Genomic DNA, 72089 nt, shown 5'->3' with positions numbered 1-72089 from the left:
TATAACCATGGTCTAGAATAATACTGAGATGCTTATGAAGTTTAAACTAGTAAATATACTTCAGTAGTAAGAAAAATGGGCTTTGAAGTAAGAAAAGTATATACGATTGAGTCTGAACTCTGCCGTTATTGTATGAGTGACCCAACTTCCAAGATTCAGCTTTATCGTGCCAAAATTGAAATGATAATGTCATATTTCTATTAGGACTTCTGGGGAAATTACTTAAGAAAATATATGTATCATGTTTACAGTAGTGCCATACACTTTGTAAGAAGACAATAGACATCAGCTATGTTGTCACCACAAATTAAATTAATTAGTTACACTGAAATTATAATTGCTATTTTATACTATGAAATTAAAACCCTGGGCATGAAATGAAGAGCAGGAGTTGCTGTGATTCTATGCTTAGGCCAATATTAGAGTGATAGTTGGCAATAAATTATTATTGTTTCATGTCAGATAATGTAACTATGGGTTTATTATTTCAAATAGTTCTTTCTGTACTAATAAAAATTGTAATTAAGTTACCTTAAGTCATAAGATTTAAAATGAAATTATTTTGTCATTTGGCTATTGATTTTTGCTTTCTTTTTTTAATTTTTATTTTTATTTGCTTTAATATGCTTTATTCATTATGCTGTCACAGTTGTCCCAAATTCTTTTCTCTTTGTTCCCCTCCACCCAGTGACGCTCCTCCCTCTGGTTGTCCCCTATCCCTTAGTTCATGCCCATTGGTTGTGCACATAGTTATTCTCAACATCTTCCTCTCTACTCCACTCCTGCCTACTATGCTTCTTAATTCCTGTACCACCTCCCTCCCTTTCCTCTCTTCCCTCTCTCTGCTGACCTCCCCTCATAATGTTCCCCATACCTATAATTCTTTTCCCACTCTCATTGCCTGCTTAGTTTGCCTTTGCTTTGGTTCCCTAGCTTCTGTTGTTGGTTGTTGTGATACAGTTTTCATTTTAATGTTCACAGTTTTGATCTTCCTTCTAAACAAGTCCCTTTAACATTTCATGTAACAGTGGTTTGGATCTGATGAACTCTTTCAGTTTTACTTTGTCCTGGAAGCACTTTCTCTGCTCTTCTATTCTGAATGAAAGCTTCACTGGATAGAATAATCCTGGTTGTAGGTATTTGCTTTTCATTACTTTGAATATTTCTTGCCAGTCCCTTCTTGCCTGCAGAGTTTCTTTTGAGAAATCAGCTGATAGTCTTATTGGGACCCCTTTGTATGTAATTCTCTTCTTCTCTCTTGCTGCTTTTAAGATTTTCTCTTTATCCTTAATTTTTGACATTTTGACTATAATGTGTCTTGGTGTGGTTCTCCCAGGATCCAGTTTTTTTGGAACTCTCTGTGCTTCCTGGACCTGTAAGTTCACTTCCTTCCCCAAGTTAGGGAAGTTCTGCTTTATTATTTTTTCACATAATTTTTCAATTTCTAGTTCTTCTTCTTCACCTTCTGGCAACCCTATGATTCAATTGTTGGCCCTCTTATAGCTATCCCATAGGTTTCTGAGTCTCTCCTCATTTTCCTCACTTTTCATTTCCTCTTTCTGCACTGGTTGACTGTTCCTTCCCTATGTTCTGATTTGTTGATTTGATCCCTGGTTTTCTTTCCCTCACCACTAGTTTTGTATGTGTTTTTGTTTATTTCAGCAGGAATAGCCTTCATTTCTTCCCTGTCTTGTTTAAGAGCTGCTGTTATGTCTGCAAGCATTCTTATAACCAAAGCTCTGAAGTGTGTCTCAGAAAGATTTCCTATCTGCTGCTTTGTTAGATTAGATATTTGCTGTCTGGTCAGCTGCATCACCGGATCTCTATCATGATCTGTGCCATCCTGACAGTTTTGTGTTTACCTTTGTTTCCTGGGTGGGGCTGTCACACCTCCTATGTTACAGGGGGCGGAGCCCTGTGCACTGGTCACAACCGGGTGACCTTTCTTACCATGCTGTGGCATTTTCTGTGGGGGTGGGGGTTCCCAGATGGATTCTTGCTTTTTACTCTCTGCTGAGAGACCAGGAACCTCCTCCTCCATCCCCACCCACTCTGGGCCTCACGGTCCAAGGCAATGAGGGTCTGTCTTCCCTGACATTGGAATCGCAAGCTGATGGGTTTGGTCGGAAGCTTGTAGTGCTCCCCAGGCACTTATAGCCTCCCCTTAAATACGGGTGTCTGTGCTTACCGCTGTCCCACCGCCATTGCCACTGCTACTGCCGCCATCACAGCTTGACCTCTCTTCCCCGGTTTCACCCCTCTTACCTGTCCAGATGAATACCACTTCCTTATAAGTTCATATGTTGGACTGCCATTTATTTTCTGGAACTTCTGGTTATTTCTGGTTTTGCGGTAGTTGTATTCCTTCTTAGTTGTGGAGGGAGATGGAGCATGTCAGTCTAGGCCTCCATCTTGGCTGGAAGTCTCCAATTTTTGCTTTCTTTAATACCAGACTTATTTTCCTGTGCTTTTATTTCCATACCTTTTTATTGTTTTAATTTGTTAATTAGAATAGCTACATTTCCTGATGTTATCAGTGTTTGCATTTTGGGATAGCATCTCAATATTGTCTTCTGTCTTATAATATGATACTATCTTCTATCTGGCCAAAGTGTTTCATTGCAGAATGCATAGGAAATAACCCAGGCAGAAAGCAGAGTCAACAGGGGCTATATATCTATTTTCCAGCCCAAGGTTCCTGTTATATAGAGATGGCTCACAATAGGACTGCTAAAAAGTATCAAGAATTCACAAATTGAAATTTATTTTCATTGTCTATGCTTGTCAACTGGAGAGAAACAAGCTCTAAAGCACCTAAAAAGTTTTCTAGCTTAGAGAAATGCTAACCGAAGTTTATCCCTCATGACTTGACCTTTGTCCACTGCCTATCACTTTCTCTAGCTCTATTCCTATCTCTCTCACAAAGTGCAGATAATGGCAGTTTATTTTGTTGGCATATGTCTCCTCGTTGTACTATTAAAGATTCAAAATTCTTTATCTGCAATTCTAAAATGTGGTTTTCAGAATCCAAAAAGTTCAAAGGACCAAAGTATATTTATAACCTAACTAATATGAAGCTATTTATAATTAGTTATAATCATACTTCTTGTGAATATTCATATGTTTGGCTACTAAAATATAAATGTGCTTGATTATAAGATATTGCCCCAGATTCTCTGGGGATGTTATGTACATTGTGTTATAATCACTAGATTACCTTTCTAAAACCTAAAAAGTCTGAATTATAAACACAACTGGCCCCATTGGTCTTGAATAAGAGTTGAACCTGTATTAGCCAAAAGAGGTGGCCAAGGACCAGTGTAATGAGGAGGAGGGCCCCAGAAGCCATTTCTATCTCAGCACTAATTCTGTTCAGTACTCACATTTGTTTTATGATTATGACAGTGTAAACCCTCTGCACCTGCCTGCTTTTTCATCTATTTCTCATCATGTTTTGCAGACCAAGACATGTTTCCTAAATTTCTTAATTTAATATTCTTTGTTTCTACTAATGACACTTAACAGATTTCTGTCCTCAACTAAGATAGTTTTCCTTTGTGATCAATATTCTACAACAATTAGGCTAAAGTGAGCCTAGATTTAGAGCTACTTTATGAGTGGTACCTATTTGTGGGGACACTAAGTCAACAAACCACACCATACTTTGTCTCTGAGTTGAAAGGAACTCTAAAGAATACCAAAAGACTGTACTTAAAGACTATGGAAAGAAGAGAATAAAGAACAGAAGCAGAACAGGAAAGAAAGAAGATTTATTTATTCATGCTGGACAGTTAGGTGAATTATTTCTAATTGTTATTCTTAAATTTACCTGGAAAATATCTACTAATGATATATTAAGTTTTCTCCCTATAACACACTAAGGGTTCTGTATTATTTTCTCCTTGACACCCATAAATTTCACAGTAGTGCTCTCTTGCTAGTTATTGAATTATGGAAATTTTTTTAAAAATAAGGCATTTCTTATTATAAGTTGGCCCTGCAATGCCAGATGCCAGGCCCAAATGAAGACTGTAAAGCATAGTTCCCTTCTGAGAACCATTGACATTTTGGGCCAGATAATTCTTTGTTTTTTAGGGCATTCCTGTGCACTGTGGAAAGTTATCAGCATCCCTAGTTTCTATACTCTAGATGCTGGTTAAACTCCCAGTTGTGACAAGGAAAATTTTATCCATATATTGTGATATATGCCCTGGGGGCAAAATCATCCCCTCTTGCCCCATTGAACACTACTGCTATGACATAGCTCTTGTGTGCTCTGGAGGTTTCTGCAGGTAGAGGAAGCACTGCCATTGTGATTGCTTTATATCTGAGGGTAGGGATACTACAGACCCACATATCTTTTTGGATTTTACTTTGCATCTCATTCATTCATTCATTCAACTGATTCTTATTGATCACTGATAATGTGCCAGGGCTTTACTGGGTGCTGAAATAGTTATAAATAGAAAGCAAGATCCCTATTCTCATATATTGTGCCTTATGGAAGGTAGGGGTGGAGGGATTGACATGTTAAATAATAAGTAAATAACTTGTAAATAATTAGTAAATCAATAACCAAGTGTGTGAATACTATAATTTCAAACAGTGAAAAGGGCTAATTAGGTAGTTGGACAGAGTGATTGGAGGATAGATGAATGCCACTGTAGATAGGATGATCAGGTAAACCTTCTCTAAAGAGGCAACATTTGAGCCGAGAAAGAGAAAGATCTCAGTGATGTGTATTCCAGAAAAGGGGGATAGAACATATGACTGCCTTCAGATATGGATAATTTAGTTCTGTTCAATTACAATGACAAGGCCAGTTTAGCAGGAACAGAGTTTCAGGAGTGGTACTTGATGAGGTTTCAGTGTTAGGTGGGACCTGTGTGCCACAGAAAGCCCTTTGCTTTCATTGTAATTGCAGTGGACAGCCATTTGAAGTTTTTAAGCAGAAGAATTGGTATGTTCTCATTTCAGTTTTTAAAAAGACCATTCTAGGATGAAGAATAAAAGCAGAGGAAAGAAATGAGAGATATTCATAGTTTGAACTAGAGTTATAACATTAGAAACAGAGAAATTGGGGGATTCAAAATATATCAGAGAAGTTGTACTGCTAGTAGTTGTATGGATGTTTTAGGTGAGGAAAGAAGTGAATCAAGGATAATTCCTGAGTTTGGGGACTGATCAGTTGGAAAGATTATGTCATTAGCTGAGATAGGTAATTCTTGTTTCGGGAGTAGCTGGACTGATAAGAGTGTAGGGGGTGATGGTTGTGGTACTTAAAAGTCATGTCTTTCCCCTCTTGTGTCTTTCTGCTCTGTGGTTACTCAAGAAATTAGAGTGTGCATCTTTTCTAGATGATCTTTCATGATCCTCCTACCCTGAACTTCATTGCACCTTAATTTTGAAATACCAAACACTAGGAAGCATCATTCTTTTCTTCGTGAAAATATTTATGTATATGAAGATTATAAAAATGACCAGTTCACAGTAAATCATATGTGTAGACTTGTGGTACCAGAAAAAGTGATGGATTTACATGGAAAGAGATATCCCCAGGTTGCTTCATCTGCCTTGTAATCACTGACTCATGTAGATAACATGGCTGTCTGGGGTCATGAGCCATGCTGCAGGATGAGGTTACTTTTCCTATGCCAGAGAGAAAAATCCCAAGCATTAGTGTTTTAACACATGGAATTACCCAGAAAAAAATATTCAAGAACATAATCTCTTTCCAGTTAATGATTAAGAAGTTTCTTGTTCCTCTATCCTTTTATTTCTTTTTGTTTTCAAATGTTTATTTTGTTCCACAAAAGTATGAAATTTTAAATAATCTTAAGTAATACAAGAACTTAAAAACTTTTTCACTATCAAGCTTTACTTACAATAAGAAAGAAACTCTGTTTTCTTAAACAACAACAAAACTTTAAAAGGAAAATTAAAGGGCTACCAGATACAGTAAGCCAGTGACACATGACAAGACCAGTTCCTCTTAGGTATGTGTTGGATATCCTTTTATTTCTTAAAAGTAGTTTGAAGTCTGTGTATACTGCAGGGTCTTACAACACTCTTGTCTTTACATTTCAAGCAGCAATAAGCAGACTTTTTCTGTCACCACATCCAAGTGTACTCTGCTCTGAATTGAGAAAATCTTACTTGGCACACAAATGAGCAACAATGAATAAACAAAATTAATAGGATGAATAATTTACTTTGGGAAGGGGTTTATTGTAGGATGTATTTAAATAATAAGCACATTAAAAGACTTAAAAATAATTTTTATAAACGGTATATTTTCTGAGACATGCATTTTATTTGACACATACTTCTGTACTGTATCGGATATAAAAGTCTTAAGTTAATACATAAAGTTGTCATGGGGATTTTTACTTCATTTTCCAAGAAAATGCAATGTAATCTTTTATTTTGTTTTTCTCAATGAATAAAGTATTTACCACTGTTAAGTTTCTTCTACTTGTTATTAAATGTGAGCTCTTGGTAATTTTCCATTTCTACCTGGGGTTTCTTTTTCATCCACTGATAAGTTTATTTCTCAGGTTAACAAAGTGTTGGGATAAATTTATCAATAGTTATTCTCTGAATGCTGAAAAAAAAAGCCTTTTATTCATGAGTAAGTACAGTGTTTACTTATTGTGGATATTGTATTCAGGTTGAAATACACATTTTCTTTATTTCTATTATCTATTTTAAATTATTCTGGAAATACAGAATATCAGATTTTAATCAGTAAAGTCCAGGATGGTCTGAGGTGGGATTTTTTGTTTTTGTTTTTATTTTTTCCTAACAGTAAGATAATATATGTAAAAACATACATTAATAATAATAATAATAGTTTCCTGGCTGCTGTGGCTCAGTGGATTGAGTGTCGGCCTGCGAGTCCAGTGTCGCTGGTTCGATTCCCAGTCAGGGCACATTACTAGGTTGCACGTCAGGTCCCCAGCTGGGGGCGCAAGTGAGAGGCAACCACACAGAGATGTTTCTCTCACTCTCTTTCTCCTTTCCCCTCTCTCTAAAAATAAAATAAGTGAACAAACAAACAAATAAATTATTAAAAAAAATAATAGTTTGCTTTAATTTATATGAAAATGCTTTGAAGGTGGCAAAAGTATGCAAAAATAATGTATTATTATTATGATTCTTTGTGCGTGTTAAAGTGTGCAAGATATAATATTGTTAGCTTGGTTTGTAATTCAAGAACTAGGCAAAAAAGAAAGTTTGGTTGATTCTGTAGTGAAGACTCACTTTAAAGCATATTTTAAAAGTACTTTTTAGAAGCTTCACAAAAGGCTTAGGTAGAATTGTATTGTTTGTAGACTTACATTCTCAGAATACTCATCTTCAGAATTTTTCATCAGATGGTATGGTGGTTCAGAGTGCAACTTTTAGTACCACTGCCTAGATTCAAATCCCACCCTACCCATTTATTAAATGTAAGATCTTGGACAAGTCTTATAGCCACAATTGTACTTATATTTTTGTGGACCAAAAAGGGGCTACATGCTAAACCTGACAACCTACATGGTGGCCTTACAAACTCAGACACAGAAAGTAACCACAGAGGATGGTTTGAAATTAAAACTTCATAACTAAAAGCAGGTCATGGCAGGTAGTCCTGTTCTCCTCTGACAAAGGTCAATCTTTACCTACACTGAGCCTGTCTATTGTCTTTTTGCATCTAGGATAACATACCTTTGGAATATCAGGGTAATTTCCTTTCTTTTTCCCCACCCAAATCCCTCAGGGCACAACCACCTCACTAGAGCAGAGACCACAAATCCCTTCATTGTTATTGTTATCATTAATTGTCGACTGTTAACTATCCTATACCCAACTATGTAAAAGAAGTATGTGTTTATTCCTTTCGCTTTTTAACCAATCCTAGAGATTTTCTCACTTTGCCTTCTCCTGCATCCCTAATCTATCACCAATGAATTTTATGTAAACTTCTAGGTATTCCACTTTGATTCTGATGTATAAAATAAGAGATAAAACCGTCATTTTCTGGAACATTTTCTCAATCTGTTGAGATTTTGCTTCTCACAAATTGTCATCAGTTTGGCTCAAATAAACTCATAAAAATTCTTACAGGTTTGGATGTTTCCTACGTTGACACTTTTTTATGTGTAAAGTTGAGATAATAGTGCTTACTTTTGAGGAGTAAATGAACAATATAAATAAAACGTTAGAAGACTGTCTAGCTCATAGTAAGAAATAAATGTCAGCAATTATTTCTTGGAATAATAATTATGATTATTATATCCTGTAAAAATTCAAGTGTATTGGTTAACAAATTGCATTGGTCCTGTTTGGGGTCTTCATTATGTGCAGAGATCAGCAATGACCTGTTTATTCTATTTGGGGAGATCATAGTTAGCCTAATTATACCTAGGATCTCATAAAAGGAAAGAAAAGAAAAGAAAAGTGGAGCAGTAAAGATTTGGTCTTGAAAGGGACAAGCAAGGCAGCGTCTCAGATTGTGCTCTGCCTGAGAGCTTGGCTCAGGGTCTGGTGTGCAGGAGCCCTCTGCAGACCTGGGCTCCCTTTACATTGTTTCTGCCCAGGACTCTGATCCATGATAACCAAGGGCCTTGATTCTCCCTTCGTGTTCTTAGGAAATCTGTCTAGCTTTCTTATCTTAAATTTGGCCTTTAGCCTTAAAAAAAACAGAACATTGGAAGGCGTAACAGTATGGCTGAAATATTAAGCCTTTCAAAACACATGCTTTAGTTCATTTGCCTGTCTAATATTTACTCTGTTTTCAAATTGGCTACCTTTAAAAATGTATGATTTCAAGTTACAAAGTAGATTATTCCGGTACTCATCTAACATTTAAAATGCAAACAGTATCAATTTCTTTTTTTTAACAGGCAAAAGGTAGGAGATTACTTTATGTGAAAGGAAGTAGAATTACAGTCTTTTTTTATTCTTACCTGCCTTGGATTTTGCAGTTTTAATCAATTTGGCATTTAAGAAATACCGGGCTCTCTCTGTTAAGAACTGTGTTTTGTTTATAGAGATTTTTAGGTGCAAATTATCTAGCCAGATGTTTAAACATTAACAGGAAACAAGTTAAATACAATTAACACAGTCTTCATTTATCAAGTAGTTAATTCTCAACAGTAGGCCACATAATCAGGCTTTCAATTCCTATAATATATATACAGATATAACTATTTAGATAACATAAAAGATACAAAAATCTAATTTTGAAACTCTATAAGCTTTCCAAAATTAGGGAACATTCTATTCATTACCGGTGGCTTCCCAGATTTTGGATATTAATTCCTTTTGTAGTCACTGTCTTTTATGATAATTCTGGATGTATGGATTTTGCAATAGATCTATTATTGCATTGTAATTTCTCACCACATGAACCATACCAATTATTATAGGCTTATGAATATGAGAATAGGACAAGGTAGGCGTGTGTAGGTTATACATACACTTGCACACTCCACAGACAAATATAAAAATGAAATTGTATAATATTGCTTTTCAGTTGCTTAACTGCACTAAACTCATCTTTTACATAGTTAGCTATAGCATTGCATTAATGCCGAGTGGGTTATTTCAACATATTTAATATGTTGGTAAAGACTCCTAAAATAATTATTCTGGGAACTGCAAAGATTTTAAAATAGTTCTGATAGGATAAATTAAAAAATTTTATTTGTGTTTTTTATAAAAATTACAAAAGTAATATAAAATTATAGAAGGTTTGGGTTTGGATAACAAAGAGAAAAAACATCAGCTACTACTAAACAAAAATCATATGCCCTACTCTATATCTCTATATCTGTAGCCAAAGCCATAACTATATCTTGTTATATTTCTCGTTGTATTACAAATTTTGTATTTTATTTTTTTATCTATTTACAAGGCAGTTTAAATATTTTGAACTATATTACAAAGGTTTTGAGTTCTTAAATCTTCCTGAGAAAGAGCTTAAAAATAAGTTGCTTTATTACAAGTCCCATTAGAGACCTAGCGAATCATTCCCTAATATTAATTCTGAACTTCACTTTTAATAGGGTATTAAAAGTAGTGCTATAGTGGAAATTTTATTAAGCATCTGAAGTTTATGTTCAAGCCTCAATTCTGACCATGTGAAGGATTTGAACTTAGTTACTATCATCTCCTCTAGTAATATAATATGAAATGTATCGGTGATATAACTATGTATATGAGAAATACACATGTAGAGCCATGGGAGTAAGTTATGATCCATGTGCCTTCCCTAAAACGGGCTCTAAACCTAACAGAGATTGACGGACATCTTTTCTTGGGCTTTTATTTCTCTGTGATAGACTTATTTTGGGCAGGGAGATGCATCCTTTTGTCTTAATTAATGTCTACGGGGTGCAACAGAAAGTAACGGATTGAGCAGGAGAAAAGGAGAACTTGGCAAATATGGATGAGAGCAATGGAGAGGAATAAAGCAATTTAAGGATCCAGTTATTAGTATTTACTTGACAACTATTTGCAAGTCTATTAATTATTGAGATAAAAGGTTGTTAAGAAAAAGAGAAAGCAGGTGTTAAGGAGACAGGAAGGACATCCAAAGGTTTTCCTCTGGATCACATGGTTTCCATTATTCCTTTTTTTTTGCTTGTGGCTACTTGTTTCTGGATATGAAGAGGGAAGTATCTTAAAATTATTTAGACATAATTAACTCAGTGGAACAATAGTTTTAAGAAACTACAAAGAATGTTCCATTTGCATTGCAGAACAATTATATAAGAATACACTTTTTTGGCATAAGTTGCAAAGTGCTAGTCAAATATTGAGTTTATCTATCTAGCTTATTATCACCCCATCTGCCTATGTAAATTTGTCTTTATTCTTAGCCTCCCTTAGTAGATGAAAGTAGATTTCCTTCTTACTCTAATATTCAGGATCAAAGTGCAATCCAACTGTCAGAGGTGGTAGTGGTGGTTGTTATTTCCACTATAAAGGGCTCTCAATTATCAAATGATAAAATATTTGTATAATACTATACCAAACATAAATTAGTTTACATTTCACCCTGTCTCTGCAAGTGAGGAAGCAAGGTATGGTGGTAAAGAGCCACATATTCAGACCCAACCTGAGTTTGGGGGTTTGAATTCCAACTCCACACCTAAACCACTGTGTGATCATGGGCATATTGCTTTCTTCTTTTGTGCCTTAATTTATTTTTCTATAAATTAATGATAATTATAATAATTTCCTTATTAATGTTATGAAGATCAAATTAGTTACTTTAGGCTAAACACTTAGAACAGTACTGAGAACATATCTACTCTATAATTCAGTGGTTCTCAACTTCGGTGACACATTAGAATCACCTGGGGAGCTTGATGCCCAGGCAGCACACCTGACCAATGAAATATGACTCTCTGGGGGATGGGGCCCAGTAGTGGGAGTCATTAAAAGTCCTCAAGTGATTCTGATGTGCAGCCAGACTTGGGAACTGCTGGCATAAATGTAGGCTGTAATTATCCTGCTGACCAGATTATAAACTTCCTGAGGGCAGGCAGTATATTACCTCTCTTTGTACACTCCCCATGAGAGCATTCTGCTCAATGACTTATTTGTAACTAATCATCATTAATGCTTATCAATTCAGGAAAACGTGTTGATGATTCTTTAGATGTGTAAAGACCTTGCAGTACTGCAGAGGTGCTGATTTTAAGCATTAGTTATTCTTTTCCTCATTTATTCATTTACACATGCTACATAGTTTTGAATCTTGATATACTGTGCTGAACACTGCAGACATATATTGTATGATTTGAAAATGCACTCCATGATCTGAGGAGTTTGTAATCTAGTGTATGATGGGGAACATGAAAAATACAGACAGAATTGTAATGAAAGGAAAATTAACCGTGTTTAAGTGTGATGTTGCAATTGGGAATACCTAGCTGGAGCATGCAGCATGTTTTTTAGGAAGTGCTCTTAGGATCAGAAGCTCCCTGTGCAGAGGAGTGGGGGAGAGAGTGGCACAGCAAAGCACAATGGGGCAGGAGAAGTCGTTAAATTGCAACGCACTCTCAACAAGTCAACCCCACAAGGAGCTGCTCTCCACAGTTGGCTCAAGGTGGGCTGAAAGGGGTCAGGGTTTTGTTTCTCTTTGTTGATCAGTACTTGGATGGAGCTGCTGGAAGAAGTTGATGTGATCCCCAAATGGAGCTGACAGCTCAGAGTGTCTTCTGGTAGAGCTGCCAGCTGCCAGGGGATACATTCTTCATTCCTAAAGGAGGGTTTGGGTGGAGTACCACAACTTCCACCACATTCAGTAACAGAGATTAACAACAACAAAAGCTAACTGACTCAAAAATAAAGAGATCACATTTATTTAGGTTGAGAGAGAAAAGCCAGTGGTGAACTGGGGACTGCTTTCTGAAGTGGATGGCATTGCAATTTGATGTTTAAAAACAGTTAAGATTTCAAGAGACTGAGATGAGGTGCAGAATATTCCAGGTAAAGGAAAAAAGGAAAAAAATAGAGGTAAAGGAAGGGAAATATGAAGCTTAGATTTCTTCAGAAGCTTGTGAGTCTAGCAGACAAGGATAAGCAGTTTAGGCTTAATTTGGCTGCCATTGAGGAATGGGGAGAAAAACGTACCAATTTGCTTTAGAACGATTATTCTTGTAGCAATTTGGAGAAATGAGAGGGGTCAATGTTTGAAATCAGGCAGATTGGGGAGCAAGCTAATGCAACTGTCACCAAGAATCAGTAAGGAGGAAACACCTAAGACAGGCGGGAAGGCAGAGAACTGCAAACTGGGTGGATTCGAGATGCAGTAGATGTGGAACTGACAAGTTGTGAGCTGACTAAATATGTGTGTGTAAGACGGAATGGGGAGTCAGTAGGTAGGAGATAGAGTGAAAAAAGGTGTAATGACAGAGAAGAGGGCTCAGATTAGAAAAGAAGGAGACAAGTGTGACCAAGGTTTTGCACAGAGCATTGGGAGTACAGGAAGGTACTGATTTAGACCCTCTGATCTTGTATTGCTCTTTGGTGCTTTCTTGACAACATCAGGTCATTTTCTCCTGGCAATCAAGGAAAGTACCTCAGTGGTCTGAGCCCAGTCATGTTAGAACACTGTCCTAGATGGTGCTAAGTAAAATCATGAAATAACCAATGTTTGTTCTCACTTTCTAGCCATCTTTTTCATGCCCTCATAATATTTCTCCTGCCTTCATCTTCCCTTTTTTCTCTCAAAACTGGTTTCTCCAATGACCTGTCATCTACTTCTGAAGTATCTGTAGTTGTAGAATTAAACTCTGTAAGTCCTTTTGTTTTTTCATCTTCATCCAAGGACTTTTTTAAAAAATTGCTTTTAGAGGTAGAGGAAGGGAGAGAGGAAGGGAGAGAGTGAAATATTGATGTGATGCGAGAGAGAAGCATCAATTGGTCACCTTCTGTATATGCCTGGATGGGAGATCGTATGTGCTCAGACTGGGGATCAAACACACAACCTTTTGATTATGGGGCAATGCTCCAACCAACTAAGCCACAGCAGTGAGGGCTCTAGTCTTTTTAAATGAATTTCAGTGAAATTATTTTGAGCAAGGGGGCTTCTGAGTCCCTGAAAATCGTTACGTGTAAGGTCACTCTTAGTGATTTAATTTTGAGGGCCTGCATTTTCAGGATTTGGACAGAATGGAAAAGTAAGTCATACTTGTAGCTTCTTAACATTGGAAGGAGGTCCTAGAATGTTGCAAACACTGTCTTACAGGAAGTCAACTGTGGGACTTAGTATGCTTTAATATTGTTATAATTTATTTTTTCTCCTTTCACAGAAATAAAATGGATGAACTAATCATCCTGTAATTTGTCATAATGAAAGAACTTTTCCTACTTTATCTTAATGTCTATGGTGTTTCATTTAAGAAGAGTATAAATGAGCCCTATTTCAGAATGAAATGGGCTGTAATATCATTAGTTCCCAACCAGTCACTTTGTGAAGTCACAGAACTCTTTCTTTCCATTCTGAAACTCAGAAGAAAATAATTGAGGTATAGACACTTGAGAGTGTCTATTTTATTGCTTCACAAGGAAATTTCAATTTAGTGTTTATCCAGTTATAGTCTCCAAATATTTCTCGAAGGAAGATAAATCAAGCTTGTTGGGAAATTTCTAGCCTTATATCATCCAGTCCTATTGCTTGAACTACCTTGTTTGACATTGTCAGTCTGAGCACTCCCCTGGCTGTGATTAGAACTCAACCTTGGTTTCATTGGCAACTCACTCTTCTTGCTTGTTTCTGTCTTTCTCTCAATTTCGCTCATTCCCCTCCAGCCACCTCCCTCTCTTTTTCCCTCTCATTTCTTTTAACTTGCAGACTCCATGCAGGTCTTTGAAATGATTTATATTTCATTCTAAGTCATTAGTGTGTCTTTCCAAGTAGCCAATCTTCCTTCTTTGTTGGTTAATGTTTACAAGAACCCTCTTGGAGTAATGACTCACTGTGATAATTTATCACTCACCTGCCACCAGTATCAGCAGTGAGTTTATATATTCGAGACTTTACCCTTCTCTGTGTCTTTAAAACAAATTCTGTTCTCTGAGCATTGAATATGATTCTATACCTGATCTATGGAAAACACAAACCACTTTCTTATTTATTAACAAAGATAGAGGTGTGCCCCACTTCTCTGTTTTGCTGCAAGAATTGTTCTTTAATCTAAAGACCAAGAAAGTATAAACAAGTCTTATTTAAGTTCCTTTAAAGATGTTTATTAGTGCTTATATTAGAAGTCACAAAAGGTTAATAAATAGCTATTCTTTTAAAGAACTAGCTCACACAAGTACTTTTCTCATCTATCTTTATGCCTAATAAGTTAAAATAAAATCTACTTTCTTTGCCCAGTAACATAGTCAAGATGCTATGAAACTCTGCTGAATTTGAATTCTGCATATTACGGGATGATGTTAGAGAAAGCCTTCTCCAAATGACTTCAGCCCAAGCCTCACAGTAACAAGGGGGAGAGGGGAGTGCTTTGGTACTTGTGCAGGTGATGAATTGTACCTGGCCAGGCTTCTGAATTTTGGAGCTGAAGGGAGCCAGGAAGGCAAGTTTCTTCAATCTTCCCTTATTTTATGGAAAGAAGAATGTCATCCTAACTAAAGTGATCAGGCAACTGAAAATCTGAGTTAAGTGACTTCACCAAAATCATTAGGAGGGGTCTGCAGTACATGTTCTCTCCAAACGCTCATAACTGTTTCCTTCATTAGTGTATCTAGAGAACCTAAAATAATGCGTCATACCTGAAAGGCCTGTGGATGAATGGAGGAGCACAGCCAAGGGAAAGAGGGAACTTAGAACAGCAGTTGCCTTCCACACAAGGCAGCATTGCTTCACCTAATTTTGCTTGTTTTTGTTTTGTGTTTTGTTTCCTGAGAGTCAGTATATGAGAATGGTCAAGTACATAAATTCTGAAGCCAGACTGTTCAAATTTCTGTTGTGTGATCTTCAGCAAATAGCTTTCTTCACTGTGCCTCAACTTTCCTGTAACATAGATAATAGAAACATAGAAGATTTCTGTGAGGATTGAATGAGTTAAATCATGTAAAAGACTTAAATCATACCTCGTATACAGAAAACATTCAATATCTGTTAGCTTTTATAGTGGGAATGGACAGCCAGTGGGATAACTCACAGGATCCCTCCCATGAGACAGGGTGGCATTGGCCAGGGGCCTCTTACACAACGCAGAGTTTGAAGACTTGCACCTTTGCTTCTCTCTTCTCTCATATTCCATTTTAAACCTCAGTTTTCTGCAACCACACATTTAACAGAAGCCTTGCTGAAATCTTGCAACCAGTGTGAACACAGTCATATAACCTAGAGTTTGAAAATGAGGCAGCAAGATGCACAGGAAACATTATGGGCTTTAATGCCACCCAAACCCTGTGCTGAAACTGGCTCAACCGCTCATTGGCTGAAGGTCTTGGCAAAATTATTTAAACTCTTCTAATCTTAGTTTTTTCATCTATGAATTGGATAAAAATACTTCTTGTATTATATAAAAGATTAAGTAATATAGTATACATATTTAAAGTGCCAGAAGTGGTAAATTGTTCATCTTTTTGATAATTATTATAGTTAGAAAAACCCAGGGTCCAAGGGGTTGGCAAGAAAAAAAATGCAAATTATCATTTAAAGATACCACTATTTTATTTGCTTGTTTCTTCAGAAAGTCGAGATAGACAGGTTTTTAGGTAAGAAGTGCCATGGCAGTATTTTGTCTCAGGAGCAATACCTTTGTTCTTGGAACTTTCAGTCCCTCATTCATGAGCTGCTTGTTAAAATGATTCCATGTCTTTAGAGACATCTCTGATTCCAAAGGCTCAGTCTAACCACGCTGCTTTCAGAAGGTTTTCAGTGCTTAAAAAAGGGAGGAGGAAGGGAAGAAGGGAGGGGAAGAAAAGGAAAGACAAGAAAAGATGAAAGCGTGGGAAGAACTAGACATAATGAGTATCAAGGACAATTTGAACTTATTTTCTCTTCTATTTGGAACTTGTTCATTATGAAACTTTTCATCTGACTTTAGTGATGGAAATATGGCTGTCATCAATTTCTGTGGTCTTCTAAGAGATTTTTTTTTAGTCAGAATTGGCCATGTTAGCCTAGGATAACAAACAATTCCAGAATCTCAGGACTTAAACCAACAACAAAAAAAGTTATTTCTCATTCATGTGGTAGTTCCACTATTGATTGGATAAGTATTTTGCCACACCTCATCTTCACTCAGGGACATAGACCAAAATAGCCTCCACCATTTGAAACGTGCTAGTTGCCATGAGAGGGGGAAAGATAGCAAATTATGATTGGGCCCTTACTGCATTCTGAGGCTAAAGGAACCTAGCCCTGGCATTTTTTACTTTGAAGTCAAAGCAAATTTTTACTATCTCTCTATCTTACAAAAAAAGTTACCTAGGCACCTGGGAGCAGCAATGAGCCAAATACTTGATTTTAGGCATTATTGTGATTCCCATATTTTGTGGTTCTCCTCATTTGCCCACGTGGTGCTGCATTTCTCTGCCCACTTGAATTAGCCAAGATTATATAATTTGCTTTGGCTAGTGAAGCTGCAAGATGTAATCGTGTGCAATTTCTAATATTCTTTCCTTTTGTCAGAGTAACCCAGATGCTCGGTCTAGGTCTCTGAGTGAAGACACAGCGGAGCAGAGCCCCTGCCCACTTCAGATGGACAAGTAGTATGAGCGAGAAATAATACATTTATTTTATATCATTGATATTTGAAAGTTGTTTGTTACTACCTATCCTGGCCCATTCTGATTCAGATGGGGAACGCATTAGAGTGAATTTCCAAAAGTCAAAGAATTGTTTTCTTTTGCTTATGTAGATTTAGATATGCTCAAAGTTAAAGAGCCTGGGGCCTTTTTTTTTTTTTCTTTTACTATCTATCTATCATAGGGAGAAGAAATTACCTAGGTACCTTGGATTGGTGCATTTGACTAGTAGTTGTGGAGCTGGTGTTAGTGGGTAGTCCTATTTGGTAGCAAGAAGTCTGTTTAATTATAGCTTTAGGGTAGGGCTGGGTTATCAACTTCTTTTCTACTAAAAACAAACATCATTTAGTGATCCATTACAAATATATCTGATCTAATGACAGTGATTTGGAAACTATATAATGTTCTTAAAGTGCTGAATTTTTGTTTTCTTTTTAGTTGATTTAAATGAGTTTACTGGGCACTTGCATTTATAAAAGGAAAAATTTTAATTTCTTACATTAGTTCTATAGAAATCAATGAAAAAGGAGGGTACCATTCACGAGTGGGGATAACAATAGGTTTGTAATCCAAGTGGATGGTTTGTGGACCTCAGGAATTTCCATGCTCTGCTGGTCCTGAAAATGAGGCAGAGAACATTATGAACTCAGGTACAGATCCTGCTACTGATTCATTAAGTAGCTTGGGCAACGCACTTTATCACTTTGGATCTCAGCTTCCTTATCTTTAAAATGGGGATAATAATACTGGCATAAGTCATGGGGGTGTTGTGTGGAGAAACTAATTAATGATTGTAAAATGCTTTGAAAGTGCGAAGTGTTGTATAATTGTTAGGTGCTATTATTAAGAAGTATTATTAGTGTGTTGTGTTTAATTTTCATTAGAGCTTCTCTCTGCTTTGAAGTCAGCATCCTCGTGGATTGTGGGGTAGGGATAAGTTTACAGATGTGCTGTTCTACTCCCTTTTTTGCCTGGAGAAAATATTCCATAGCTAGGGTAATTATTATTATGAAGACTATCTCTTCAAGATAAAAAGATAGGAAATGATCTTCCTTTTAAAAAATGGAAATTGCTTGAACTTTAAAAGTATCAATCCTTTAAAACCTTGTGCAGCCCTGTGTTTCAATAAAGTCTAACAACATGCAAAATTTGAAACTTCAGGCATTTCCTGCTTCAGCATAACATAGGAGATGTTCTTGCTCAGATAACTTTAAATTAGCTTAACCAGCTCTTGCCAATTTTTCCATAGTGCTTGCTTCGAGAATGAAAATAAGAGAGGTATCCTCCCCAGGAGAGAAATGATGATCTGTGGCTGTGTTTTGCATTTTTAAAAAGTTAAAACCCCAACTCAAATTAATTTTCATTTGCTTTATAGGATCTCTGTTGGGAAATATATTTCTAGGTACATAAAAACAAGTTATTTTTTGAAGGTCAACTATACACCTGCATATAGATGACTACTTGGTACAGTTAAATACCACTAACTTGGAGGCAAAAAACTTTGACCTTGGAAAGCTCTCTTATTAGTTGTGTGTGTTTTGAAAAAATAAGTTACTATCTGCTTTAGTTTCATATATTGGTGCATGTGTAATTTGATTTCTGCTTACCTAACAGGGCTCTGGAAGGGGTCAAAGAAAGTAAAATCTTTGAAAAATGTTTTACAAGTAAAATTAACTATTTAAATAGTATTATTTAACATTTTAAACTATCTTATATTTAATTTGTTCTTGAGTTAACAAGCCTATAAATGTATTTTCATGAATAATAAAGATGTTAGAAACTCAAATAAGCTTGTCACTTTCTAAAGTCCATGTCTTTAGTCTTAAATCCTATAGATAATAAGATGAGAAAAGTTGATATGTACTTTCTGAGTTGTCCACTAAGTAGCTGAAAGGGGTATCTGAGTGTGTAGTTTAGGCCATTGGCTTTGCTTTGCTACTATTGCACATTGTTTTGTTTTTAATTTTGAATACAGACCTGTACAACATTACATTTTAAAATCACTGCAAACTGTGAATATAGGAGAGGCTTCTTGTTTAGTGTGCAAAAAATAACACTCTTACCAAAGAAATCAAAAGTTTAAGTCCAAGTCACAAAAAGAGTTCTTAGAATTTAATCTTATTCTATTTTCAGAAATTTCTGAGACACTAGAAGTTTTTAGAGCCTCACCTTCTAGAATCAGAAAACTCAAATACTTAGGCTATCATTATTTTCCCCTAAACACTTCACTTCTTATGATGATGTAAAACTGCACAAAAATAACAAATCCTACAATCCATTAATTTACTATCTTAAGAGTGCTGACTTCATGAAATGACAACCAGTATACCAGACCTGTGTATCCACTCACAGATGCCAAGAAGAGGGTAATGGCAAAATTTTTAAGGTTTGCCCCATTGATTTTAGGCCCCTTGGCACACTTTCTAGAATGAATGCTCTCGTGTGTTACTCAGCTCCCCTGTTCAGAACTGAGACAACAAAGGGAGTGCTGTCTGCTAAGGACTCACTGCTAAGACCCTGGACTTGACTTCTGCTGAAGGAAGCTGCCACCTCTATGGTCATACTTGCCTCACTGGGGCTATCTCACATCCAGTGACTATTACTATGGATGGTACAAAGTCACAGCTCCTTGCCTTGATGGGGAACATCTATGAAGAGCTATCTTTATTTATTTTTTAAAATTTTTTAAATTTTTTTAATTTTTTGGTTTTTCAATTACATTTGTCCCATTTTCCCCCCATTTCTCTCCCCCACCCAGCCCACCCCTTCTCCCACAATCATATCCCTCCCTGTTGTCTGTGTCCATGAGCCATTTATACACGTTCTTTGACTACACCCTTCCCTTACTTATCCCCCTTCTCTCCCTCCCCTGTCCCACCTATTGACTGCTATTCTGCTCTTTGTTCTATTTAGTTATTTTGTTTCTGTTGTTCTTTAGTTTCCTGTATTAGGTGATATCATCGGTATTTTTCTTTCTTTGCCTGGCTTATTTCACTAAGCATAATTCTCTCTAGTTCCATACATGTTGTTGTAAATGACAGGAGTTCCTTCTTTCTTTCTGCTACATAGTATTCCATTGTGTAAATATACCACAGTTTTTTGATCCACTCATCTACAGATGGGCACTTAGGTTGTTTCCAGCACTTAGCTATTGTAAACAGTACTGCAATGAACATAGGGGTGCATACGTTCTTTTGAATTAGTGTTTTAGGATTCTTCGGGTATAATCCTAGCAGTGGAATCACTGGTTCAAAAGACAGTTCCATTTTTAGTTTTTTGAGGTAATTCCAGCAACAAGAAAAATAAGTACCTAGGAGTAAACTTAACCAAAGAGATAAAAGACCTGTACTCTGAAAATTACATAACATTGAAGAAAGAAATTAAGGAAGAAATAAATAAATGGAAGCAAATACCATGTTCTTGGATGGGAAGAATCAACATCATCAAAATGGTCATACTACCCAAAGCAATTTACAGAATCAATGCAATCCCTATTAAAATACCAATGACATATTTCACAAACCTAGAACAAACACTCCAAAAATTCACATGGAACCAAAAAAGACCCTTAATAGCAAAAACAATCTTGAGACAGAAGAACACAGCAGGAAAAATCACAACACCAGATATCAAACAATACTACAAAGCCACTGTGATCAAAGCAGTCTGGTACTGGCATAAGAACAGACATATAGATCAGTGGAACAGAATAGAGAGTCCGGAAATAAACCCAGGCCTCTATGGTCAACTAATATTTGATAAAGGAGAAAGGAACATAAAATGGAGTGAGAAGAGCCTCTTTAACAAATGGTGCTGGGAGAACTGGATAGAGATTCGCAAAAAAATGAAACTAGACCACCAAATTACACCACACATGAGAGTAAACTCAAGATGGATCAAAGACTTAAATGTAAGCCATGACACCATAAAAGTCCTAGAGGAAAACAGGCAGGAAAATTTCAGGTATCTCGTGTAGCAATATCTTCACGAATACATCTCCTAAGGCAAGAGAAATAAAGGAAAAAATAAACAAATGGGATTACATCAAACTAAAGAGTTTCTGCTCAGCAAAAGAAAACATCAGCAAGATGAAAAGGAAACCAACCATAAGGGAAAACATATTTGCCAATGACATCACAGACAGGGGACTAATTTCCAAAATATATAAAGAACTTATATGACTCAACATCAAGAAAACGAACAACCCAATTAAAAAATGGGCAAAGGACCTGAACAAACACTTCTCCGAAGAGGACATACAGAAGGTCCATAGACACATGAAAAAATGCTCAACATCACTAGCCATCAGAGAGATACAAATAAAAACCACAACGAGATACCATTTTACACCTGTCAGAATGGCCATCATCAACAAATCAACAAACAACAAGTGCTGGCGAGGATGTGGAGAAACGGGAACCCTACTGCACTGTTGGTGGGAATGCAGACTGGTATGAAGAGCTATCTTAATGCCAGAGCTTCCAGTAGGATTGGCTGAGGCCTCTGTTACAACTGAATTGCAATTTAGTTTCTTTTCTCAACCAATCTCCAGGTTATCAGACAAATATCTAGGGTCAGTCCCCAACAATACACATTCAAGGAAGTGCTAGGTATGCTATAGGAAAAAGCCTAAAGAATTGTAGACCCTAGCTAGTATGTACTGACAGGAACTGGGAGAGAATGTGTGGAACTAGCCAGAAAATGATGGATCAAAGTAGCTGGAATATAAAGTTGAATGAGAAAAAAGTTTATTGACATGGGAGGACTCTCTTATGATAAAGACTTTAATACCCTAGTTAACATATTGCTAGGATGGCTCTTGGAAACTTGGGAAAAATCATGGCCTACAGAATGAAAAATAGAAATGTCAGAATTGCTGTGGTGGACAGTGGATGAAGGAATGAAAAACTCAGAGAAGTTGGCTTGCTAGATTCCATATACATAAGGCTGGAAACCAAACCAGATGGCTATATTGTGTAGGATTACCTAGAGGATGCTCCATTTACCAAAGTGATAATGAAATCACTAGTGAGGGGAGCACCATGATCTCTGAGAAGCCCAGAGGTAACTATTTTCTGTTGCCAAGGCTGACTAAAAAGATGCTGTTACAGAACTGGACTTTAATAGCAAAGTGGATGATGATGGATATAAGTCTGGCCCCTGCAAAAACCAGATAAATCCTGGTGAGTGACAGAGTACTACCACAAACTCAATCAAGCTCTAAGTACAGTGTTTGCATCCATTGATCTGGAAAATGCATTCTTTCCCACCCTTATCAGGGAAGAGGAACAGAGAAGCTCCTTGTATTCAACTGTAACAATTTATGTCTTGCCCCAGGGCTATGCTCTCTGTCTTGTTTTCTCAAGGGACCTGGACTGTCTGGATGTTCTGCTGAATATCACATTGGCCTATTCTTTGATGGCACATTTTTATCAGATTGGTGTGCAGTAAGCGGCAAAACTTTGTAAAGCATGTTTGACTCAGAGGGTAGGAGATAATCCTTATGGAAATTCAGGGGCCCTCCACATTAGTAAAATTTTTAGGAGTCTGAGGTATTTTGGGAAATCTGTACCACCTGGATATCCCCTTGAGGAATGAATCCTTTATTCCCTCAGTTGCTTAAAGTATTGAGTACTGATAATTCAAAACTAATTTCCTTTATGGAACTTGAACTCTGTTGAAAGTAACTGTCGCACCAAAGCGGTGGCCCCTCCCTAGGAGCCATTTAATGACTGGTTGATGGAGAAGCACAAACAGGCCAGCCCCATTGCCTTGATGGGTCTGATTCTAGAGGGCCATCCCAGGTTCAGAGGTTCCATCTGAGGTCTCTGTTGTAATTCACTGTAGTTAAATGCAGTTTTGCTCTTCTAATTCCTTTATAGCCATTGTGTCTGAGATAACTCCCCAGTAAACTTCTTGCACACAAATTTCTGTCTCAGAGTCTGTTTTGGGGGAAGCTGAACTTAGGACCAGTCCCCAAAATAAAAATATAATTTAATTTAAAAACACTTATATTTTAGTGTCTACTTATTTATTTTGCTTTTTTTTAGTATTTGTTTATTTTACTTGATAAATTCTCACAAGTAGCACACCCCCAAACATTCCCAACCATTTTTGTACATGTTTTGATTCTTAAAACCTATGTCTTTTATTCTATTTTATTCAACAATTCAAGGGTGCCAGCTATGTGTTAGGTACTGTGCCAAGCATTCTAGATTTAATGGCAAATAATACCTGCCCTGATGATTGAATGGGAAAAATAAATGAACAGGCAATTAAGAGTAAATACACTATGAGCAATAGATCATGCTGTGGAAGCCTAGAGGTGGGACGTTTAGTTCTAATTATTGAACTGGGTAACAAAAAGAGAAATCTATAAGGTTTTCTGAAAAAGAGTCTGATATGAGCATTCAGGATGAGTAGAAATTATTTAGGTAAAGAAAAAAATAATATTTTCAAAGAGTGGGAAAAATGTGAAATAAGAAGGTTTGAACTTAAGAAAGCACTTTCATAGATCCAGGCCAGTGGCTGTGCTAGAGATTAATTTGAGAGGTACAGAGAACTGTTGGCATTCACTGAATGATTCCAGGCAGGGGAGTTATATCGTCAGATTTTCACTTTGGAGTTCTACTCTAATCTAGTAGAAGTATGGAGAATAGAATAGAGTGGAAACCAGTTAGTAGATCCTTGCAGCACTATAGAAGAAATGATAGCTGAAACTACTGTAGTGACACAGGAGATAGAGAAAATGTGAAAAAGAAAAAAGTGAATTCCTTAGATAAAAAGGAAGTTATATCAATAGAACTGGATGATGAGTTGATAAGGGAATATAGAGAGATTAGAGGTGCCCCCAAGTATCTATCTGGGTTGGGTAGATACCATTTACAAAATAAGTGGTGGATGTGGGTAATGGTGGTACATGTGAATGTGTTTGTATGTATTGGGGGAGATGTAGAAAGGGTGAGATCTGATGACTTGCATTTTGATATTTCCTTCACAAACTTTGATATATCTACCCAAAGACAATTAGATATGTGGATAGAAAGATCTGGGCTTAGGATACAACATCATATCACAGTAGTAGACATGGGATGATGTCATCCTAGGAGTACATGTAGGTTGAGAGGAAAATGGAGCATAATTGTCTCTAGCAAAGATAGTGACAAGAGCTGTCTGTGTTCATCATCCACCCTGAAGGAATCTTGAGTCACAAGACACTATTTAGAATGGTCTCTTATTTAGAGTGAATAATACAAGGTTTCTTAATCTTTCCTGATAGTCCTAATGGTAATTTTTTAACTTTAACTAAGTTTGCTATCTTCTCATTTAGTGGTACGTATAGACTAGAATTACACATTAGATTTATATTTATTAGACAATATATTTGTTGTCATCATATTTGTCAAGACCAGACAGAACTAAGAAGGCTTCCTATATGGCATATGCTCCCAGGAAAATATGAGCACCACTTGTGACTTTTCTAAAGTACGTGACCCAAGGGCAGTTCCTGTGTGTTGTAAAAAAGTTATGTATTAAAAAGAAAAAAACCCAGTGTAATCCTTATACAAAGCAGCATGATAGGACATATGTTTAAGATGTTGTCAGTTTTGCATGCCAGAGCATTTGAGTAAGAAATGCATTTAATTATTTTACCCCTTAAAGAATGCTTTTACCTCTCCATTAAGTGAACCATATTTTAAACAAAAATTGAAGTCATGCAAACGTAATCCAAAACACCCCACACAGTCTTTTGATTTATTAGAATTAGTGATTGTACTTTATTACTTGAAAACAAAACTTTGTTTAAATCTTAAAAGCAGATGACACACAATTATATTTAATAATGAGACATTTTCATGCATTGCAGTCTTTGTTTATTATTATTTGGGGGAAAGTTAAGTGATTTTTAACTTTTTTTTTTTTTTTACCTGAAGCAAATATATAATTTTTGTGTAGAATATTTCAGTTGCATGTAATCTGTAGAAAGGTGATTTTTCTAAATCTTGAGTGACTAATTTTAGCTTTTCTCCCTGACTCCCTCTCTCCAAGTCATAAGAAGGGGTAATGAGTTCATAGATACTGGAAGAGTCATACTACAAAGATGTGCTATAAATTAGCTTTGGAGTCTGGGTGTTCTCCCTCTAATCAAGCCCCTTTTCTTTTCATCCTAAAGAATACCAGCCCATCTTTTTATTTCCTGGTCAATATTACATTTACAATATTCAGCTCTAAAACACTAAGGTTTATTTTCATTTTTCTGTCTCAGAGAGACACAATACAAATCAACCAGAGCATTAGTTCTTATCAGCTCCAATTATGTGCCAAGTTCCATCTATACTTATTAACCCTTTTAAGATTCGCAATAACCCTGAATTGGCACTACTATTATCGCCCCTTTACAGATGAGAAAATGGAGGCAGGGGAAGGAATCTTGGCACTTTGGCCCTACATCCCATCCTCTTAGCTATAATGATATCCTGTCTTTCAATAGTGTGAGCTTTTTAAACAACCTGAGGTATTTGATGTGCTGGAGAATGCAACTGGAGGATTTGGGCAAGAAAAGAGGGAAAAAAAGGAGAAAAATTTTTAGGTGTTTGAGATTTGTAATCTAAAAAGCCCAAGAATATCTATACCAATTACTAAAACTTAGGCTTTAATAAGAGAAGTTAAAAAAAAAGTGGGTGTTTTTTTGCTGTTGTTGTTTGTTTTTTAAATTTTGTTTGCTTAAATGTGTTGCATAGTAGGGGAAGATAATTCTGACTGGCTAAACTTCTTGTGGCTTTAAGAAGTAGGCCCCGGAGACTCAAAGATCAAATTGCAGTGAATGACAATTAACAATTGTTTTCTAAAAATTCATGTAACCCAACAATGATTTAGGCCTCCCAAACAACATAAATTTTATATTCAGATTATTTCTATTAAAATACTTTTCCCCGAGATTATCAAACTCTTTCATAGTAGGGTTTTAATTAGTTGACTCCAACCTGCATGTCTAAGGTGTGAATAGATATATTCCCATTGTCAAAAAAGTAAATTCATTTAGGTATTTATAAAACTTTCAAAAAGACAGGCAAACAAATTTAAATCTAAAAGAATAGTGTTATCTACATTAAAAAGAGTTGCATACTATATAATCTCTATGAAGTATGTTTGGGACATACTTTCAAGGAGATGGTTTACCGATCTTTAGTTTAAACATTTCCTCTTACATATACCATATTTTTCACTCCATAAGATGCACTTTTTTTCCCCCCAAAAGTGGGGGGAAAATATCTGTGTTTTATGGAGCAGATATTGCATCACAGACCATGATGTGTATTACCTGACCTGTCAGCAGTGGTGACAGCTGTTAGAAGAGGAAGCAGTTGACCCATGCAAAACCCTTGGGGATGCTTAAATGTCCCACTGTTCTGCTGAATCTCAGGGCTTCTGGTCAGTATGAAGATAGCGAAGAAAGTGATATCAGTGATTGTGAGCAGCTGAGCTTCATAAATTCTGGCACTAGCGATGGTGAGTTCTTGGGGTTCCCAGAAAACTAGAAGAGCACTTGAAACTTAAAGTCTCTCCTCATTTGTTAATTAGAGTGATGATGGTTCTTAATACTGCTGTTGACTGCTGTTCACTTTACATGGTTGAAATATTATTTTGTTATATTTTATTAAATATTTTAGTACATCATTTGGTTCAGAATATGTTTTTTCTTGTTTTCCTCCTCTAAACCTAGGTATGTCTTATGGTCAGGTGTGTCTTATAGTGTGAAAAATACAGTATATCATTTACATTTACCCACTTAACAAGAATTTAATTCACTATGAAAACACTTATTGGGTCCTCCATGTGTGGCCCCCCCCCCATATTATGATTGATAGTATCTCAAAACTAACTTGCTATTTTTGATTTGTGATATTCCTTATTTAGTTTGAAAAACAAGAAGGCTATAAATAATTAAAAATGTTTAGTGTCTGACCTAGAGATTTTTTTTTAAGAAGGTAGTAAACAAAAATAAATAATTTAGAGTTTTTTGAAAGCAGAGTTTTTTCTAACTCCAAAAAATTGTATTCTAAGAATGACCTTTTGGAAAATATTTTAATGTGAACTAAATCAAGAAAAATATTTTGGGAAAAATAATCTCAAAGTTTTTGACTTTATTAATCATAATTTTATTTATTAATCATTAATTAATTCTTGATTAATAATTATCTTGATTATTACCATTTCTGCGTATATTGAGATTTCTCATTTACCTGATAGAAATTACACTTTTAATTGTGTTAGTTTCCCATGGCTTCTGTAACAAATCACCACATAAGTAAACTTATTTGCAACTATCTTAATGCAAGACATTTAATTTAAAGGTTGAGGTATCATAATAGCTCCCAAAATGCCCTCCCCTGACCATAACCATTTTTCTCCTATTTCAGTCTATTTATACCTACTGGGTTAATATTCTTGAAGCATTACCTTGGTCATCTAATTTTCCTGCACACATATATTTTTTTACTCATTATATCTGAGTTAAATGCAAATTCTTCAGCCTGCCTTGGCCTGGCCCTAATCTATTTCTTCAGCTTTATTTCTCATGTCTTCCTACCCTGATCCTTGGATTCTAGAAACTTCTCTGTTCAAAGCTCTCTCAATGTGCCACTTATTTTCCTATCTCTAAGTCTTTGCATCTTCTTTCTTGACATGCCTTTTCCACCTTGCCTTTCAAGTCTACTCTGAAGAGACGCACACACAAAGCAATCAGAGGATTCATTCTTATCAAGCTATGATTATGTGCAGAGTTCCGTGTTTATTTTTTAACTTTTTAAGATTCATGATAACCCTGTGTGTTGTCACTATTATTATCCCCCATTGCCATATGAGAAAATGGAGGCAGCAGAAAGTTAAGTAACTTGTCCAAGTTCTCGTGGCTAGATACCCTTCTGAAATGTGGCCTAAAGTTAGACTTATTTCTCTCACACTGATAAGTAATGTCTGTAACATTACTAGCTTGAGTTGTGAACAAGTCATCCTTTTGGAAGATGGACATTTAATGGACAGGAACTATGCCTTGTCTATTGTTATATTTCCTTATGGCGTTTTCCACAGAGTAGGCATTTAATAAATATTTCTCAAGTGAATATTTTAAATGTCAAAACTTGAAATATAATTTGCCATTTTTACATTGACTTGTATATCCTTTTCCATATGTTGCTCTGATCACATATTGCTGATGAACCTTGTGACTTTAAAAATTTAAATCAACGCATTTTTATTATTGATCTTTTCTTTCTTGAAAAGTAAGTTTATTATATTTTAACCTCAACTATCTATGTTAAATGGATAGAGAGAGAAAGAGAGAGCAGGAATGGAAGTGAGAGAGAGACACAGAGAAAACAGAATTTTAAGCTTCTCAATTGTGGCAAATATAATGTCTTCTTATAGTCTCTTGGTTTAGGGCATGCCTTGTGAATATTTTTCATGCCTAACATTTGGCTCTCCTTTTGTTATGCCCCCTTCCAATTGGGGTTTCAAATTTATTTTCATATATGGTCCCATCAGCAGAATTGTTCAGGGAATTGGGTAAACCAGGACTTCCTGAGGGTGTTTTACATAACATGTCTATAAGGCTACAGTATTGTGAGACACGGGTCATAGCAGAGTCTATAGGAGAAGCCTTTGGTTTTTAATATTGGAAGCCCTTCCCTCACCCTCCCTGAGATACTCAAAATAAAGATAGCATTGTTATTAAAGTAAAATCCCTAGAACTATTCTCTCTTCAGGCTGAAATCCTGTGTTTGCCTGAGACTAACCGCTCTGGACAGAAAGTGATGGCCTTGAGGCTTAATTTTTATAAGGAAGAGAATAAAATGTTTAGACCCATGTAGCCCCTGACACTCAATCTTCTTTACCTCCTTGTCGTCTGCAAGGAAATTTTTGCTTTAGTTTTTTCTCCAAGGCAGAATTCTGGAGTTTACATTTTAGTCAACAATCCCCTGATGGAATACTTACTGAGTGCAAAGCGTGACGAGGACAAGGAGGTGAACATGCATCTTCTTTATACTTGTCTGAAGAAAAAAAAAAAAAAAGAAAAGAAAAGAAACTACAGGAACTCCTAAAGAGAGTGTTAAAAATGCAAATATCTGAGTTGTGCAATCACTGGGGTTACTTCTGTGTTTTTAGGGTCAGGCACCAGTGCAGGCAAGTGGGCGTTGTGGTGACGTCAGGCTTCTATGGTTGTTCTTTCACATGTTATTACTTGGAGCAAGTCACAGAGTGCTTTTCTTCAGCTTGTCATAGTCTAGGTCAGGGGTTCTTCACTAAATCCACTAGGAAAGAGCCAGATCTGTACCTGGAAAGTATAAAAATGCTCCTTTTTACAGCTTTACAAAGAAACAGAGGCATTAACTATGCTCACAGTGTATAAAGCTCATTGATGCTCAATTCTCTATGTTCAGAAATAATATCCTATCAGAATAGTGTCCAGAAATGAGAGGGCCTCCTTTATAATGCTAAAAAAAAAAAAAAAAAAAAAAAAGCTTACCTACAATTGTTAATTGTGCTGACAATCAATTATTTTTATTAATAGATTATAACAGTTATTTTCTGGTTAATGGACTTATCATTAAAACAGACATCAGACTTTATTTCAATCTTTTGATCAGTCCTTTATTTTGACCAGTAATTTATTCAGGTATGCAACTTCCTTATTATATTGTAGTCTTTATTTAGGTTGAAGTCTTGCATGACAGCTATTACACATATGGTAAATGTTAACCATTGGATGCAAGCATCCTTTGAAAAAGCTAGACAATGAAAAAAAGTCAAGAGTATAAAATTAATTCTCATGTAATACTGGAATAAGAAAAATGTAAGGATGTGATGAAAAATGATAATAAATGCTGAGTTTTCCCTGATGATAGGAGATTTGACAGAATATAAAAATTTAAGAACATGTTAATAAACTAAATAAGTCTAATATTCTTAGAAAAATGGAAGTTGATTTATGTCTTACTTTACTGCATCTATTAATTTTTAAATACTGCACAATTTGTTTTCCAGGTTTATTTATTTTCATGTGTACTAGATGTAATTCTATTATTATAATACACAGAGCTTTTCATCTATAAGTAAGAATTCTATTAAAATGTCATTTAAAATAAATAAAATGTCATTTTAATGTGATAATGAATAGAAAAGGAATTTAACTCCATTTTATTTTTCATGATAAGGCCAGAAATATTTGGGAGTAAGGTTGATATGGGGAATAGGTGATTTTTCTCCTCTGTCATTTAATCTGCAAAATTGAAATTAAATGAAATCTTTAAATATATATCTATTCATTCCCATAAATGCTTTCAGAGGATATAATTATTATTTCCTGAAACTATACAGTTCTCCCCATTTCACCCATAGTACTCCCCTATTTCCTACCCCAAAGGGCAGTTTGAACTCTCTTTAACTTGACCTCTTTAGACCACTCCTTCCCAAATAAATAAAATCAAAATATATTTGGAGCCTTATTGTCTAAAGCTAAGCACACCTCTAGTAGATAGCTTGATAGTGAGGGGGTAGTAAAGATGAAGTAAAAAGATTATGGATATAAAAGAATACTTTTCTCTTGTGCAAGTCATTTAATCTAGAATTAACAAAGGATTAAAAGATTCAGTTGTGTTCTCTCTCTCCCTCTGTCTCTCTCTCTCCCCCGCCCTCCCTCCTTTTCTCCATCTTCTTCTTTTTCTCCTTGTTTCACTGGGGCCAAGGCAGCTTTAAAACTTACACCACTGTATCCCTTCTGGGGCTTTGGGGGAAACACCTGTGATGTTGAGATAAGCAAGGCACAGGGATCCTGGAAAGCCAAATGGGTGCCTTGTAGCAGAGAGTGAATGATGCATGGAGATTTTGTTTTGATCCATCACCAGGCTGATTAGATGCCCAGGCTTCTTAATATTCATGCAGTCTGCACCTGTGCTCAAATGTTTCTTTTTGTTATATATTTTTCAAAAAAAAAAAAAAAAGAAAAAGGAAGATAGCTACAAAAGGTTCTAGACCTTTTTAGGGTGTTGTACTTTACACCTACAAACACTTTTTGAGCACCTTCTAGCTGTAAGGAACTGTACCCTGTGTCAGAGATTCAAAAACTCATAAAATATGGTTCCCACTCTATTTGGGGAAGATCAAACAGATCAATTATAGGTAAGGGAAAGAAAACCCAGAGGAAGAAAACACTGAGACTGATGGAGTCTGCTCAAGTAAAGTCCCTGAACAGTAGGAAATGAAAACACATATGAGACTGGAATTATAGATCAGAAAAGAAGCCCAGTAGCCAAGGTGTAGAATAATGGTAGTAGATAAGAAATAATAGATTCACTGAGTTGAGATGCCTTTTCATTCTCTACAAATAAGATGTGATTTGTTAATGTAACTCACCTATTGGAAAATGAAAAACTGGAGAGAAGCAGCAGGAGGAGAGATGATATGAAAGAGTAGTGTGGGAAGAGAAGGATGTTCTGAAGGTTTTCATTGAACACCAGCACAGCTTCCTTTCTAGATTGGTTTAAATGTTTAGATTACCTTGACTTGGGTATTTCTTGGAGTCAACTCTATTGGTATATCTTCGTTTCTCTAGCTTTAGGAAGATATTATAGTCACTTTTAAACATTGCTGTTCAGATACCAGTTAGTGTTCTAGTTGAACACTAAGATATATAAATCCTGTACAAATTGATAATCCCACCAAAGTCATTGATTTATTATAGTTCAACTGTCTAATTGGAAGTTATGTTGAAAAGAAGACTGAGTAAAATATTAAAGTGAACACTGAAGGGAAAAATTACATCTGAGGCTTGTAAGCTGTCACCTTGCTCAGCATCTCTGTCTTCCTCAGTAGCCCGAAGGCCTGACATGACTCCTGTGGAGCTTTACATGTACAGTCTTTTTCTTTCTTTGTGACTTGCCAATTCCCTATTGTTCATGTTGTACTACAGCAATAATCTTTGTCATTTTTGGATAGCTGTCCAGGTGGCTGCTGTCACATGGCAGCAATTTTTAGATATTCCTCAAACCTGCTGAAATGATGTGCAGTTTTCCAATGGCATGAATTTTTTTCAAGTTTTATCTCCTTGGTAGAAGAGAAATTTGCTGTTGTCTTTGACAGTTGGACAAGGAGAGACTGCGGTCTCATTTCCCCCTCAGTATTTTCTACCTTGGCAGCATCATGAATAAGCAACATTTTAGGTGGTTGACTTCCAAAAAATGTTTCTTGTCAGGCTCCTGTCGGGATTTTAGAAGTCAGGGAAAAACTTTCAATTGTGATTTTTAAATCTTGTTTTTGAAGTCTGAATTATTATTTTTTTCCTTAAAGTTCATTCCCCCTCCCCCCATAACCTAAATCTGGGGAGAAAAGGCAGCCCGATTCCTTTTTGTGTTTAGTTTGATATGGAGAATATCCTCCCTGTCAGTGGTACCTCTACATTGATGGTTTCTACCAATAGAATTTTTTAATGGAATTTTTTTCTGCTACTTTAATTATTATTGTTGTATTTCAAATTGAATTCTATCAAGAGTCAATGTCTAAATATCATTTCGCTGATAATTTTTAAGACACCATGTTTTAAAAAACTACATTGCATTTCATACATACAAACATAGCATAAAATAAGAGAAAGTAGAAAAGTGAATATCCTCCTTGTCATGTAAACCTTTCTTTCCATCTTCTCTACTTGTTACTCAGTTCCCAAAACTGTTAGAAGGAAAGGAGGAAAATAACTTGAAAAATAAATTAGATATTTGAGAATTAGTCTCAAAACTAACAGAATTAAGTAAAAGTCTTTAAAACACCCCTGAAATCTTTCTCTGCTTCTTTCTTTCCTACTTCAAGCTATAACTTTCAATGGTTCTTGCTGGACACTCCAATCTGGGCCACTTTGAAGTTATATCTCTACAGATTTATACAGAGGGAGCTCAACATAGTTGTTGAAAGCATGATCTTAGAAGACTGCCAGGCCACAAACCTGATTCTGTCGGGATTTGCGTGACTTTAAACAGTTTCTTACCCTCTCATTTTCCCAGTTTCCTCATCTGTATAATGGGCAATATAAAAATAGTAGTCACACCATCAGAATGCTGTATGGATTAAATGAGTGAATGTATGTAAAGTACTTTGATCAGCAGCACATAGTAGGCATTATATATGTGATTAATAAAGAACAACATACATACTTAACTTACATCCACCCTCATATTTTGGTAATGGGTCACGGGTCATTTCATCTGCCAGTGGTATGCATAGTTTTAACCTTGGCAGCAAGAGATTTGCTCACTTGCTTTCAACTAAGTCCCCTGGGTTTCCTGACCGTTGTGAAAGAATTAATCAGTGTAAGCTGTTTGCATTTTAGTAGAGTTGTAAGGTAATCTCATCCCCTTTATCCTGTTGTGAGTAAAATTACAATTATTTTTAATAGAATTCATCTTTTAAAAGAGTTAGTACAGCATTAAGATCCAAGTATCTTCTCCTTGAACTCAGCTCATTCCATGCCCCATTTTATATAAATCAATCAATTCTTGTCTGCTCTACATTGTTTATTATTATTTATCCAACTATCTTAGAAGGTCCTAGAAAGTTAATTCCTGTGACTAGGGGAATTCCTTTAGTCAGTAGCCTTCCAATGAACTATAACCAGACAGGACTGTGTTTTCATTCAGCTGCAATCAAAATACATTTACATAGCCCAGTGAGGATTTCCCCACCATTTTCCTCCTTTGGAAGCTGATTACAGAATAGCTATCATTCAATAAAAAGTCTAAAGTCTAAAGAATCCTTGTCTAATTCTCTTGCAGTTCACAGCCCTTTAGTTAACCACAGCTGTACACCATTAAAAGTAGGAGTTACTGAGCTATCACTCAAATACCCTCTTCACTCAAGTTCTTAAGTTTGAGGATTGCTTCAGTATTGGGAATGATACATCAGGATTTACAGAGTGTTGCTCAAGTCAGTCAGGGGGGATCACCTTTTTCCATAATCTCAGAGTAGCATACTTTCTGTCAGTCTCCCAAATAATTATACCACAAGTTGGATTGTAAATAGTTCTCAGCTACCCATCCCTTTTCTTTCATTCCACCTCTAGGCTCTAGCAGGGATTTAATATTTTTTTCCTGTGTATATGTTGTTGACTTCTTTATTACTTGTGGATCCCTCTTCAGAATATATTAAATGCATAAGATATATTAAATTACAAAGAAGCTAATTATACAGAAATATAAGATATATTAAATTACAAAGAAGCTAATTATACAGAAATATATTTCTACTTAGGGAGAAGAAATTATATAGAAAGGAAGCTAATTATATAGAAATATATTTATCACAATTTAAAAATAAATTTGTGAAATAGTAATTTATGTGTCTTTATATTAACAGATTAAAAATAAGAGCTGACAGCAGGTCTAAAAATTACTATATAATTCCTGAGTAGAGGTGGATGTATATAATATGCTGGGATCTCTGTATCAACTGGAATAAAATTTGTTTGTGATTTTTTTACTGTTGACGAAGTCATAGTTCTTCCTGGAACCACTTTGATTTATTCCCTGCATTCGCAAGTGAAGGAAATGTAAGTTTCAGTCAGGCTCTTAAAAATAAGGATTTTTTTTCCCATTCAAGTTCATGAACTCTTAAGTCCATGGGGATACAGAGATTTGCCCCCCTTGAGTAGGAGTGGCTGGTGGTGGGGTGAAAGCATGCCCAGAGCTAGAGGGCCTGTAGCACCTCCATCATCTCCATCATCCTTCCAAATGCACCAAAGTAAATAAAATATTAAGAAGAAATAATGAAGTCTTAGGTTAAATGTGAATTAAGTTATCTTTAGAAAACATAAATATTTTTACTATTGCATGACACGAAACCCAAATAAAACTTGCATGTTTTTCATAGGCCTGCAACTTAACACAGTCCCCTAGCTCTCCTTTCAAAGCACTGTTGCTGCCCTCTGCCACATCCCCCTCCACCTGTTCTCCTATATAAAAATCGGGAGCCCTCACTGGGTTAAAGCAAAAAATAAATGAGTAAATTTAACTACAGTCTTTTAAAATTCCTGTGAAATCCGTGCTGAGAACATGGTTGCTGACTGGTTAACTGTTACAAGGTGGTCACATTGGTACGCTGTGAACCTGAAGCATTTACACAATTCAAAGCTCACAATGCAACAACACACACCCAGTATTTATTTATTTTACTAGCATGTGTGGCACTGGCATTTTGTAGAAACCTTTACAAATTCATGATTTAGTTAGTCCATTTGAATTAAGATAGTCTTGAAGAACTTCGGTAGCATTCACAAATTAAATTTTTGTAAATAAAGTAAGATGTTCAAATATTTCATATTACTTTATAACATAACATTTCATAATTGCCTTTCCTAAAAGGAAATGGAAAAAGAGCAGGAACTTTAATTTAATGGTGACAGTGAGTTAATAAGTTACACTGCTTTTTCTCATATTAGATAGCAGTGTAGCTTAGGTTGCTCACATGCCCTTTGGCCCGTGCACCCAGAGATGAAATGTCTTCCCTGGTGTCTGTGTGTCCTTGGTTCACAGCTGTAGCCTCAGTTTCTGCCACAGTGCCTGACACCTGGTGTTCTTTAAATATTTGTTGAATGAATCTATGAGTGACTAAATGGACCAACAGATAGTATCTAAATGTGTGGATGGGTGGAATTAAACAAACAAACAGAAAAACCCCACAAGCCTCAATCCCTCATCTGTGACACGGGAATAATAGATACTACCTGTCTAATGAGATTGTTGTGAGAATAAAAAGCAATATGAGTTACTTAGTAGATAGCATGTAAGTGCAAAATAAATTATAACTTTAATAAAATATAACCCCAGTTATTTTAAATAACTATTTTTTGCCAGCTATTAAAATTGTACTCTTGTGACTCTAAGAAACAGAACTGAATTTGGATTGTAGTTTTGTATTTTTTGTGCCTAGAAATGATGCTTCATCATGAGGCAAATGTTTTCTTTTCAGGACTGAGAGTCTGATACAGGTGCTCAACAACTGTTAGCAGTAATGGAAGAATCTAAATACTGCAGTATTTCAGCTAGAAAGCTGTGATCAGTACATGTGAGTGCTGATCTTCAGAAGCCCATTTCAGAGCTCTTTTTCTATCTTGTAATGGTTTAGTTGTCTTTTCTTGGTAATTCATTTAAATAAAAATTTGGATCCATCTTCATAGTTTTCAAAAGTTACTTTTATAACTTAGCATTTTAATAACATTTTATATTTACAGATTATTACAGAATAAATTTTGTCCCACTATCTCACCCCAGTGTAGATTTAGTAGTATGTTCTTATTATTGCAATTTTCCAAAATTCTCTAGATAAATGTCTTTAAGAGTTAGAGCTGTTTTCTTTACGTTTATATATCAAATACACAGTGAATGAACTATAGCAATGACACATTTAAAATTAATGTTTATGTGACAGAGCATTGAGGCTGTTCATAGGCTGCATATACAACATGATGATATTTTTATCTCCTTGCCTGATTTTTGGCTTTAGAGGCAGAATTGTGTCACTTTGGTGTTCACATATTAAAATACAATGGTAAAACCAGATGCCATTTGTGTGTATGTGAATATAGAGTGAGTGACCAAAGGCAAACAACACAAAAACAAATAAACAAACAAAAAACAAAAGCAGGATGGGGACAGGTAGAAAGCCTTAGAAGGAGGCAGAGAAAGATAAAGGGCCAACCTGATGACTTAAAAATACTATGTTCTGATAATAATTTTATACTCATGTATGGAGCCAAAACATATTTTCACAGGGATAATTATTATTTTTAAATACTCCTTGTTAGTGATAAATAGCTTCATTAAAAAATAAAACCCAGCTTTTTGAAACCATTTTACCCTCTAATGATATTTTGTCAATTAAAAAATTTCCTTCACTGTAAGATTAAATATAACTATACAGCTCTTTGAAAACTAAAGTACATTATCTAGGTGCTTCTTTTTTTTTAAATTTAATGATAATTAGCTATACTTATTGAACATAACTAAGACATGAATTTAACATGAGTGATGAATTTGTCATTTTCTCTGAATGAATATTTTCTTGGAATTAGTCTTTTTATTTTCTGATATTTCATTTTAACATCTACAGTTTTTCCTATATTATAAATATTTTCTTCTCTATATCTGGTTTAAGGAATAAAATGTTGAGAACTTAGAATATACCTAAAGTCATATGATGGCTCACTTTCTTATAATTTAATTTAATTGAGGTGTATTCAATTTGCAATCTTTAAAAACATTTTTTATTTTAGAAAAATACATCTACACATACCTTTAACACAGAATTACCAGTTTTATTTATCTATGATGCTTCCATGTGTAAGATTTGTAGAGCATTGCCCATAATGTAATGCATTGATTTTCAGGAAAGAAATTCTGACAATGAATTATTAACTTTGTATTAGAGTGAAATATTGTTAGTATTGGTTGTATTTGAAGGATCCTTACAAAAGTACTTAGTGCTAGAGATGATTTTAAATAGAACATATAAGAGATAGTAATAACAGAGCGATAACATTCTCTGTAATTTTTTAAATGCCATCACACAAGAAATTCAAAGCAGATAAAACTTTTCCATTTATAGAAACCATATGTGCATAAATAGATTTTCATAATTCCAGAGGAATCAATAATACATATTATCTGGCACACTTTTTATTAGAAGTTGCTTGAGAAAAAATGTATATTATATACTAAGTAAGTATATGATCATAGTCTTAAGATCTCTTGTAATGTTAATTTCCCCTTGATGAATTACAATGCAATTTTCTAGGCTACTAATTTCACTAAAGAAGGTAATAACTGGAGCAAAAGTCTAATCAGCTGCCAATCAGGATGCCTTGAAGCACATAGTGTCAAATATTGAAACAATTTTTGTAACTCATGAAAGCACTTATGTTTCATGATGAGCCATAAAACCTGTGATGAAAATCTAATGTTGGTGAAGCTACCTTATATCTCAAGTGTTTTTTTCCAAACAAGCAGCTTTCATATTAATCCAAATATTTCATTAACATTTGAGCTTTTTAATATAGTACCATTATATTACCTAGCTATAGCAGAATAATTAGTTATATATAAATGTTAATCACAGAACTCAGTGGATTCATCATATCAGTTATAATGGCGGATTGCTTTATTCCATAGGAAAGAAGTTAGTGTTTCTTCTTATAATGTTAGAATAGATTTTTATTTTTATGTTATAGAAATGAAGGTACACACTTCTCTGTTCACTTTTACTCTTTAACTCATTTATATTACCATCAAATTAAGTGTAAGAGAATTCTAGTTAGACTATTATCTCTTGCACTTGAGGATTTGGGCTGCACAACTAGTAGGTACTAATTCAGAAGGATTTATTCTTCTTTCCTGAGTTCTCTGAAAAATCTATTTGTGTAAAAGGAACATATTGCATAATCCCCAAATTTCCTGGAGCTGAGAATTGAAGGATTTAAATTGAGTTACCCATTTTGTTTAATAATTTGAATTTTTGTTTTCTTCACATTTTAGAGGAGACAAGAAATCTCAGTAGAACCTTAGTAGTAATGTTTAGGACTGCATATATAAAATTTTCTTAGCAATCTGGAGGGCGGTGTGGTGTGATGGTAAAAGAGATATTTTGTTTCCTGGAAAAAACATACAAACAACTAACCAAATGTAATTTAGAAAATATGTGAAAATATTTTAATGCATTGCAAAAGTGAAGTAATTGTCATGGCTAATGTCATCTCAGTCTCAGTATTTGCACCTTAATCATTTATCAGGTCAAAAATCAAGGGAAATACCCTGGCTGGTTGGCTCAGTTGGTTGGGCACTGTCCTGTATACCTAAAGGTCTCTAGTTTTTCCAGGTCGGGGCACATGCCTGAATTGCAGGTTCAGTCCCAGGTCAAGGTACGTGTAGAAGGCAGCCCATCCATGTTTCTCTCCCTCTCTTTTTCCCTCCCTTCCCCTGTCTAAAATAAAAAATATAAAAAATAAAATAAAATAATCTAGAGAAATAATGGACTAAGTTCTTACTGGATCCCTTGATTTCTCACAAGACATTCATCCCTCCAGACTATCAATTCCATCCCTTAATGCACCCCCAAATGATGGCAGATCTCCTTGTTAATAGAATAAATATCCTCACCACTTTTGACTGAGATTTCTCCAGGTCTGATGGAACATCATCCCTGAGGTGACACTATTCAGGCACCATCATTTATGTTAAATGTTTTCCCCTTGTTTTGGGATTCATTGCTTTTAGGACTACCTCTGTGTTACTCTTCTCTCAGGGGGACAATATTTTATTTTCCTTAATGAATCTGAAGAACTTAGTTCACCTCTTTCCCCAAAGAACTACCTTGCATCCTACCCAGCTAGGAAAAAAAATGTTTTACACTAGACTAAGAACCTCTAGAGTTAGTGCCCAAGTTTTATTTATCCCTGTCTTCATTATGCTTAATACATGTTACTGAGTTGTGATTGTTTAGATTAATAATAGTTAATGTTTATGTGGCATTAGAAATGGGTGGAGTAGTTGTATAGGTCAGGGTTATGGCTCAAAATCTCTGAAGTGTGATTTTCACTGAAAAAAAACCCTAAAGATAAGAATAGTTTCTCTATGTAAGATGACTGATTATACATTAGAGTAATTTACTGCTCTACATAAATGTGAATATCCATATTTATATCACAAATTAGGTCATTTGTAAAATTTATAAAATGGTTATTATAGGACTGAAAGTATACACATGATATCTGGTTTACTTTCAGTATAATCTTTTTAGAAATCTATTAAAAGTTTTAAAAATTCTACAAGTTAAACCATGTTCAATGTAACAAATGAAATTAAACTAGGAAGTATCAAAATGTTTAGGCAACAGAAGAACAAGCCATTTACTACAGATGTTCTTACTTCTCTCTTTTCACTTATATAAGTATATATAGATCCCTCACACACAGGGGATTTTTGTTTTCTTTTATAAAAAAATGAAATTATACTCATATTACTCTACAACTTATTTCATTTTTAAGAGTATATGATGAACATTCATTGAGGTCTTGATAAAAATCTAATTTATCTTTTTAATAGCTGTATAATATTTTGTAGTTTGTACCGTTATATATTCAACCAAGAACATCTGTATTAAATAAGGTAAACTTAATTCATGCCAATTAATTTACTTTACCTAGGGATTTAAGCTCTTGTCTCTCATCTGAAAAAGAGAAGGAAAGAAAGATAAAAAGTTCACAGTTGCTCCTAAAAGTGCTACATGTAATGGATTCAGAGGTGGCCCCTGAAATTAATTGCTTTATTGGAAATAATCAGCAGAACTGGAGTCCTGTGGGTTTTTATGAACTCCAGAGATTTAAACTCCTCTACTTCACACTCTAATCTTAAGGTTCCTGCTTTTGTCAAGTGCTATTAAAGAATGTTTACATTTTAGGACATGGATACAAAGAAAAGAAATAGTAATTTGTATTCTAATCTAGCACACCTTTCCCATGGGCTCAGTAAGCATTGCCAGGAAGCACGGGCTGTTTGGTAAAAGGAAAGAATTTTAGAGATTAGTGAGGTCAGGGATAGTGGGACTTGTTCCCCCAAAAGGCAGAATTCCCTCAGATATAGATCAACACTGATATCTACTAGGTTTATCCTCATGGACAGACACATCTGACGGTAACAATTAAGTTTTGAGGGGGAACATTTTCATTGCTTATATAAGGTTCTGGATTGAGTCATGACCACAGCCACGGTGGGAAGAATAAGTAAGATACATCCCCTGAAGAGACTGGAGAGGGTATCCAAGATCTTAGCCCAGTGAGTCAAGCTTCAGAGAAAGACTGCTGTAATCTCACAGACATGGAATCCACCAAAGAATTGAGGTTGGAGCTTGCTCATGGGGCTGGGCACATATATTGGGAGCTAGCATCAAGCTGTAGCTCTAAGTATACAGGCCCCTGATGGTTTGTCCTGGGCACACTGGACGTGGGGTTTAGGGTACAGAGGCTAATGTCAGGACCCTCCTTTTGTTAGAACTCCGCATCTAATATACACCCAGACACTGAGTCACAGTCTGGGTAGGGCTGGGCCTGCAGGGTGAATGTTTTCAGTTCTTGTCTGTGGATCCAAGTGGGGCATGCATAGACAGATAACTACTTGTTTTCGCAGTGCTTCTGCAGATTGAAGGCTTGAATTGAGTCAATAACTTTCTTCTCAGAAAAGTCAAATCCACACATACAGAATGAAGGCAGGAGGTAGAAGGGGAAATTTTGTCATCTTTTTGTAGTACTTAGATTTAATACATCCTTTATCAATTCCAGTGCTAGAATAGCTGAAATGCAAAAATCTGAGTCTTTGCATGCTGGTTGCTAGTTTATTTTGGTGATCAAGTCTTCCTACTTGGAAAAGAACAAGCTGGCTGTGTCTGTAACTTACTAAGGAATCTGAGATAAAGAAAGGCGAAATATCCCCTCACATAAACAGGTCCTGATCTGTCTTCCAGCTGTTAAACAATCAGCTATCGTTACTGACTTCCTGTTTCCTTCTAGTCAAATTGTTGATATACCACCATCTTGATCTATTACCTTATCCTAAATTGGAAAAACAACATTAGTAATTGTCTCCTCACACCTGCCCTTTTTTGATCTTTGGGCTTTTAAAGAATGATAATGGAATTTATGGCATAGTTATCAATGGTTTCAGCAATGGGAAGGTTGGAGTTCCACTGGCAAAAGTTAGTGATGACTGTTTTTTTTTTTTACAGGCTGAAAAATCAAATGGAACTGACTTTTTCTTTCAATTCTCCACGTAGACTGATAGGAAACAGTTCTTCATCCCTTTTCACATAATTTCAATGGAGATTAGCTCCTTTATCCTTTTTCACTGCTTCCCCATCAAATGATGAGAATTTTGAGGGACAGAAATATACCCATTCCACTGTGCAAAAGTCAGTTGCTAATATACCTTTACATCAAGTACTAATATGCCAGAAGCATTTCTGAGTGAAATACTGGAATGAAAAACGAGCTCATGTCAGTTGGTCTATGATAAGCATGCAGAGCCAAAACAGTAGGGGTGGGGAAGGTGGAAGCACTATTTTCAGACTGGGAGCTAAAGATAATACAGGGGATCAGTGGAACGGAGGCAGTGCAGAACGAAAGAGAAAGGTGATTCCATGCCGCTCTGTAGAATGCTAGGCTTATGTGATGCTAAGAGGGGTTGTGCCCTGCATAGGATTTCATAAGCAGATAAGTTTGAAAAATATTAAATTAAAAAGTCATTAAGTAGTTCTTTTTCTCCCCTTGAATGTAGCCCTTAATAACAGTGTACTCTCTTATTCTCCAAGACAGGGATAGCATAAACTGCATTTCTCAAACTCATCTGGTCTGAAGATCCCACTTAAGACAGTGTTGTTTCAGGAGGATTTGATGAAATGCCTAAAAGAAGAAAGCATAGGAAGGGAGTCAGCATGCCAAGAGGACTAGTTTATCAGGACTTACAGAGAGGAAATTGGTACCTCTACAGAACTAGTCATAACTGGATCCTAATCTCAACACATATAAGAAAAGAGCCGGAAGAGAAGAAAAGACAAATGGAGGAGAGGACAGGGCTGCATATCATGGCTTTCATAGGACTATATGTATTTTTAATCTTTGGTGATTAAAGCTGAAATCAATGTAACCAAGGATTAAGGATCACTAAATGAGACGGATGAGGCAGGGAGGGAGGCAGAGCAGGACTGAGGCTGGAAATCCTGGGTTGGCTGAATACAAACCTTAATCCTGAACTATATGGTTATACTATAATAAATTCAAGAAATGAGGGTAGCATGCATAATACCATATGGGGAAGCCCAAGTGTGAGACAGCTGCCTTGCTATAAGCCTAATTCCTGTATTAGTATGTGTGTGTCTCCAAATCTTCCAGGCCTCACTTGTCTGTGATTCCAGCCACAGCTGTGGTGAACAGTTCTGCTTGGGTTTCCAACTTGTTTCAGGTGGTCCCAACCCACAGTACCTTATGCCCATCCTGGGTTTCTGTGTTGATGCTGTTGATTCTTTCTGGGGAACTCAGGCTGAGGCTGTTCCATCTTTTCAGTAGTTTCTATTTCTTGTTTATTCACAGAGTAATTACACATTTATAAATACATTCCGATTATGAACTATCCCAGTGCAGCTTCGGGTAGGGTCCTGGTTATATAATAAACAGCTACAGTTAAGAAAGAAAAAAAAGAAAAACCTAAACACTATCTGGTTTCAGAGATACCCACCCAGGGTGGGTGACCCCATCAATATTTTGGAAAAAATGATCGCCTCACATGTTATTTTCCTGCTGTTTGGTTAATTCTTTTCATAAAAGCTTAGAGAGTTCTTTGTTGGGGGATACTCATTCAGAAATTTCTCTCCTTCACTGTATGTAGTGACTTTCAGTGTTGTGGTTATAATATTAATTTTACATCTTTCACAATTGCAGTGGAAAGTAACTTTATCATAATATTTTATCTCATACAATAGCATGGCATTTCTTCTTTTAAACTATGAGAGAGATGCAGCATTCATAGCTACTATGGACATTGTTATTAATTTCCTATCACTCAAACACATCCATTATTCCCCTAAAATTAGAGTTTTTATCTAATTTCTCCTTTTTTTTTAATATTGGGGAAAATTCTGTCAGATTATTTGACCACTGAATTTAACAATAAAACAGTAACTTAAAATACTAACCTGAAACTTTGAAAGTTAAAAACCCCATCCCCACCCCCAGTGTTTCCCAGCTGGGTCAATAACTGACATCTCTGCAGATGGGTTTTGTCTGCCATGTGAGAAGGACCTCAGCTCCTCAAACTGCCACGCTGAAGGAATTCCAAAGCTGGAGACCTTTTGGCAAAAATGACTACCTGGTTATCCAGATATATAACTAAGGCTGATAGCTTTCATCTGTTGGCTTGTTCTTGTCAAAGTCTTCATGGTTGCATATGATCTTCCATTCATTTCACTCAGTCCCAGTAGCTATTTATTTTGCAGCTGGGAAAAAATTAGTTCTTTAGTAACTAATGGCTGTCTCTCACACACTCGGGCTTCCTGATATGTTATAACGGAGCCTATGTTTATCCTCATTCCTATTACAGTGTAGCAATATGGTCAGGACTAAGGTTTGGAGTCAAACAACTGAGTACTGCTGGTCTCTGCCTCCTCATGTATTAATTCTGTATAACCTTGGTTAAACTGCCTAACCTCCCTGAGCCTCAGCTCCACCTACGTAAGTTGTGGTTCTTATTATTCTTATCAGACAATCACTGTGAAGTTTAAATGACATAATGTTGCAGCAGACTGTTCAAGCCCTGCCTTTATTTCCTGGGCCCTCATTTGTACACCTTAGACTCTATTTACCAGGAACACTTCCTGCTCCTTGCCTTCATTCTGGTTGCAGAAATGTGGTTGGCTCATTCACAAAGTAAATTGGAAGTCTTCAAAAGTAATACCTCCAAAAGCAGGCTTTTAATTGGAATATCTCTGAGGGATGTCTACACATTTTTCAGAGTTATCTGGCAGGATTGAGCCCCAGTTGCCCATAGACCTTAATTGCACCTCCTTCCTCTCTCTTTTCTTGTCTCATTTCTTACACCTCTATTCATTTTCCTGGAATCCCCTTTCAAACAAATCACTTGCACTCCAATCCCTGTTGCAGGGCCTACTTCTGAGAAAACTCAAGATGTGAGAAGCACTTAACACAGTGTTTTGCACATAATAAATGATAATAGTTATTAATTGCAGAAAGCATTTACTTACATAAAATAACAAGGACCTATATTTTAAAAACAATTTCATGGCTGCCACATCTGCTGCTCTTATTTTATCCTTTCTTTCGTTGTTCCCCCCCACCCCCCCAAAAAAATCAGTTTTTAAAAATGTGTTTTTTGTTTGAATAGCAGGAGCATGTTTAGTAGGTGAATTTGGGCAATGACTTTGCCTTCACTAGTTTTTCTGCCTTTTAAAGTAAAAATTTCTGACACCTATTTTAGTCTGGCAGTTCATCTGAAAAATAATAAAAGTAGAATTTCAAATGTGTAGATAAGAAAAATTGTATTAGTATCTGATAACACTGTAGAAAAACAAGGGCTTCTTATTTCACCAAAAGGGCTGCATTTCCCCCTTTTAGTGAACACCGAACATGATAGCATGTTATGATAAATTAACTACAACACCTTTGGAGGCCAAGTGTCTCAGAAAAAGCAACAGTAACATCTTAGGCAAAATGGAAAGCATTAGATTCACACCTGTAACTCATTAATTTGGACCAAGGGTTAGATTTCACAGAAAGCAATTACTAGGATGGATTGTGTTCTTTCATACACAGTGCTTTTTTTTTTTTTTTTAAATTATAAGAATGTGTTGAATATTTTCTTTGACCATAGCTGCCCTCAGCAATATCCAGAATTGGTGGCCATAGATTATTTCAGTGTTTCTTTCTTTTTAGACCTACTGAGAATGGTTAATTGTTTATTTATAGCATTAAAGATTACATTAGAAGAAAGGATGCCTCTCGCTATTTCACCTTTTCATTCATTACATCCATTCTAACTTTAAAGGGTGAGGATTGAACCGCTTTTCAAAGCACAACCTGGATTGCTTCTCCATCCACATTTAAGAGAGAACTTGTGACGCCATGTTCAGCAGCTGTTCATTTCCACTGGCACCAAGAGAGGTGTCCCGGTGTAGCTCATTGTCAGTGGAATAACAGTGTGAGAAATGTGCTAATTACCTCTCTAATCCAATGCTTATGCATAAATAAAAAGTGGATGTTGTGTGTGGCTTTGACTGTGTGCTTGTGTGAGTGTTCCTGACTGTGTTTTGCTTCTGTGGTTGTTCAGTTATTAACAGCTATTTATTTACACACAAGTCTTTAGGGATGAATAACTTAATGAAGATAAAAATCATACTTGGGTGGGTTTGGGTGTTAAAATTTACCTGTCTATGCTCAAATGTCATTCTTTACAAATTCCAGTAACATTACTAAATTTAAAAAGCATTTTGCTTTGAGTCTATGTTTAGTTTTTCATGTTTTAATATTTCTTCTTTTTATCTCTTCTCATTAATGAAGCTACATTCTATGTGTGAACTCAGGGCTATATGCAAATGCACCTCATATTACTGTTGTTAACATAATGATCAAGTAGAAATTAAACCCCTGTGATTAACCAATAAAACTATTGATCTGCTTTCACTGAAAATTGTTGTTGCATTGAGCATTTTAATTATAATGAGTAGGCTTCCTACGAAATGATAAAGGCTGTCTTAAATCCCGAAGGTCTACGGCATCTTTTCATTTTCTGAGTTGCTGTTGCTTAATACATACATGAGCTGCTTCTCAATCCCTGGAAGAAGAGTTGAGGGAGCTTTAGGACCACTTGCCTGTTTCTATTAATGAGGAAATCAAAGCTCAGATGGCTTCTGAGGCCCTCCCAGAGTCACGTAGCTAAGGGACAGGGCTTGAAAACTAACTTACTTATCCCATAGCCAGCCCATTTCTCTTTAATCTAGTTTTCCTACCAGATGTCATGCATTTCTGCAGTAGCCAACTCTTGTCTTCCTTCATCATGTCTGATATAGTAGGATTGTGGAAATCATGGAATACTGGAGCTACAAGTGACTTAAGAGATCTCCCACCTCTATAATATGTACACTTCAGAGGAGGAAACTGAGGTGAGAGATTTTGGATGGCAAACAATTTCAGACAGCCACATTGTGATCTCCTTACATCCGCTCTAGCTTTAAAGGGTGAGTATTGAACCAGTATGCAAAGCACAAGCTGGACTGTTTCTCCATCCAAGTTTAAGGGAGAACCATGTAGAGCAACTGTTCATTTCCACTGGCACCAACAGAAGTGCCCTAGTTCCTTTACGCATTTCCTCCATGATACAGGTTTGCGAGTTTATTTCTATTTCCCTGCTCCAAGAGGCAATGCATGTTGACTAAACCATAGCTTATAGAGAAAAAAACTATTCATACTTTATTGTAATACATTCAGCAGTCCTTTACTAGCATTACGATTAAAATACATGGCGCAGGATTGTTGCTGGGGAAATGCCAGCCCGTGAATTTGGCTTGAGCCCAGGGACTATTCTGGCTGATGTGAGAGGTGTCCTTATTATGGGGGTTATGTTATCGCACTCAGTTTGTTTTCTAGTTCTCTTGGTAGAGAATTTTGTACTTTTGCTCCTAAAAATTGCTATGTCTCTATGAGGTAGTATTTTCTCTGTGTTGTCTTAGATTTCTTTTTTCCTAGGCCATCAGTAATAGTTAAGATGTATACTGATGTCCACAACATTATAAACCTCGTGACCTCCTTAGGGGGCTGGTGTACACATCTAATTGTTTTAACATGTTTGCAATTCAATACACTCTCACACACACACACATACACAGACCCATACATTCTCACAATAAGGAAAATGCACACTGGTCTTGTCATTTTGTTATTTTCATACATCTGTGCTTTATATTACATTTTCCAGTGTGTTAGTATTATGAATTTAAAAATTCATGCATCAAATGACATTTACATAATTTTAAATATTTTGATTCAAAATAATTTAAAAATATAATCTAATAAGTTACGGTGTTTCACTTAGTGATTCAAGTTAGCATCCATCTATAAGTGTGCTATTTACTTACTCATTACTTGAAAACCTTTAATTTTATGTTTTGCTCTTGGCAATTGTGGCTTATTTGGTGCTTGTTACAGCCACTTTAGACAAGTAAATCAAATCAGATGAAAAACCTCAGCAGCAGCTGGAAATAAAGTGGTAGTTTCTGTGTGAGTTTGGCAGACTGAAGTACCAGTAGAGCTGCTCACACTGGGAGAGAAAATGAGACATCTCCAGGGTTTGCTTTGTCCAGGAAAAGTGCCATCTGTGTGGCTGGGTGGAAATATAAAATAATTAAATCATTATCACAAAGGTAATAGTATACGTCTGTCTGGCTTTGCTGTGATAAGAAAACTTTAAACAGAAATACATAAAATGACATTGAACAATATGAAAAGGCTTTTTAAGAGGCTTATTCCTGTTGTTATTTTAAATTTTCCTTCACTGATAGTTCAAGAACATGATAATTCTGGGGAATTACCAGTCTTTATCAGACCACCCAAGAAAAAAATGATGCTCTGCCAGTAAAGTAAGCCATTGCTTGTAATGACTTGCTTCTGATTTCCAAGTCACACTTGTTTAGGTAAGCAGATGTGGTTTAGCATACTGGCCTTATTTCTATCCTCTTCCAAGAGAGTATGAACATAGTTTTTTAAAAAACTATTAGGTACTGTGAGTACCTGATAATTTCAATAATATACTTAAAATATCTGCATTAACTTTATTAAAAGAGAATTATCAATTTGTGCACTGCTTCTTCAATAAACAATGACACTTTTCAGATTATGAAGGAAAAGCGATGCTTCAGGTTTCAAATTCTTATTGCAAGACTAGTTAAAATTAGTCAGCTATGTCTAATTATCTACTTTAAAATTTTGCTAGCTGGTAATGTTCATGCTGTGATTAATTGTTCTTTTCTTTTGAGTTAAGCTTACTTTGGAGAAATCAGTTTAAACCGTATCATATGAAGCCCTTAAAATTGTTTATAGACAAAAACACCTTGCTCTCAGAAACTTAAATAATCTTAAGATTTTCTGGAAAAGACCAGGAATGGAGGAAGGATAAGAGAAAATTTTTGTTTTCTTTTCTTTAATTTTCCTTTTCCTTTTAGAAGAGGAACTAATATATATTTTTTAATATAATTCTCATCCGAGGATATTTTTATTGATTATAGAGAGAGAGGAAGGGAGAGAGAGAAAAACATTGATGTGTGAGACAAACATCAATTGGTTGCTTCCCTCACGTGCCCCGATCGGGAACGAGTCTACAACCTAGGTGTGTGGGTCTGTCCCTGACCAGGGATCAAACCTGTAGCCTTTTGGTGCACAGGAGGACACGCCAACCAATGTAGCTACCTAGCCAGGGTAGGAATTATACTCTTAAAACTAGGAGTAAGAGCCTCTGTTCTACTTATGGGTTTATCTCTTAATCTACCCCTAGTGCTATTTATTTTTCTGTTTCTTTTTTTAAAGGGGTGGTACCTTTGGCCTATATTTTTCACATGTATACGATAACAATATCTAAAAGCAGTGCTTCTCAAATTTTATAGTATTCGTCAGCAGCCGTCCGTCTCGAGAGACGATGGTGTAGCTTCTTAAGAGTCTATCTGCACCGCCGAGAATGGCTGTGCAATCCAACTCGGGAGTGACACGGTATCTGTCTCCTCCCGTGTTGAATCGACATCTTGTGATGACGCTGGAGTGTCCTCTCCAGTGAAGCTGAAGCTACAGAGCCTGGGCAGGGTGATATGGAGGGTCTGCTGTTGCCCATGCAGCAGACCCCCCCTCTCTTCGCAGCTGAAGGATCCAAGGGAAAGACGGAGTCAATACAGCTTGGCTTCAGGTGCGCCGCAGGAGTTGCCGGTGTTGACTACAACGTCAAACCGCCTTAGGGACTCCGGCTCCGGATTTTCTGTCGGGGTTTACTCCCTTAGCCTTTCCCCTGAAGAGGTATGCCGCAAGGCAGCGGAGGTTTTTTGGAGTCAGAGTTTTCCTTCTCTGATGTGCCCTGACTGGAAGATCGAACCAGCGACACTTAGCTCGCAGGCCGACGCTCAATCCACTGAGCCAAACCAGCCAGGGTATTTATAGTATTACTAGAATCATATGAAGGGTTTGTCAGCATACAGGCTGTTGGTTCCCACCTTCTGAATCTGATGGGTCTGGTGGGAACCCCAAATTGGCATTGTAACAAGTTCCCAGTTAATGTAATTGTGGCTGGCGTGGAACTACACTTTGAGAACAAATGCTTGACAAGAACCAGGGAAAAGAATGATAAAAAATATATACCACATATTAAAAGAAGTTATCTCTGGGTTATGGCAGCATAGATAACTTTGTATTTTTATTTTTCTGTATTCTCTACATTTCCTACAAGTTACGTATGTCATACATATATGATCAGAAAAAAGATGAACTTTTTAGAAGAAAGCTAATTGAACTAGTAATTCACTAATCTCTATTTACCTTTCCCTTGTGTATGACTTGTAGCAGTGTAGTAATGTCATAAACTACCAGAAACAGACATTCTCTTCCATGTCTCCTAATGTGGCTTTCAATCAGCAATCACCAGGCAATTGCTTGGTTCCTATAATAGTGCAGTTCTGACTGAGCTAGAACTTAATAGAAAAAAATACTGACTCTATGAATTATCAAATCACTTAATTATACTCTACAATTTTTCTCTATTTTTTTCCTTTGTCCTCTATCCATCTACATTACCCCCGGTTACAATTCCTAAAAGTTCTCTATATACACTAATGGGAAAAGGGTCTGGTAGGTACCAGTACAGTGAGAGATTGAGAAAGTCTGCTCTCCATTTTAGGACTGTATTCATTAACAAATTTGCCTCCTTTAAAGATCCTTAAAATAAATCAAAGTAAAAAAAAAAATGCCATCACAATTTCAGCCATCTCTTTTGGTGTGTGTCTTCCAATAACTTTCTCCTGGACAACTTTGCTTTGTATTTTTATCTCAGATTTTTAAAAACAAACTAACTGTAACATCCTAAAAAGGCTTCAAAAAGTTTGGGTTCTTTTATTTATGATTCTTAGTGTCATGTGAGAGGAGGGGGTTTGGTTAGACGGAATAAAGGTTATAACCTGACCTGTCTGTGGAGACAGTGATTTTAATTACATTTAATTCCCATTCACTCTGTATGTTACTTGATCCACTCATTGGTTTAAAAGCATATTGATAAATACAGCCATGGCTTAACCTCTTGCCCTTTAACTCGTCTAGAATTGCATCCAGGCTTAAGTGAGTTTGTAACATTTAGATGTCATACTTTGTTCCTGATGAGAAAGGATTGAGATTCCTGCGAGATAGTTGAGCCTAATATTTTCCTAGAGAAAAGTCCATATTACATTATCAAAATAAATAAATAACTTCTTGCAAAAGGCTTTATACATGTTGGTTTATAGTCAAAATATAAGTGATAGCTTGAAAAACCTCATAGCATCCATGCTTCTCACATATAAGTTAATGCTAATTCTCTCTCCTTCATAAGTGCTTTAAAATGTTCCAGTAGATATTTTTCTAAAGATATTCAACTTATTTGCTAATTTATTAAATGATTATCAAAATACATGTTGTATATGCTTGGTGCATATATGTAATATCCAGTTTACGTTGGGAGCTCAACATTAAATACACATTTTTAAGATACATTTTCTTCATAAACTGGGATACAATAAAAATTTAAAATAGTCACATGTTTTAAAACAAATGCATGGATTCAAGCAATGAAAGCAGATTGATCATTTCAATCTTTTCGAAACACATTTTCCTTCTTTTCTAGGTTCTGGTATTTTAATTCCAAGTGATATGTAAAAGGTGAAGATTTATACATTCTAAAGAGAAACCAGAGTATTTTTTCCAAGTGATGTGGAAGTACTAGATTTACTGGTCAGTGATGTCATGAGGGGAGGGTGCCAAATCTGATGGCAAAGAAGTATTAAAATAAATTTTAAAAATAAATAATTGTGAAGAACAATTACTCTAATACAAAATCCTTTTCCCTAAATAATTCAGTTCCAAAATGGTTTTAATTATATTACGCTGAATTGGATTCTGACCCAGAAAGTAAAAAGGGATATTGCTGGGATAATTGACAAAATTTGAATAGGATGTTAGGGTTGTACCAATATCAATTTCCTGATTAAGAGGGTTATAAGGGTTATAAGTTAGTAATGGGTTCAGTGTCCTTGCTTTGGGGAAATGCAGAGTAGAACATTTAAGAATGATAGACTATCAGGTCTGCATCTTATTCTCAAACTGTTAAGAAGACAGATTGTTAATGCTAATGAGAACAGGTATATACATATATGTTTATATATGTTTTATATATTTTACATTTGCATATATTTATAATATATGAAATGTGTAAATGTGTGTTTATATATACATATAAAAGGGCTATATGTTTAATGAATATATTTGTTATGATGAGCATATATATGGTGACAAATGTAAAATAGTAACAAAGGCAAAATATGAGTGAAAACTATAGAAGCTTTATACTGGCTTTATAAATTATCTATAAATTTGAAATTATTTTCCAAATAAATCTTATGCATTGATTGCTGAAATGTTTCTCAGATTCTCTGTATCATCATATTTAGTTTGATTCTGTATGTCATGGCATTTAGTTTTATATTAAATTATTAATGATAATTACTCTGTTTCTAGTTCTAGAATGTAGTTTATGATCTCAAGATCTAATTAAAGTACTTTATTGCATACAGTATTGTTCTTTTTTTTTTTCACTGTTAGGTAATACATTTTTACTTTCTAAATTCTCATTGTCCATTACTAAGGATGAGAATTAGATAATTATTGGTTTCACAAAAATTACAATAGATTAAAAACATTGTGTTTTCTCACATGTGCATTAAATAACAGGATTCTGGCTCATAATTCAAGAAGCTCACAGAAAGATACAACTGGAGTCCTTCCTAATTCCTGTGTTACAGCCAAAATCCTGACATTCAGCCATATTTATGAGACCATGTTTCAGTAAGCCTTTATGTGCTTTGTGTGGGCTGAAAAAATGTGAAATAATTTTACATGACAACTTTTTCAGAAGGCTAGAAGAGGAACATGACATCCTACTTAATAGAAAAAAATTGCCTTTGCTGTTATAATAACTATTTTTTGGTTATCAGTTATTTTATTTATTTTTATTGTCCTATTACAACTCTAAAGTAGTAAGAAAACTATACCCTTAAAATTAGCATGTGTTGATAACACTTTGTACAAGTTTCAAATTAAATTTGGCAATGTTTTTATATGCCTAACAATCTCAGCTTTTTGCTCTCTCCACTGGGAGTTAGGAACCAGGCAGGCACTGGTATGGTTGGTGAGGCAATGATGTCCCAGACTTTAGTCACAGTAATGTTTGGTTTCATAACTTTCAGCACAATAAGCTCCTCAAATAACTTTCTCAAGATATTTATGGTATATATAAATTCTTTATTACCTACCAAAAAAATACCATAATTTCTGAAAATATTCTTAGAACAGTTTACAGTGAGTTGGGGACTTTCTTTTTCCCTTGACCTTTGATTCCAAATTCCCCTACCCATCCCTCATTTACCTTCTTTCTTACTGAGTCATTGAAGAATGTTTTTAAACAACCTCTTGTGTTTCCAGAATTTACTACACTTGCAAACTTAAGGACAGTTAGACATTTAAAAAAATGATTTTAAAGAAAAAGACTCCCTGTGATAGTTAAATCTGAATACTTTATACTTTGTGTCTCTACCATTTGACTTCTGAGTCTTCGTTATTAACATTTCACTCCTAAGATTTTATGTGAAATCATGGATACTAATCACTAGAACACTGTGCAGATGGCAGAGGGGTAAAATGTTTCTTCGTGGTCTCCTTAAAAATTGCTGCTGCAGAGGCAGGACTGCTCTTGTTTCATCCTGACAGCAATGGTGGATTTAACAGGTTCCCTGGAGCTTTTCATCACATTGTAACTCTTTCTTTGATGGTCAGCTTTAGGTCCACATTATGTGACCCGACTTTCAACTTGTCTGAACTGCAGTTAGGCTGCTCAGGAATTGAGGGCTACTGGATAGCTCTTTTGTTATTCAACTGGGAAAACATCTGTCCTGTGTGAAAACTTTTGACGAAGTCTAAAACTGTGCTCTTTAGAGACAAACTGAGTCAGAATGATACCTGAAAGCATCTTTACCTGCCAAAGTAATGTGGCTAGAATGCCTTATCATACTGTAAATCTGTTGCCCTGGCTGGTTTAGCTCAGTGGATTGAGCGTCGGCCTGCGAGCTAAGTGTCGCTGGTTCGATCTTCCAGTCAGGGTACATCAGAGAAGGAAAACTCTGACTCCAAAAAACCTCCGCTGCCTTGCGGCATACCTCTTCAGGGGAAAGGCTAAGGGAGTAAACCCCGACAGAAAATCCGGAGCCGGAGTCCCTAAGGCGGTTTGACGTTGTAGTCAACACCGGCAACTCCTGCGGCGCACCTGAACCCAAGCTGTATCGACTCCGTCTTTCCCTTGGACCCTTCAGCTGCGAAGAGAGGGGGTGTCTGCTGCATGGGCAACAGCAGACCCTCCATATTACCCTGCCCAGGCTCTGTAGCTTCAGCGTCATCGCAAGATGTCGATTCAACACGGGAGGAGACAGATACCATGTCACTCCCGAGTCGGACTGCACAGCCATTCTTGGCGGTGCAGATAGACTCTGAAGAAGCTACACCATCGTCTCTCGAGACGGACGGCTGCCGACGACGACTGTAAATCTGTGTTGCTTTGCTCTACAATTGCAGTGTGTCTGTCTCTTGCCATCACTCATTCCCTGAGTTTGAAACTGTTACATTAGTGCCCCCTACTCAGTGTGTATTGCTCGTCAGCACTCCAGCAGAAAGCACCTTGTCTCCTAAATGTTCTTCCTAGACCCAGTATGTGGTGTTTAAATTAAGGAAGCTCAGACATGTCTAAAAGGAACTGAAGTATTGCATCTAGCCTTGCCAATCTGCTGATTAAAATTCCTGCCAAGTGTTACATTATGCACAGCTTCCTTATTTTGGCTGTAAATTTCTTTGCATATTATTCAGGATGAGAAAGTTTGTACTTTTTATTTCATAAGCCCTCATAATAAACACAGCTTTCTTTAAAACTGTTTGAGGTGTTGGATGGGTGTGCTGTTAAATATAGGGCTCCTTTGTGGAGGACTGCACACGTGCCTCATTTTAACTTCTACAAGCATTGGATGGGGCAAAATAGTTCCGCTAGGGATAAAGAAAATAGACATTTCAATGAGCTGCAGCAGGATTCTTCAAGCCACGACTTTATCCTCTCTGAAGTCTCTTTTCTATGAACTTGAAGAATGAACAAAACTTTATCAGTGCAGAGAAACTCATTTGCCCCTCTCTCACAGCCACCACCATTTGTTCTGCCCTGTATATTTTATTTTTAATGGATGAGTATGTAAATCGAAAGTTCTCACCACATAGACTCCTCTCTAACAGGAAACTTTCTGACATTTTCTTCACATCCAGCTGCCATTTTGTGGAGAAACCTCTGGTGTCTCAGAGAGGAAAAGAGAAGATTGAGAGCAAATTTGTCTAGAAGAGACCATACTATAACTGCTTAAGACTGGGTGAATAGGCTTGTCATGGAAAAGGGGAAAGCAACAGAAAGTTTTGCTTCTAGAAATGTATGTTTCTTTGACAGCATCCTTGCCAAAAGGAGGCACCTTTGAGGGTCTGGAGTGGGGCGCTCAGCTTGTAACAGAACCCTTGGGCTGCTCCAATTGAAACAGAACACACGGGCTGTTTAGTTAGGGGCCCGATTGCCTGACGCCAGAATTATAACTCCTAATACCAGAGTTTGGTGAAAAGAAAAAGAATTGTTTATTTACACATAGTCCTGCCTCCCCATCCCAGACCTGGCCAGTCTTAGAAAAGTCAGAAACACTGTTTCCCTACTTCACAGGCACAGTTCAGCTTTACCAGTAGCTGCCAATCACTCAGTTCTGATTGGGGAGGTCCTTTCTGTGCTGTGGTGCCCTCCAGCTCTCAATGCAGGACCGCCTTGATTCTCAGCCTCCTTGCAAACTGCCTTCTTCCCGTAAACCATGTAGATCTCCTCTCCTTCTCAAAACTGCCTGGCGAGAGCCTCTTAAAGCAGCCTGGAGACCCCTGCTCCAAGCCACATGGAGGGAGCCCACAAGAGCCAGAGAGCGAGGGCGTGAGGGCCAGAGAGAGCCTGAGAGAGAGAGCCTCCTAGAGGCAGAGCCAGACCAAAATGTCCGCAGCTCCTCTCTTCCTCCCTGCCTCCCCTCTCTCCCTGTGTCCTCTCACGCAGTGGGTGTTGCAAACAGTTCTGACCATTCACAGAACCCTACGTAGGCTCTGTCTGCTTATTCCGTACCAGCCCAGAGTCCAAGATCCCTCCCATCTTCCTGAGTCTTGGAAGTAAAGTGGATCTTTGCAACAATGTTTCCAGCCACTAGCTCCAGGCATGCAAAGGCATCATGAAAGCTGCTTCCTGCTCCCTATCTCCCAGCCGCAAACTCTGGGGTTTGTTTTTGGACTCCCCTGTTTCTGTAACAAGCTGACATTCAAATAGCATATGCCTAGGATATAGGGATTGAATGCCCACCACAGGTTTGATTAGCCCCAAAAACCCGCTGTAGATTCTTCATGGCAAATTGCTACATTCATTCCCAAAGGGAATAATTCTGAAATTCTTTCTTTTTCTAAGTGGATATATTTCCTGGAAAAAGTGATCTCAACCTATTAATTCACAAATATTTTAGATGAGTACATGGAAATGAAACTTTAGTTATGTAAATCACATGTGACATTATTCATTCTGTACTCATCAGTTTAGATTAAATATTTTTAATCTGAAAATTTAATTTAAGATATAGTGCTTTTTTTTTGCTCTCTCAGAAATTTTTACTAACTTATTTCCATGAAAGTTTGGAATGTTTTGAGCAAGCCGTTTATCTAGGCAGGCACATATATTGAATTTTTTACTGGATAGAAATTTCATCAAAATTATATATTATACTACACTATATTGGATTGAGTTTTAGATTTAAAATAAAAAGGGGTTCAAGTTATGAAATACAGGGAAAACATAGCCTTTTCTGAAAATTAGTTTTTAATTAGTGAGGTCAACTTTTTCTTTAATCAGAAATAAAAGTCATAAAAAATAATTTTATTGCTTGACAAAATGACCAAATTGTCCTTTGTCCTTAAGTTTTTTCTTCACATAGATTATTCCTGAAAGCTCCTTTTGAAAATAAATAATGGGAGAAGGAAAAAGTCAATGTTTGGATTGGGGTAATAAATGCTCTCTTCACTTGCAGACTTTGAAGAAAAGGGCTAAGTGTTGTTTATCTCCTCCTGAGCCCTACAGATATATTTGTCCTTTAAAAACTCAAGCAGAGTGAGTGGCAAAGAGTTTATGAAAACCAAGATTCTCTTGATGTGTGTCAAGATTTTATATTTTTGAAAATATATGTCTACAAACAGGCTTTTACCATTTTACTTTAGCTAATCAAGTGAAAGCTGAGAGAGATTTCATTTTCTCTCCTGAAGATTTTTGATTCTTTATCATCTCCCCTAAAACCATTAGTATTTTCTGGAGCAGATGAGAAATAAACCCCAAAATGACATATTAAATTTTTGTAGAAAGAAAACGAGGAGAAAAGATTTAACACAGTTTAGAACCCACGGTGATTGATGAAGTTTGTGCTGGCACCTACCACCAACTTTTCCACCCTGAGATGCTCATCACAGGCAAGGAAAATGCTGCCAATAATCATGCGCATGGGCACTACACCTTTAGCAAGGAGATCATTGACCTTCTCTTGGACCTAATTCAGAAACTGGCCGACCAGTGCACAGGTCTTCATGACTTCTTGGTTTTCCATAATTTTGACGGTGGGAGTGGTTTTGGGTTCACCTCCGTGTTGGTGGAATGTTTCTCTCTGTTGATTATGGCAAGGATTTCAAACTGGAGTTCTCCGTTTACCCAGCCCTTCCAGGTTTCCAAAGATATAATTGAGCCCTACAACTCCATCCTCACCCCTATACCACCGTGGAGCACTCTGATTTTGCCTCCGTGGTTGACCACAAGGTCATCTATGACATCTGTCGTAGAAACCTTGACATTGAGCACTCAACCTACACTAACCTTAACATTTTTAGGTTATTTGTGCTAATTCTGTGAAAAATGCCATTGGAATTTTGATAGGAATTATATTAAATCTATAAATTGCTCTGGGTAGTTTGGATATTTTAATGATGTGATTTCATTGAACACAGTGTGTGCTTCCATTTACTTGTATCTTCTTCAGTTTCTTTCTTCAATATCTTATAATTTTCTGAGTACAGGTCTTTTACCTCAATTAAATTTAACCCTAAGGTTTTATTTTTCATGTCATTGTTATGGAATGGTTTTCTTAGTTTCTCTTTTTGATAGTTTATTATTGATGTGTGAAAAATGCAACTGATTTCTGAATATTTATTTTGTATCTTACTTTCCTGAATTTATTGATCAACTTCACTGCTTTTTCTTTTTTGTTTTTGATAGAATCTTTCAGGTTTTCTATATACAATTTCATATCATCTGCAAATAACGACAGCTTTACTTCTTTCTTTCCAATTTGGATGCCATATTTTCTTCTTGTTGTCTAATTGCTGCATCTAGGACTTCCAGTACTATGTTAACTAAGACTAGTGAAAGTGGACATATTTGTCCTGTTCCTGATCTTAAAAGAAAGTTTTGATTTTTCCATGTTGAGTGTGATGTTAGCTCTGTTTTTCCATAGATTGCCATTATTATACTCAAATATGTTCCCTCTGTTCCCACTTTGCTGAGAATTTTTATCATGAATAGGATGCTGGATTTTGTCAAATGCTTTTTAAATGTATTGCTGAATTCAGTTTGCTAATATTTTGTTGAGGATTTTTAGCATCTATGTTCCTCAGGGATACTGGCCTAAAGTTTTTTTATTATCTTTGTAATGCCTTTATTTGGTTTCAGGATTGGGAAAATGCTGCCCTTGTAAAGTGAGCTTGGGAGTCTTCCCTCCTTTTGAATTTTTTTTGGAAATTTTCAGAAGGATAGGTATTAGTTCTTTGAATGTTTGATTATATTCACCCGTGAAGCCATTTTGTCTGGGACATTTGTTTGTTGAGGTTTTTTTGATTATTGCTTCAATTTTGTTAGTAATAATTAGTCTGTTTAAATTTTCTATTTCTTCTTGATTTAGTCTTGGAAGACTTTATGTTTCTAGGAATTTATCCATGTTTTTCAGATTATTCAATTTGTTGGCATATGTTTGTAGTTTTTTATAATCCTTTGTACAATATTTTTATGGTATCAATTGTGACTTCTTGTCTTTCATTTCTGATTTTATTTATTTTGATTCTCTCTTTTTTTTCCTGGTGTGTATCATTCAAGGTTTATAAATATTATTTATTTTTTTCAAAGCACCAGCTCTTGGTTTCATTGATCTTTTGTATTCTTTTAGATTTCATTCTATTTATTTCCACTCCAGTCTTTATTAACTCCTTCCTTCTACTCACTTTTGTCTTGTTTGTTGATGTTTTTCTATCTCTTTTTGGTGTTAAATTTGATTGCTTATTTGAGATTTAGATTTTATTTTTTGATATGGGCTTATATTGCTATGAATTTTCCTCTTAAGTCTCCTTTTACTGATGTTTCATAGACTCTGTGTTGTGTTTCTGTTTCTAATTATATCAAAGTATCTTTTAATATTTTTTCCTTGATATCAATTTTAACCCATTCATTGTAAAGTAACATGTTATTTAGCCTCCATGGGTTTGTGTGGTTTTTAATTTTTTCTCCTTTTGAAAAAAAAGATTTTATTTATTTTTAGAGAGAGGGGAGGGGAGGGAGAAAGAAAGGGAGAGAAACATCAGTTGCCTCTCACACACCCCCAACTGAGAACCCAGCTCATAATCCAGGCATGTGCCTTGATGGGAAATTGAACCAGTGATATTTTGGTTTGTAGGCTGACACTCAATCCACTGAGTCACACCAGCCAGGGTTAACTTTTTTCTTTAATTGATTTTTAATTTCATACCTTTGTGGTCAGAGAAGATGCCTGATATGATTTCAGTGTTCTTAAGTTTATTCAAACTTGTGTTGTTAACATGTGGCCTATCCTTGAACATGTCCCATGTCAACTTGAAAAGAATGTATAAGTATAATCTGCTGCTTTGAGATAAAATGCTCTAAAAACATTAATTAAATACATGTGGTTTAATGTGTCAGTTAAGGCTATAATGATCATTGATGTTCTCTTTGAAAGATCTATCCACTGATGTCAATGGGTGTTAAAGGAATCTCTGTCATTTCTGATGACAAATTTATCCCTCATTCAGACGGTCTCTGTGGACTTTCAGAAAAAATGATTTTCACTGTTTTCTTTGGATTCTCTAGTAGCATCTGTCGTAAATACAATTTTATTTTTGATGGAAATGTGCTTTCCTAGTGAGCGCTCATGAAATCTAAGCCATCCTAAGGTCACATGGCCACCAGGTTGGCACATTCTAAGTTTTTTCAAGCTGCTATTCCTTCTTTAGTGGTATGCTAAAACTGCTCTGGTCCTGCCAATGAATTGTTGGAAGTTTTATCTACTATATTGTTCCTTTTCCAATATTGTCAGCTCAGAATTTTCTAGTAATTAATACTTTTGTAACTGTCAAAAAAAGTTTCTTAACCCAAATTTAAAGGGACATATCGCAGCTAAATTAAATACATGCCTACAACATCTAAAATGACATTAGGCTCTAAGTTACAGATAGTGGCTTGCACAAGACATATGCTTATTAACAAAAAAATGTTCTTCTCTCATTGCATGGGAAATAATTCAAGACTAATGTGATACCTCCCACAGATGCCATCAGAGATTTAGGCACCTATGATTATACTAGAATGTAGCCTTTATGCTCAAGCTCACTAGATGGCTACTGAAGCCTGAATACCAGGGTTTAGTCTTATGCATGAAGGTAGAAGAGTGAGAAAGGCAAATAATAATAATAATAGAATAACAACAAATTGAAAAAAGACCTGTGTGAGTATATCCTCTGTAATAAGCTCACCTGGAAGCCCAAGCAATGTCATCTCTTTCCAATCTCTTTCCATCTGATTTGGTCACTCATATCCTTTTCATTTTTGAAGGAGCTGCTGATAAATATACATTTTTAGTTGGGCATATAGCCACCCAAATCAATAGAGGGATTCTGTTAGTAGGGTAACTGAGAATTGGTAGTGGAAATGAGTAATCTTTGTCAAAATGACTTTTTTTTTTTTAAAGAGAGAGCATAGATATGTGGAATTAAATGAATGAATTAAGTCTTAAAATAATGTGTTTATCATGATGTTAGCATCAACTTAAAATGTCTGTATCAGAATCTGATTAGGATGTTAATCAACATGACTTCTTCATTCTCAAACCTACTATGAGATAGAGCTGATTGATTTATATTTTTTTCCAAGAAAGAACTTTGAGAGTTCTACTATAATTATTTCTGAGAAATAGTCTTTTATTCTCACTTGGAAAATCAAGTTCAACAAGAGAAACAAACATTATTGTTTTGTGTACCTGCACAGTTAGTTAGGTCTTAGATTCTAGGAAACAGAAGAGTCTCCTGATTTTTAAAGATCAATCCCTAAGCTTTCTGATTAGGGATGAAGAAAGCTAAATGTGTGACCCATAGTTGAAATCTGCTCCAGGTTTTTTAACTAAGGAATATGTAGATGGTTATTTTATTACATTTATCATCTTTTCTTGGGATAATAGCCCATATCTCATTGTGAAATTGACCAGCTGGATCAGGAGGTTCATAAGTGAAGTTAAATTTTCAGTCAACCCAAGGCTGTTTAAAATAGCTATGTATCTCACATCTGTGAAGCTTCAAGATGTGGATCTCCTTGTCATTGTATTATATTTTCTCATAGATATTTCTTCACTTTCCTAAAGGAAACACTGATGCTATTCAGTACTTGAGACATAAATTTTTCATGCAGGCAATTGGTGACCTCTAATGGAGTCAGCTTTTTACCTGATTACTTCAGCTATATAGCTTTTCTTCCATAGGAGTTTAACAAAGCTATTTAACCTTATTCCTTTGTGTCTTCACTTGAGAGTGGTTTATGGTTTTGAATCTTTTCTGATGATGATGGCTAAGTATATAGTTAGCTTTTTCTGTGTAACAAACCACCCCCAGATTTTAGTGGCTTAACAAAACTATTTCATTTGATGTAGTCCCATTTGTTTATTCTTTCCTTAATCTCCCTTGCCCTAGAGGATATATCAGTGAAAATATTGCTGTGTGAGATATCTGAAACTTCATTGCCTGTGCTTTCCTCTAGGACTTTTATGGTGTCATGGCTTATGTTTAAGTCTTTTATCCATTTTGAGTTTATTTTGGTATATAGTGTAAGTTGGTGGTCTACTTTCATTTTTCTTTGCATGTACCATCCCAGTTCTCCCAACACAATTTGTTGAAGATGCTATGCTTCTGCACAGTTGAGGAAAACATCAGCAAAATGAAAAGGGAACCAACAGTATGGGAAAACATATTTGCCAATTCTACATCAGACAAGGGTATAATCTCCAAAAGACATAAAGAACTTACACATCTCAGCACCAAGAAGACAGACAGCCAAATTAAAAAAGTGGACAAAGGACCTGAACAGATACTTCTCCCAGGAGGACATACAGAGGGCCCATAGACATAAGAAAGGATGCTCAACATCATTGGCCATCAGAGAAATGCAAATAAACACCACAACGAGATACCACCTCACACCTGTCAGAATGGCCATAATCAACAAATCAACAAACAACAAGTGCTGGCGAGGATGTGGAGGAAAGGGAACCATAGTGCACTGTGGGTGGGAATGCAGACTGGTGCAGCCACTATGGAAAACAGTATGGAATTTCCTCAAAAAAACTAAAAATGGAACTGCCTTTTGATCCAGTGATCCCACTGCTGGGATCATACCGAAAGAATCCTGAAACACAAATTCAAAAGAACCTATGCACCCCTATGTTCATAGCAGTGCTATTTACAATAGCCAAGTGCCAGAAACAGCCTAAGTGCCCATTAGAAAACAAGTGGATCAAAAAACTGTGGTGTGACTTCCGGCCAAGATGGAGGCATAGACCAACACACTCTGTCTCCCTCCACAACTAAGAAGGACTACAACTACCACAAAACCAAAAATAATAAGAAGTTCCAGAAAATAAAGCTACATAGAAGTCCAACGTATGAAGTCATAAACAAGTGGTGCTCATCTGGATGGGTAGGAAGTGTGAACCCATGGCTGAGAAAGATTGAACTGTGCTGGAGGCGGTAGCCACAGCATCGAACAGCGGGACCCCGTAAGCAGACACCTGTATTTGGGGGGAGGAGAGAAGTGCCTGGGAGCTGTCTCTGGCTGCAGACCAGACCCGTTGGCTCGTGATTTCAATGCCAGGGAAGGCAGACCCCATTGGGAGGAAGATCCTGGTTCCTCAGCGGAGAGTAACAGCAGGAATCCATCTTGGACCCCCCCCACCCCCCCACCCCCATCCCCACACAAAGCGCCACCATGTGGTGAAAAAGGTCACCAGGTTGTGAGGAGCACACGGGGCTCCACCCAATATAGTGTAGGAGGTGTGATAGCGCCCCACCCAAGAAGAAAAGATAAACAAAATGGTCAGAATGGCAGAATTAATGATTGAAATGCCAATCACACAGCTAATGAAAAAACAAATAAAGGCCTTGACTGATGAACAAATAGCAAATCTTTCTGAGGCTCAGGTCAGAGCTATAGTCATAAGGCAGCTTACAGACCTAACAGCGGGGCTGAATCAAGACAGGGAAGGAATGAAGGCTAGTCCTACTGAAATGAACAAAAATACATACAAGTGTTGAGGAAGGGAAAGCCATGGATCAAATCAATAATCAGAACATAAGGAAGGAACAAACAGTCAACCAGTACAGAAACAGGGAACGAGAAGTGAGGAAATGAGGAGAGGCTCAGAAACTTATCGGACAGCTATAAGCAGGCCAACATCCAAATCATAGGGTTGCCAGAAGGTGAAGAAGAGCTAGAAATTGAAAAATTATACCAAAAGTTTCTTAGGGGAAGGTTTTTTAATAACGTTTACCCACTTGGGCTATTTTGGAGAATAAAGTAGACCACACTCTACAGTGGGCTGTATCACTAAACATATAGTTCACTACTATTTTGTGGCCTACATTACAAAAAAAAAAAAAGAAATTGAAAAATTATGTGAAAAAATAATAAAGCAGGACTTCCCTAACTTGGGGAAGGAAATGAACTTACAGGTCCAGGAAGCACAGAGAGTTCCAGATAGGGTAGACCCAGGGAGGACCACACCAAGACACATTATCATCCAAAATGTCAAAAATTAAAGATAAAGAGAGAATTTTAAAAGCAGCAAGAGAGAAGAGAAGAATTAGGTACAAAGGGGTCCCAATTAGACTATTAGCAGATTTCTCAAAAGAGACTTTACAGGCAAGAAGGGACTGGCAAGAAATATTCAAAGCAATGAAAATCAAAAACCTACAACCATGATTACTCTATCCAGTGAAGCTGTGTTTCAGGATAGAAGAGCAGAGAAAGTGTTTCCAGGACAAAGTAAAACTGAAGGAGTTTGTTAGATCCAAACCACTGTTATATGAGATGTTAAAGGGATTTGTTTATAAGAAGGAGGATCAAAACTATGAACATTAAAATGAAAACTATCACAACAACAAAGAGCAGAAGCTAGGGAACTGAAACAAAGGCAAACTAAGTAGGCAATGATAGGGGAAAAAGAATTATAGGTATGGGGAACATATTGGGGGGAGGTCAGCGGGGAGGAGGAAGGGGGAAAAGGGAGGGAGATGATGCAGGAATTAAGAAGCATAGTAGGAGGGAGTGGAGTAGACAGGAAGATGTTGAGAAGAACTATATGCACAACCAATGGGCATGGACTAAGGGGCGGCAACTGGAGGGAGGAGGTGTCATAGGGTGGAGGGGAGCAGGGGGAGAAGAAATTGGGGCAACTGTAACAGTATAATCAATAAAAACAAACAAACAAAAAAACTGTCGTGCATTTACACAATGGAATACTACACAGCAAAAAGAAAGAAGGAACTCCTGCCTTTTGCAATATCATGGATGGAACTGGGGAGTACTATGCTAAGTGAAATAAACCAGGTGGCAAACAAATACTATATGATCTCACCTATAAGAGGAATCTAATGAAAAAAACAAAGAAATGAGTAAAATAGAACTGGAGACATGGAAACAAGGAACAGACTGACAGTGACCAGAGGAGAGGAGGGAGGAGAAAGGAAAGGGAAAAAAGGGAACGGTCTAGTCAAGGAATATGTATAAATGACCCATGGACATGGACAATAAGGTGGGGATTGACAGGGGTGCGGGGTGCAGGGGAGAGCATTGAGGGAAAATTGGGACAACTGTAATTGAAAAACAATGAAAACAAAAGCTATTTATATAACATAATTCCATTGGTTCATCATAAGCTGGATAGTTCCTTTCATCTTAGCTGAGGCCACTCATGTGTTTGTGCTCAGTTGACAGGAAAGCTGAGTGCTGGCTAGTCTGATATGGTCTCAGATCAGATAGCTTGTCTTTGTTTCACATGGTCTCTTGTCCTTCAGCAGGTTGACCAGAGCTTATTCACATGGGAGCTGAGCAGGGATCCAAGAGAGTGAGCAGAAGTGTAAATGGCCTCCCAAGGCTTAAGACTGGAAATGACATAGTCACTTCTGCCTCATTTTCTTGGCCAAAGCATGTTAGCTATAAGATCAGCCTTCATTCAAGGGGTGGCAAAACCCATTACATCTCTTAATGGGGAAAACTGTAGAGTCACATTGCCAAGGGGATGAATACAAAGATGGGGATAATTATAGCAATTGCTGTTGGAGAAAGATCTATCACACTAAGATTCTTTAAGTACTTAGGCAGGTGCTGCACAAACTAAGTGCTGTACAAATGTTACTTCATTCAATTAACATAAGAACCCTATCAGGCAGGTACTGATATTGTACCCATTATGTACATGGAGAAATTCTAAGTGACAGAGACTGCCAGTCTGTTTCTAGAGCATTCTTAATCATCACGTGTGTTGGCACCAAGTCTTTTTTAAATTTTTATTGTGCACCTCTTTCAGTACACATTTTTTATTTGCACCTATGTGTATGTGTGTGTTTACTTATAAATTATATACAAGTAGTACAGTTAGTCTATGTGTTAAAATTAGTAAATTTAAACTTTATAAATTATAAATATCAATAAAAGTTTGGATATATTCTTCTATCCCCTGTATGGATATCTTGTAGGCTAACTTTGGAGACCATGCACCAGGGATCTGTTCTTGACCAAAGCATTCCATATTTGCCACATTTTTGAGTGAAGCAGCATTTAATCAAAATCCTGTGTGCTCTTAGAGTTCACTTGTCGTTCTAGTTACTATTGAGTTGGCCAAAAAGTTCATTTGTTTTTTTCTATAAGATGGCTCTAGTAGTGCTTAGTTGTCTTTAATTTCATTCAAAACAATTTTGTTAGATTGTTTTGTGACAACTGTCATAACAGCGTGCATTAAAAAAAATCAAAACTGGTGAATTTTTGTGTAGCCATTTTAACATTTTAGATGGAAGAAAATAAGCAACATTTTCAGCATATTATGCTTTGTTATTTCAAAAAAGGTAAAAACACAACTGAAACACAAAAAAATACTTGTGCAGTGTATGGAGATGGTGCTGTGAGTGATCGAACTTGTCAAAATAGCTTGCTAAGTTTCGTGCTGGAGATTTCTCACTGGAGAATGCTCCACTCTCAGGTAGACCAGTTGAAGTTGATAGTGATCAAATCCAGATGTTAATTGAGAATAATCTATGGCATAGCATACTCAAAATATCTAAATCAATAAAGTTATTGGTGAAAATGAAAAATGTCTTATTTTATGGAAAAAACTAAATGGACTTTTTGGCCAACTTAATATTTCCTGCCTTTCAGTGTGAGCTGTTAGGGACAGGGACTGTTTGGATATTTGATTAGATAAAGTGGGGGAAGATAAGGACATGGCTCTAATTAAATTTAAAGGTGGTCTTCTGATTTATAGGAGCCAGGACTCAAGAGTTCTCATATCCAGTGAATTCTCAGATTACTCACTAGAGACTCAACTACTCACTACTTTCTACAGCTTTGATAAGAAAGCAAGATAGCATGGGGGAGTGATCCTCAATGTTCTCAATTGGCGGTGTGCATCTATATTATCTGTAGAAGTTATTAAATGCAGATTCTAAGGTCCCACCTCTAGAGAGACTGTTTCTATATATTTGGGGTTGGGTCTAGGAATCCACATTTTCATCAGGCTCCACAGCTGACACTGACCTCACGTTAAGAACCGTAAAACTTAAATTATATTTGCCACTTAACAGATGGATGAACTTAGCCATCTTTACTTGCACATGTTGAGTTTCTTCAGCTATAAAGTGGGAAAGGTAATAAAGTTCAAGATCAACGGGCAAAATTGTTTTGAGAATTAAATATGTGGTAATTTTGTCAATGGGCTTTATGAAATGGAAAACATTAACATGTGCATATTCCCAAAAGTTTTGTTGATTTATTAGAAGATCTATTCTTGCTCTGGTCAGGTAGCTCAGTTAGTTAGAGTGTAGTCCTGATGCAGCAAAGTGCAGTTCCATTCTGGGTAAGGGCACATGCACAAATCAACCAGTGATTGTATCAATGGGTAGGACAACAAATCAGTGCAAATCAATCTTTTTTTTGCTCTCTCTCTCCCCCTCTCTCTCTCAAATCAATCAATAAATTTTTTTTCTTAAATTAGGAAGATGTATTCTTTATACTAAAATAATATATATTACATTGTTGATTATGTTTTATTTTAGTGAAAACATGATTCTGAGCCTTTCTGTCCTATTTGCTTGGCTCCCAATGTGAGAGACCGTGGTTTATATTTCTTTGCATTAATGGAGATAGGAGAGAGGAAGGATTTAGAATACTAACTTTAAGTTTAGGCAAACATAAGAACTGATCCAAGCTCCTACATGTCATGCACCGATTTATTAACCTTTCTTTTTTATTATTTAAGTAGTCATAGCAATAGCTTCTATCTGTAAAAAATTTGAGATGATTAAGTATAATAGCATAACCAACATTTATTAATACTTGCAACATGTCAGGCATTTCAAAGTGCTTGTCATATAATAACTAATTTATTTGCAAAAACAAAACAAAACAAAACTATGATTTTGAATTGAGGTCCTATGAGGTACCTGTTTTAAAAATGAGAAAATTAAAGCACAGGGAACTGATATGGTGGTGCTAGGACTCAAAACTCCACCTCTGTCTACAGAACCATCCTCTTTCCACTTTGCAACACTGTCTCTTATAAGGTGAAAGCTTGAAAGTCACTTAGCACACCAGAAGACACACAATAAATCCTCAAAGATGTGACATATTATTTTCATTATTTGATTCCCTTACAGCTTCTTTCAGAATGCTTTGTTCAAAGTAGTTGTTTAATAAATTTATGTTGATTTGATTTGGAAAGAACAATGTTGTATCCTCTTGGGCTTCTAAGAGGGATATTCAATGAGAGAGCCTCTTATTTTTCAGGCTAATATGATTTATGTGGCTGCTTTTAGATTAAGTTACTGTCTTTTATTTACAGAAGAAGATTAAATGAATATGTGCACATTTAAGAACTTCAAAATCCTCCTTGCTAAAAACTGTTTAGTACATTGTCTTTGTAATGCAACGAAGAGGTCTCATAGGACCAACTTCTAAAATAACTGGATTTTACTAAATGGTGCTTTTAGTATTTTTCAAAATATGTTTTAGAACTCTTTCCTGGTTCTTTTCTCTTCTTCTAGCTTTTATGCTCCCTGGTCTACCATATCTGGTGATTCTTAGTGCTCTGTGGCTTGTTTTTTTCTCTACTGTTGTCAGGATCAATTTATGTATTTGTTCATAAAATAGGAAGCTTTAGTTGAAGAGTGCAGGTTGGAATCATGGGGTCAAATAAATCTTAGGTCAGAAAAATCAGTGTGGTTTCATGTCCCATCTCTTTTCTCTTTATTTTAGTTATTTAAATAGTGATGTAATACTACTCCATAAAACTATTCTCAAACTCTAAACCCCAAGGTAATATCGACAACAGTGAAAAACAAATTTCCCCTAAGCACAACTGAAACCATCTTTCTACCCCACTCCCAGACATTCTAATTCTATGGGCTAATATGTAAGAAAACGTAAATAAGAGGGCCAAATTAATAGGCTTAAGTCCTCTGAGTTTAGCCTTTGTTAGATAACTGGAGGAAATGTGCTGGGAATCAAAGGCTCTTGCTTTGGTTAACCATCTGCCTGCAAGCATTTTGTTGCTGTCAGGATGGTAAAGGACAGGTGAGTAAGGACAGCAAAAAAACTCCTTTTAGAAGAAGCTGCAGCCAGATTCCTCTTAGCCCTGTGAGTGACCTCGGTATTCATTCCATTACTAGTTGACCATGACCAGACAGTTTGTAGTTTGTAGGCAGTCCTCAGCCTTTGTCTTCTACTAGTCTGGATTTAATCACAAAGTAGGGAACAACTATTTGACTAAAAATCAACTATTTGACAGGCTGGCTTTGGTGTTCCTTGAGTGCTCAGAGTCTAGTATGATTACGATTCTGAGGCACACCTAAGGGAAGGAACTTGGCCAAGATATAATGTTCATTCTAGCAGGAAAATCTGATTTTTTTTCTTTTTTTGCATAAAAGTTTAAAAGGTAGCAGTAATCAAACTGAATAAAAACTAGCATTATAATATTTATAACAGAAGTAAATATATTAGTCAAGGCAAAATGCTGTCACCAACATACTGAAATCTAAATGGCTTTATATGACAAGGGTCTGTTTATTATTTGATTGGCAGTCCAGTATGGGAAGTGGTCAAGGGGAGAGCTCTGTTCCATGGTTATTTAGGTATCTGGGAACTTTCCGCTTAGTTTCTATACCATCTCCTGGGGAATTAAAATCTTACAATGAATCTTCTGCATCCAGCCTGCAGACAATGGAAGATTATGCGGTGGAAGAAGATGCATGCAGGATCTTTAGGGATTGGATAGAACTAGTGACGTAAGTTTTACTCATAATCCTTTAACCAGAACTCACTCTTATGGAGGCTGGGAAATGCTCTCTAGCTATATGCCAAGGAAGGAAAATAAATGGGCTTTGGTGAAGATTTATTTGTGGAATTTAGTTACCTATTTTTTTCCCCTATGGGAATATTTCTTTGGTAAGGTAAGAGATATAGATAGTCATATTGCTCTCCAGAAAATTATGATCTGTTTTAGAATTTTGATCTTGGATTTGCTTTTGGTTGCTGGTGGTGGCGCTTTGTTGTTGATGTTGCTGCTGTTTTCATTTGTGGTTAGATACAGACATTTTGGGTCAGACTGCACACATTCTGTGCCAGCCTGAGTGTTGACTGTTGGTAAATACACCATCCCCTCCCACCTGTGTGCTGGCAAGGGGAGACTGAATCAATGCTGCTGTGTTGCCTCTCACACTTTGCCACTATTCAGCTGCTGCCTTTTTAGCATGACACTCAGGGAACCTGAAGGAGTTTATTTTCCAGTAGTCTGCACTAGACCTGAGAGAAGGGGGTGAATTTTCAGATTCTGTGAATTAACAGTTTCCTTGTGGAAACTCATTACTAGATTTGTAACTGTAACACGTGGCTGTGTATTTGAATTTTCTTTTTAATTTCTGATTCTATGGATTGAATTAGCCTGACCACTTCCTTAGTAATATTTTAATAATTTAAAGTAATAGTTTTGTCTAAATTTAATTGCATTTAATTCAATCCCATTAGGTACCTACAAAAAGTCTGTTATTGAGATAGCTGGAATATATAAAAGAATAAGCCATCTCCTGTGCCCTCAGAGAGCTGGTAGACTAAGGGAGGAGACAGACTTTTTAGCATATGAATGGTCTGCTTTTTTTATGTAATAGCATTAAACAATTTATACCTTTGAAAATAAGGGTAAAAAATAACAATATTATGGGAACATAAAAATACATTATTTTATCCTGTAAATGTTTTGAATGGTTTTTAAAGAGGAAAGCATTGGAATTAGACATTGAAAAATGAGAATGACCTTACTAGGCAGAAAAGAAAAGTCAAGGAGAAGCTATATCTTCTGGGTAGGGAGTACTTAGTAAAGGAAGTCACAGGTGTGTTTAGGCAATGATGAGGATGTAGATGTCCTGAGTTCAGACTGATGAGAGGCCAAGGGAGAAAGGGTGGAATGATGTGAGGTTGGGAGGGTAGGTTGGAATTACATGTGTGAAGGGTCTAAATGACCATAATTAGGTATTAAGGGCTTTTCAGTATAAGATATGAAGAATAGCAAACATTACTTTAGTAGGAAAGTAATAAAGTCAGACTTGCATTTTAGGAAAACAAGTCTAGCAAAAGAATTGATGGAAGTTTAAAGAATTTTAAACTCTAATATTGAGTTTGTGCAAATAGAGAAATTTGTTTTTCTTTCAAAAACATAACACTTTTAAACAAAGCACAGAATTGATACAATTAATACGATCATTGCCTTTTTCTTTCACACACTTTTTTTTTCTAGAAGTCACAGATATAGCTCTGAAATAATATAAAGTCATGTTTTAACCAATCAGAAATGTGGTGTGTAGTACCAGCTTCAGATGACAGAATAGCTTGTATCAGACTAACCTTTCTACCAATAGTAATTACACATTCTTGAGAAACTACAAAAGAACGACAGAAAGTGTTTGGGGCACTAGAGAGCAGCTAAAAGCAGGGTGAAACTAAAGAGGATTCAGCCTTTTAAAGAAGGAAACCACACTGGGTAAGATTGACACTTAAATGTCTTGGACCTCCCTGAAGGTCCTCCTTACCCCACACGACAAGTGGCTGGCAGGGATCAGAGAGAAAGCAATAATTTTATTGGAATTAGCAATCATAAGACTGAATTCAGGGTTGGAAAAATGATTAGGAATTTATCGGAGGATTGCAGAAAGGAGAGTCACAGAATTGGAGAGGCCC

At 36.3% G+C, this 72089-nt stretch overlaps 1 non-coding gene and 1 pseudogene across 1 annotated transcript; both read left to right on the top strand.

Moving 5' to 3' along the window:
* Positions 1-12020: 12020 nt before the first annotated feature.
* On the top strand, positions 12021-58178 carry LOC150003180 (tubulin alpha-1C chain pseudogene; annotated as a pseudogene).
* A 5919-nt stretch (positions 58179-64097) lies between these two features.
* On the top strand, positions 64098-64234 carry LOC150003179 (small nucleolar RNA SNORA4). The gene has a single exon (XR_016512879.1). It is a non-coding gene; the product is annotated as a small nucleolar RNA SNORA4 (small nucleolar RNA).
* The last annotated feature ends 7855 nt before the right edge of the window (positions 64235-72089 follow it).

The sequence above is a fragment of the Furipterus horrens genome, unplaced genomic scaffold (assembly GCF_987537825.1).
Source record: "Furipterus horrens unplaced genomic scaffold, mFurHor1.1.pri manual_scaffold_8, whole genome shotgun sequence".
In the NCBI taxonomy this organism is placed as follows: Eukaryota; Metazoa; Chordata; class Mammalia; order Chiroptera; family Furipteridae; genus Furipterus; species Furipterus horrens.
Note: the sequence above shows the minus strand (reverse complement) of the source record. Positions and strands in the feature narration are given on the sequence as shown.